We start from the raw sequence: 71,661 nt of genomic DNA, 5'->3' as shown, positions 1-71,661 counted from the left end.
ATCCGTTCGTCGCGCCGCGAAGCTCGGCCAAGCTGAACTCCTTGAACGCCGGCGCCGTCTCCTCGTTCTCTGCCCGCCACCCATCAATCAAACGCTCAGATCAAGCCCAGTTAAACACAACACAAAGTAAAATTTTCAAGGAAAATTGAGACTACGGAGATCTGGGTTCTCCGCTTTCACGGGTTCCTCGTCCGGCGACTGCACATTGCTCGTCTTCGACTGCAAACAACCCATCTCTCCTTCTCCTTCTCCTTCTTATTCTTATTTTTCACTGCGACTGGACCCAGCAAAGCACCAAGAAGGAAGAGGAAGACGACCCAGGAGAGAAAACCCACGTAGAAGAGTACGAGAGAGAGAGAGAGAGGTGGGTTTTTGAGGGGGCAAAGGAGGCAGCCTGCGCAGAGGCCGCTGCCGCCGGCCTCCTCTTCGGCTATGGAAGATGGCGCTGTTTCGCCGATTCCTGCCACTCTCCGCTGCTCAGAGACCGACCCCACTCCGTCGTCGGGAAATTATTGAAAAATCATTCGAACCCAGAAGAAGATCAGAAGCCCACTTCCCAAATCTTTCATTGTTTCTTCCTTCTTCTTCGGCTCGAGAGATCGTTTTCGGCGAGGGAGAACGACCCAGGTAAAAAGTTGTAGTCTTTTGCCTGCCCTGGTCGCCATCAGGGGCGATGGGGATGGCCGTCGAGGGGGGAATGGACGGCGGGGATTGCGCGCTGGAGAGCACGGGAAGGGAGTGGGATGGAGGGGGCCGCGTTACTGCTTTTGGTGTTGGATTCTTGCCTGGGGAAGCGCTTACTGCGCAGTATTGTAATCCACTCTTGCAGTCCATCGACCAGGAGAACAAGCAGGCTTCCACCCACCGACCCCATCTCTCTCTCTCTAACTCTTATTCTTCTCTCTTCTATCTCCCTCTTATTTCTCTTTTATCTCTCTTATTCTTTTCTCTCTCTATCTCCCTCTTCTTTCTCTTTTATCCCTCTTATTCCTCTCTGTCTCTTATTTCTCTCTCTTATTTCTCTTATTTCTCTTAAGTCTCTCTCTCTTATTTCTCTTCTCTCTCTCTCTCTCTTAATTCTCTATCTCTCATTCCTCCCTCTCTTATTCCTCTTTCACCCTATCCCTTATTTCTCTCTCTCATTCCTCCCTCTCTTCTTCTCTTATTTCTCTCTCACCCTCTCTCTTATTTCTCTCTCACCCTCTCTCTTATTTCTCTCTCACCCTCTCTATTATTCTTCTCTCCCTCTCTCTTATTTCTCTCTCTTATTCCTCTCTCAGCCTCTCTCTTATTTCTCTCTATCTCATTCCTTTCTCACCCTCTCTATTATTCTTCTCTCTCCCTCTCTCTTATTTCTCTCTCTTATTCCTCTCTCAGCCTCTCTCTTATTTCTCTCTATCTCCTTCCTTTCTCACCCTCTCTATTATTCTTCTCTCTCCCTCTCTCTTATTTCTCTCCTATTCCTCTCTCACCCTCTCTCTTCTTTCTCTCTCTCTCATTCCTTTCTCTCCCCCTCTCTATTATTCTTCTCTCTCCCTCTCTCTTATTTCTCTCTCTTATTCCTCTCTCAGCCTCTCTCTTATTTCTCTCTATCTCATTCCTTTCTCACCCTCTCTATTATTCTTCTCTCTCCCTCTCTCTTATTTCTCTCTCTTATTCCTCTCTCAGCCTCTCTCTTATTTCTCTCTATCTCATTCCTTTCTCACCCTCTCTATTATTCTTCTCTCTCCTCTCTCTTATTTCTCTCTCTTATTCCTCTCTCAGCCTCTCTCTTATTTCTCTCTATCTCATTCCTTTCTCACCCTCTCTATTATTCTTCTCTCTCCTCTCTCTTATTTCTCTCTCTTATTCCTCTCTCAGCCTCTCTCTTATTTCTCTCTATCTCATTCCTTTCTCACCCTCTCTATTATTCTTTCCTCTCCCCCTCTCTTATTTCTCTCTCTTATTTCTCTCTCAGCCTCTCTCTTATTTCTCTCTATCTCATTCCTTTCTCACCCTCTCTATTATTCTTCTCTCTCCCTCTCTCTTATTTCTCTCTCTTATTCCTCTCTCAGCCTCTCTCTTATTTCTCTCTATCTCATTCCTTTCTCACCCTCTCTATTATTCTTCTCTCTCCCTCTCTCTTATTTCTCTCTCTTATTCCTCTCTCAGCCTCTCTCTTATTTCTCTCTTTCTCGTTCTTTTTTCTCCCCCTCTCTTTTTCTTCTCGCTCCTTCTCTCTTATTTCTCTCTCTTATTCCTCTCTCAGCCTCTCTCTTATTTCTCTCTATCTCATTCCTTTCTCACCCTCTCTATTATTCTTCTCTCTCCCTCTCTCTTATTTCTCTCTCTTATTCCTCTCTCAGCCTCTCTCTTATTTCTCTCTATCTCATTCCTTTCTCACCCTCTCTATTATTCTTCTCTCTCCTTCTCTCTTATTTCTCTCTCTTATTCCTCTCTCAGCCTCTCTCTTATTTCTCTCTATCTCATTCCTTTCTCACCCTCTCTATTATTCTTCTCTCTCCCTCTCTCTTATTTCTCTCTCTCTGTAATTCCTTTCTCGCCCTCTCTATTGTTCCTCTCTCTCCCTCTCTCTTATTTCGCCCTCTTGTTACTCTCTCTCCCTAATTAATCTCTCTCTCGTGGAGTCTGGTATGACGTATCAAAACGGTTGATTTAAAAATGGAATGATTGATGACACCCACGTAACTTCATTTTTTAAAAGATTTCCTCTTTATTTCATTCCAAAAGGTGTCACTAGAGAGATTATAAAATACCTAGGAAGGGTCATGGTCTGACCGACTTCATTCAGACTTGACGAAACAAGACCGGTGTCAGCCTCTTAATCATATTAATATTGATTAATGTAGGGCTTTCAGGACGTGACTGAACCTAATAAAAATAATAATTATATTAATATTGCTATTATTATTATATTGTAGATAGATAAAGGGAGAAGTCCCTTGCCATGCCTGTCCCCAGCAAATCAGCAATCCCTCATAGTCGTCAGGGGAGGTCATGGTCTAGCTCTTTCTCTCTCCTCTCAGGCTCTTTTACTATCTCTCTAGCTCTTTTTCTCCCCTCTCTAGTCTCTAGATATCTCGTTCTCTTTTTTCGCTCACTCTCTCTCCTGCTCACCCAATTTCTTTCTCATTTTCTCCATCTCTCTACCTCTTTCTCTTTTTCTCTCTCTTTCTCTCTCTCTCTCCATCTCTCCCTCCCTTTCTTTCTCTCCCTCCCTCCCTCTCTCTCCCTGGATACCTCTGTTTCTCTCTCTCCCACCCTCAATCTCTATACATTTCCCTCTGGATTGCTTCCATTCTCTAACTCTCTCTTTCCCTCTCACTTTCTCCCTCTACCCATCTCTCTCAGTTTCTCTCTCCCTCACTCAGTCTCTCTTTCTTTCCCTCTACTCTCTCCCTTCACCCTCCTATCTCAGTATTTCTCTCACCCACTCTTCCCCTATCTACTTTTATTCCTTTTGCTCTCCATCTATCTCCTTCTTTCTTTCATTCACACACTCTCTCCCTCTCTCTTTACTTGTGACTCTCTCCCTATATCTTACTCAGTCTTTCCTTCCACTCTGTTACGCTTCCAACTCCAATATCCAAACTCGAAACATAACAAGGTAATCCAAATAGGTAGTTCAAAATAACTGGCGATCAATGCCAAATGGTGCGAGAAGTTCAAACGAGAGATAGACGGGAACTCAGAACAGAGTAGAGGGAAGGTGCGGGAAGAAGGCTTGGCCGGATCGGTTGTCACCTCTCCTCCCTCCGAGCTGGAGAATCTCCGCTCCCGTCGAAAAGGTGTAACTGTTTTCTCAGGATTTGCGCCCCCACTTGAACTCCTTCCCCTTTATTTATAAGGGTTTTCTTTGGTCTTTACCCTTCATTTTGCGTCGCACGTGCTTCTCCTGAGGCACGTGTCTGGTGCTCCCCCCGTCGATGTCTCTTTGCCCTCTGATAAGTTTGGATGAGGTTTCTATCACACTCTCTCCCCTCTCTAACTTTCTTTTCCCCTCTCACCCTCTCTCCCTCTTCTCTTTCCCTCACTCCCCCTTTCTAATTATCTCTTTTCCCCTCTCTCTCTCCCCCTCTATAATTCAATCCCTTTCCCTCCCTCCCCCTTTCTAGGTATCTCTTTTTCCACTCGTTCTCTCCCTTCTATAAATCTATATCTTTCCCTATCATTCCCTCCCTCTATCCACATCTATCTATTTCCCTTTTACTCTCTCTCTCCCTCTCTAATTAGAATCCATGTTGTTACGCCCTTACAGTTCATAAGTATATATTATTTTTTATCCAGCTAGAGAAAGTTAATTAACTTGAAAGGAAGACCAAGTTTAGTAGAATCCATTGAAAAGTAAATCTTATCCAGTATTGATTAATACCTAAAAAGATAATATTCCACGTATGGAAATTAATGTCAAGATTTTATTTGATTTATTTTTAATGTTCCTGGAAAATTGCATGTTTCTTTTTAATATTAACTTTGAGATCTTTTTTATTTTTAAAGATATATATGGGTTCAACTTTTTACCCTCTACTTTGACATTGACTGGTCAACATGATCGGACCAAGGCCAGACCAGACCGGTCATTCACCAAACTGAGACTCGACCAAACTTTAAGCCTGGTTTATGTTTTTTATAAAAACACGCTGAGGCCAAAGAGTGACCTTCCCTAAAAAAGTCCTAATATGTAGACACTTGCCAATTTTGAGTGAAAAGCTTTCGTCATTTTCACTCTTGGACTTGCCTCTGGATTTCTGGTGTTGCTTGTAGACACCACCATTGGGCCCAGAGAGCCGCCGACACATTACCCATAGGTAGCGGAATCGTGCCTATCACCCATGCCACTTTCCCGTAGCAAGTGTGTCACTTATAACGTGCAAATAAGTGAGTTGTTTCTGTGACATTTATATATTTTATCCATGAAAATAATTACAAATGTGTGTTATCGAGCTTTAAATGATTAAATATATTTTATAGGTGATATTCTTATTTTTCTGAATTTTTAAACTCAAAATATACAAAAATATGATAAATATAAACTTTGACTTGGAAAACTCATATCCCCATGAATATGAGGTCAAACTTTTCATAAAAGGTATAACCCAAATCAGAAAATTAATTTAGTTATAATGATGTATTCATCTTTTTTTTTTTCTTTAAAATGTGTGCACCCCGTGTTGCCATTCCATTTGATTGAATGGCAACCAATCAAAAGCAATTACGATAATTAGCTACACTAATCATAGTGAAAATGTGAAATTATGGCATTTTAAAATCACAATACCATATTTTTCCAATCATTAATTAACAGTTCTGATTTTTTATTCATCGGGGTGACGTGGACATATTGAAAAAGAAGGGATTAAAATCGCAATAAAGATGATTCATTTATAAATAAGAAAAAAAAAAAAATTGGAATGAAGAGTCAGAAGTTGTGGCAGCACAGGTGCTGCGCACATGCATCACCACAATCGATTAAAAGAGCTACAAATGTTTACCTGGAACGTGCCACGTAAAGCAATCATTGGGGAATATTCATCTTTTTTGTGAATGACACGCGTCACTGTGTCATTCACTAGATAAAGGCAAAAAAATAATTTTGTGACATGGCACACAGCGACTAGCCACCACAACACAATAATTAAATAATATTTAAAGTTTGTTTCTCTTTTTCTAAAGCACTAGTACACGCGGAAATCTTGGAGTTTGTGATCCCGAAGATGAGGCAATTGTGCCAATAATTAAATGATGGAGGACTGGACATTTTGATGGATATGATTTGGTCGTCAAGCCAATCACACTAACATATTTTTTAAGTTCATTGAATAAAATATTTACGTTCATTATTATTTTGTGTGATGTTTATAATGAAGTCCATGAATAAGTGCAATGACTTAGTGAATTATGATGGGATCATAATACAGTGATCACTAGTCTTTAAACATGTATTCTAAATGTTCCTATTCAGTTGATAGTAGAAATGGACGCCGAATTATCCGGATAGAATAGCACTAGCTGATCGTAATTATATGATAAGTATAGCTGATCATGTGGCTATTAGAGTGGCGACACTAAGGACAGATGGTGCTCTTTGGGGAAACAATTCATTGAATTGATCCGTACGAATCCCTGCATGGTATTATACCTAAACATCAATCAGGTTGATTCATGTCACGGTTGTATAAGCGATCCACTAGCCTGAGACACCAAGTACATCTTGTGAATCAACGACTACATTTTGACTATGACTTAAGAGCCTCTAATCATGGGATTCAAGCTCACGGAGATGACTGAGTGATCAAGATGGGATCATCCGCCATTGGTATAAGAGAAGATCAACCTAAGGAAGATAATGCAGAAAAATCTCTGGCCAGGGTAGTGAGGATATTGGAGAAGACATTCTCCAATGATCCCCGTTATGCATCAGTACTAATCGAATGAAGGATTAGGGTTTGACGATAAACCATACCCTAAGTCGTTTGAGAGTCTCGTGCGGATGATGGATTATACATATACGGTAACCCATGATGGTAAAGGTTCCATTAGAGTGTTTGACACTACCCGATATCTTCTAGAGCACAAGGTGTAGCTTGGCACCCCGCGGGTTGAAAAGTTAACCTATCAATTGGGTTAAATCGATGCTTATTTATTTAATATTTATGTTGATATAGTTAATTAATAAGGTTGGTCAATAATTATTATTGGGCCATTAAATTTATTAACTATAATGATACATGGGCCTAGAGGGTGACATGCACAAGGTCATAAGGGCATTGGTGGATATATTTTAGGTTCTAAGGTTTTAGAGAAAAACCTTAAGTGAAATATAAAGAGGAAAAGGGCTCTCATTTTAAGCACCCATGCAAGACTGATTTGAGAGACCATCCCTTTCTCCACTCTCTTCTCCACTCATCCAAGGAGAGTGTCTTCATGGTGAGAAGATCTTCTAAATTTTCAATAAAATTTGAAGAAGAAGACGTAGATATCCAAGTGCCCAATGATTGTGTGGACACTTCTAGAGGTTGGACGCATGAATGACTTCAAAACGATCTCACAGCAGCAAAGTCAAGGGTGGAATGATTCCCCCAATAGGTACATTCAAGGTTTAATTTTAAGATCAATTATGAATCTATTGACACGCTTCCGCATCCATGGAAATGTGTTTTCCATGGACGAACCAAGGCACCAAACCCAACAAATTTCACCCATCAAATGAGGATGTGTTAATGCTGATGATGAGTAGACAGAAATAATGAATGTCTAGGTTTGCTCCAACTTGAAAGCTTGATACCTAATAATCCAAAAGTCAGATTGAGCTGAAAATTTGAGGGATGACTCATCTTCACCCCCTCTTTCCATCCGTACCCTCTGATGTATAAATAGAGACATGGATCCATGTGAAATTCATCATTAAACTTGCTTCCTACTTATGTGGGCTGATTCAAAGATAGCAAGTTTTAGAGATCCATCAAGATTGTTCTTGGTGTCATGGGTGTATGGAAAGAGGCAACATAGAAGAGGGGGGGGAGCTTACCTGAACTCATAAATTGCCATGATCCTAGAAGAATTTAAGGATCTACGATAGCTATCATAGCGTTACGTTGTTCTTTCTCAGCATCGTTGTTAGTTTATATCAATTTCACCATCAGATTGCTTAAAATCAATGAGGAAGCGAAAGTAAGAAGAACAGACAAAAGTACCCATCGATGACTGAAAATCACGAATCTTCTACAGATGATGAACAGGAAGAAATTTGAGGAATCGGAGGAGGAAAGAGCACCATTACCTTCAACAATGCCCGATGAGGCGAGTTGATGTAGAGATTTGGAAGAGCTGATGAGTGTTCGTCGACTAGGGCTCTGACCGCAAAGATAAAGTAGTTTTAAGTAAATCGATTGTGTCTACTCTAGTTTTTAGTTTATATCTACTCTAGTCACGTCTTACAATTTTCACGTCACAATCTCATGGTTACATCACTCATTTGACTCGCTCTTTATGACACTTCCATACATTCATCTTGTCATCGGCATTTCATTCTCGCTCTCGCTCGCTCTTCTAAAATCTTAATTATCACCATCTACTATCTACTATAATCATATTAATTATACTACTAATTATCAATGTCTTGTGATGGAGCGCGCCTAGACGACGTCAATGATGTTGGGTTCTAGAGGCCTTGAGATGGATGAACAAATTAAAAACGATGCGCAGCGGAAGACTTTTGCGAATCGAACGGCATTGATAAAACATTAAAATGAAGTACCTTTGCACGAATCTCATTCGTGATTTCTTCAATCCCGGAGCGAGACGAGTTGAGCTGCTCAAGTGTACAGCCTCTAGACGTATCCACGTGGTCATCGGCACGTCGTATCTCCTCCTCTCATTGACGAACCCCGTTCTATCTCCGTCGACGTCATTACGTCGTCCCGATCACATCAGGGATGGAGAGGGGGTGTGGGGAGAGTGGAGAAGAAGGGGAAAGGCCCCTGAACAATTCTGGCCTGGGTGAATTTTGTTCAGGGCCTTCCCCTATTTATACTAATTGGGTATTTTTTATAAAAACCCCCAAAACTTAAGTATATCTTCCAACGTCCAAAAGACCACTTGCGTGTGACCCTCTTGGCCCATGTATCAGTCTAGTTAACGACTCTAGCGGCCTAATAACCTTTATTGGCCTTCCAAATTAATTAACTATATCATCATATAGATTAATTAACGTCGGATCGATTTAACCCAATCGATTGGTCGAGACTCCAACACGTGGGGTGCCAAGCTACACCTCGTGTCCTAGAAGATACAAAGGAGTGTGTATCGACTCACTCATGGAACCTGTTCATCATCGGTTACCGTGTATGTATAATCTCTCATCCACTTGACGCTCCTTAGATGACTTAGGGTATGGTCAACTGTCAAACCCTAATCGATCATCCGAGTTAGTACTGATGCATTCGGAAATCATCAGAGAACTTTTCTCCGATATTTCACTGCCTTGGCCAAGGACTTCATTGCATCGTCTTCCTTGAGCTGTCACCTCTTATACCGAGGGTGGACGGTCCCATCTTGACCACTCAATCGCCTTCTTGTACTTCTTGATTCACCCGAACTAAGACCATTTAGAATCCCATGATTAGAGACTCGTTGGCCATAGCCAAAGTACAACCATCCGTCTACAAGACGTCTTTGGTGTCTCAAGTCGAAGGACCACTTACACAACCGTGACGTGAATCAACCTGATTGACAGTTTGGTATAATGTCATTCAGGGATGTGTACGGATCAATTCACTGAACTCTTTCCACTAAAGAGCACCCACTATCTATCCTTAGTGTCGCCACACTAATGGCTACGGGACCGGCCATACTCATCATATGAGTGGGGCTAGATAGTGCTATTCTATCCGGATACTTCAATGTCCTTCTCTCGTATCCTTCGAATAGGAATGTTTAGAACACATGCTTCAAGACTAGTGATCTCCGCATTACGATCTCATCATAATTCATTAAGTCCGATCATATATTCATGGACTTCATTATACGCATCACACGTGCACTATAATGAATATGTTCTATTAATGAATATGGAACAAGATGTGAAATGTGTGATTGGCTTACCGGCCACATATATTTCCATCAAATGAATCATCATTAGAGTTGTCATCGTCATCATCAGCATCACCTGCAGTCCGTGTCCTGCCGATCAGCACGCCAAAGCAATCGTGAAGATGTTTGGGTTTAAGTACCCTAGGTAGAGCACGTGTTCACATTTTCATTATCTGTTTTCATTTGTTTAATTTATGTTTTATGTTCATCATGACGGGTACACCCTACTCATCGTGATGCGTCTATATCCTCGTGTTTTTTTATCGTTCCATGTCTTTTTTATTTTCACATAGTTTAATATCTTAATTTCCTTATTTATTTTGTAAATGGGGGGTCTCTTATTGGGCTATCCTTGTTGGACTCATTGTAAGGGGCCCATCATGGCCCTATATAAGGCCATGATGGGACCACGTTCAATCAGATCTGGAATTTGTATTTGCAGTTACCCCATGTCCAAGTCTCACCTTGAGAGAAGAAGGGAAGGGGAGGTGGAGAAGAAGAAAGGGAAGGGGGGAAGAGAGAAAGGAGAAGGGATTGTCAGCCATCAGAACACTCTTCACTATTCATTGATTCAGGTTCGCCACTCTTTGCACTGGTATCTCCAGCCTCCCCCCTCCAATTGAACATCAAATGGTGGTCTCTTTCTAGTGACCCCGCCAGGAGAGTGCTACATGGCGAACGGTGCACTTGACCATTCGGTTGCCCCAGTCGTGCACCATACGTCGACCGCACTTGACTTGGGAGATTGTAATAGTCGAAGGGCCATTCTAGATAATCTCCGACCATCGGTCGCGCTACGACCGTTCTATGCTTTGGCTGACAATTGTGATTTGTTGACTTCCCTATCATCCCAAGTAGCCAACGTGGCATTGACGGTCATCGTACAGGTAGATCCAACTCGTTATCGCGTTGACTGCAGCCCCCGTACCAGGCATTTGACTGCCTAGATTACACCAGCGGTAGCCTTGGTGCGTCATCTGGAGTACCGTGTGAGACTGCCTGGAGTTTTCTGTCCGCGTGCCTCAACCAACAACAAGCATTGCCAGTGTGTCTGCAGTCTGTTTAGTCGCTGTTGCGCACGAACACTAGCTTGCACCAGCGAACGCTGATAGCTTGTAGAGAGCTCCACTCAATGTTGTAGTGACTCCACCTCACGCAACGTCACCAGCCCATGCAATCACGGTCACTCCTTCAGGAGTCGCGCGGTTGATCTGTGCCTGTCGACCATTCAACACATATCCTCCGCTTGCTCGGTCAAGAGACTGAATTCGTGCTCGTGCGTTGTCCCGACTCGACCTCCCTGGAAACACAACGTGCGACTGTGCGCCTCTTCCGATTACTCTTCATCCTCTAGGCCTCCGATATTCATCACTTTGCTCTTGCTCCAACCGCTAGTTGAGCTGCGTTGGATTCTTTCTCGAATCACCACCGCCCATCAACCCGCGCCAACTGTTGCATCGCTGAAGAATTTGACGACGAGCACAGCCACCGATGAGATACGTCGTTCTCCGTGCTCGTCAGTTATATTGCTTCTTTCAGTATATTTTTTACTGCACTCCACTGCGCTCAGGTTAGAATCGGTGAGAGAAAGTCTTGAGAAAACTACGATTTGAGCGTTTTCCTAGGTATGGGCCGAGCCTGTCCGTTACATGCGATCCCCTACAAAATTGTACCGTTCGATGTCGTAGTCACCGTCATCGCTCCGATGAGGGTCAGAAGGTCACAGTCATCGTCATCAGTCGCCCGCTCTGGAGCTCAGAACTCGGTGAATTCCAACTCGTCGGCCATGCACGTACACTCTACCTAGGTCATTTGTTTCCACGTAGTTACAATCACTTAGTGATCTGCCCATCGGACGACGCCATCGACGACATCCAACATCATCTTGCCTCCCATTTTCTCATCCCTTGACTCCATATTTTATTAGTCTCTCATCTCCTCACCCTAATCAATATATTAAGAATATTAAATCAATTAATCATCGTTCCATGTGGAGAGGCTCCATACTCATACTAGCTAAATTTACTTGAGTAAAAGTTTATAATTTTATTGATTGGTCTAAAAGATATGATTGATGAAGTAAACCCTAAAATTTTAATTATCATAAGGCCACTGAAAACATATTGAGACATAATTTTACTATTGGATACAAAGAGAGTGGAGTAGATGTTTAACTAGAGGTGACCAAATAATTTCAGCCACATGATCTAATTCGAGAGATTCATAAGTCTGTTATATGTTGAACTTGAGCCTTGATCAATGTTTTGGTTTATCATCCAACAAAAGTTCAAATTTAATGAGTTTGTTCCACAAATCAGGCCTCCGTTTTACTTGGTCTCTAAAGAGGGTTGAGTTGGGCCTTTTCTGCTCCTCCTAATTTTGTCCGATTTCATAGATTTAGCTTCTCATTATCTCTCATTTCCATCTAGAATTTAATATTTATTTACTTATTCATGCATTTCAATAGAAGTCTAAGATGATAGTAATAATTCAAGGGAATTAATTAGGGTTAATCTAAAAATTGATACTTTCAATAAATTAGGATTTATTAGGTAATTTATAGTTTGTCTGTTTTCAATAATAAATAATTATAATATAAATTTATAAATAATGATAATAATTAGATAAGGCATAATCATCCATAGTTATCACTATACATCTGATGTTATCATTAATATCAGCCAGCCATTGGCAGAGTGAGGTGAGTTATGCATATTTGGCAGTCTCCGATATTAACGGAGGTGGATGCAAATACATGCTAACAAGCAGCATAGTCAATGATGGTGTACGTGATAGAGTAGATGAAGACATGTGTCTAAAAAAGACGAAGATGGACGGATTTTCAAACTTGACCACACTTCAAGAGCCCAACCCTCTCCACTTGAGTCCATCAGTCTCAATTCACTTTCTTGGAAAAAACATTGAGTTCCATGTCCTAAAATTCAAATATTTTCATGTGTGTATTTTTTTTCCATATGGTATGATAACAAATATAAATCTCCTAAAATGGATCAAGCCCCATGCAGATGTGTGCATGGTTGATCAACCCAAAATGTGCCATGTAATTATACATATGTAAAAGTCATTTGGGATAATTTCATATGTATTTTGTCCAATTTTACAAGATTTTGCATCAAATGCACTAAATAGAGAAAGTTATAAAATAATGCATTTTTATGTCATTTTCATGCATGTTCTAAAATTCTAAATATTTCTTAGTAAAAATATGTTTAAGATAGTGTAATGTTTAATGCTCTATCTAGTATTTCAGTTTATATTTTTTTTGGCAGAGAAGAAGTCAAAGTAAAAGAAAGAACTATTGAAGGGATAAAGAAAGAAGAATGATAAATAAATAAATAAAAATAAAAAGGGGTTATTAGTGGGCCAGCTAAGGAGCCGACCAGGCGCACCAGTGCCCAAGACAACCACAACAGGCAAGCGCATAGGGCACTCGAGCCCGTCAGCAAGGGACGGCGCACCCGTCAGGCCAGCCCAAACCGACCGCATGGAGCACAAAGGCCCATACATGTCCACAAAGAAGTCAAGTCCACGTGCATGAGAGGTATGCCATTCGAATTCAGTAGTTTAGAAATGCCAAAATTTATATAGTGTTTCATCTTTTAATATTATCGATATGGGATAAGAAGTCTTATCTTCCTAAATGCGGCGGGCCGGGTGTTTATAACCTATTGATCGCAGCCCAACGGGCTGCAATCTTAAACAAAACCAAGTAAAAAAGAGAGATTGGGCTTCAAGCCAACCTGGCCCAAATCCCGTGTCATTTCGGGTTTTTTAAGAGGACATGATCTTAGCTGTCCGATCTTCTTAAGGATGATCAGACAACGATATCAGACTCTTTCTATCTAAATATTTTTTCTTATATTTTTCCATGCCTCTAATTGGTCTGCGGCGGCTAACGCAGCCACGGGACCCGTCGACTGATGAATCAAAGAAGTCGGAGGTGACGTGGACTGCCTACGCGGATGCCGACGGGGCACTGACGGGGCAGGAAGGGGGTTAGCTTATTTCAACCTTTTTGGTTCAATTTCCCTATGTCTTTATTATCTGAAATTGTAGTTAATAATTATTAAAAATGAATATCGCAATGAAAAAATGTCAGAAACATTCTAATCACTCCTTTGAGCCAGTCTCCTGCATAATTATGCAGCATTAAATTATGAAATTACAAATAATAAGTTCATGTATGAGTTATATGAAAATGAGGTAAATAGACGGTAATATGAATTAATCCTATTTTTAATGAACTGAATGATTCTAAACATGACATAAATGCACAACTATGTGCATTTATCAAACAAGTGGATGAAGGAGGTAGATTATAAGTTGAACTGATAAGTGAAAGCATCGGTGGCCAAGATCTACAAGACTTCTCAATTAAAATTTTTTTGGTATTTTCAAATGTCATGTATCATGCCTCTTTAGTGATACCAACACTTTATTAATACATAATTTGACTTTGAGATCTGCATTAGGAGTATTCCCATAACAGGTCAAGAAATAGTATGAAAATTATAAAAACACCAACATATTATATAGCTCGTGCCCTAATACCTCCGATAAGGTTAGATTGAGTTAAACTATATCTACGGAATCCCTGCCTGGTATTTAGGATTTGAGATAAAATTGTTAAATACACCTACTCTATAGCTTCTTAGCTTTCCATAGTTTCCAGACAGAAAGTATACAATAATGACACATAGAAGTAGGTTAGCTGCAAAACAATATCACTTATGATAACCTTGAACTGTTAGGCCGGTGAGAATGACATGTATTCTGAAGTGGAGGAACTTATATAAGATGACATGAAGATTAAAACTTTTATATTCACCCAAGACTATTTAAGACTATCAACTGCTTTGCTTGCATACTTTTAATCATGATGGATGGATGGATGATAGATGAATGTGTCGATGATCAACTAGATGACACACAAACCAATAACTTTTGTCCCCTATGAACAATATACAACACGAAAAATGGGTTTTACTGAACCCAATCGGTCAGTTTGGAGCCAAAGTGTATTTTCAGCCAGATTTTGAATTTTTTCAAAAGAATGCCAAATAAAAATTTTAGAAAGTTGAGGCACAAATATTCATGGATAAGATCAAATGGGGCAATTAGTCAATACAAACGCCTGTTCAAAGAGGGAAATGCATTTAAGTTTTATCTCTCTGTCCTTCATAACACCCCTTTTAAGCGTTCTTTTCAAAGATTGTTCTACTTAAACACCCCAAATTTCCCAGTTTGGACTGTAGACGGCCAAGGAAAGGTTCATCTGAAAAGATAGAAACATCTCTTTCAACGTACTGTTGTGCTCACGAGGGGACGACACGCCCTTCTACACTCTTCGTTTAAGTCTGGGAGCAGGCGAAGCGGCCAAGACAACGTTGGGGAGAGAAGAGCAATGGACGGGGCGGCGGTGCTAGCCGCGGCGGCGCTCATGGCCGCGGCGCTGGCGGCGCTGTCGGGGCTCGGGCTAGTGGGTCGTCTTCATGCCTGGTACTACGAGCGGGGGCTGGACAAGGAGGTCCGCCGGGGCCTTCCCCCCGGCGACATGGGCTGGCCTTTCCTTGGCAACATGATATCCTTCCTCATCGCTTTCAAGTCTGGCCGCCCCGATTCCTTCATCGGCCAATACGTGCACAGGTGCATGTCTCTCTCTAACTTTCTCTCTCAGGGTCTGTTTGTCTGTCTCTCTCTCTCTATGTTGCGGCAATGGGAAGATTAAACACCCATGTCTCTCTCTAATGGGCCATGGTGCTTGATGATTTGCCTCAAGGGGGAGAGGAAGAAGACGCCGTTCGTGTGCATGGGAAGCTTAAACGCCCATGTCTCTCTCTAACTTTCTCTCTCTAGGTCAGTCTGTCTGTCTGTATCTGTCTATGTTGCGGCAATGGGAAGATTAAACACCCATGTCTCTCTCTAATGGGCCATGGTGCTTGATGATTTGCCTCAAGGGGAGAGGAAGAAGACGCCGTTCGTGTGCATGGGAAGATTAAACGCCCATGTCTCTCTCTAACTTTCTCTCTCTAGGTTTTTCTGTCTGTCTGTCTCTATCTCTATGCTGTGGCCATGGTGATTGATGATTTGCCGCTAGGGGAGAGGCAGAAGACGTCATACGAATGCATGGGAAGATTAAAGACCCATGTCTCTCTCTAACTTTCTCTCACTAGGTCAGTCTGTCTATGTCTCTCTCTCTACGTTGCGGTCATGGTGCTTGATGATTTGCTGCAATGGGAGACGAAGAAGACGCTATACGTATGCATGGGGTTGCGTGGGAAGATCAAACACCCATGTCTCTCTCTAACTTTCTCTCTCCAAGTCAGTCTGTCACTTTCTCTTGTGTTGCGGTCATGGTGATTGATGATTTGCCGTGAGGGGGAGAAGAAGAACAAGTTGTACGTTTGCATAGCATTGCAAGGGAAGATTAAACACCCATGTCTCTCTCTAACTTTCTCTCTCTAGGTCAGTCTGTCTCTTTCTCTTGTGTTGCGGTCATGGTGATTGATGATTTGCCGTGAGGGGGAGAAGAAGAGCAAGTTGTACGTTTGCATAGCGTTGCATGGGAAGATTAAACACCCATGTCTCTCTCTAACTTTCTCTCTCTAGGTCAGTCTGTCTCTCCCTCTCTATGTTGCGGCAATGGTGCTTGATGATTTGCCGCAATGGGAGAAGAAGAACACGTTATGCACATATGCATGGGATCGCATGGGAAGATTAAACGCCTATATCTCTCTCTAAATTTCTCTGCCTCTTCATGTTGTGGCCATGGTGCTTGATGATTTGCCACAAAGGGAGAAGAGCAACACTTTACACTTGTACATGGGATGGCATGGGAAGATTAACGTTCATGGGTGGCAGGTTTGGGCGGACGGGGATGTACAAGAGCTTCATGTTTGGGAGCCCCACGGTGCTGGTGACGACGCCGGAGGGGTGCCGGGAAGTGCTGATGGACGATAAGAACTTCGTCCCAGGCTGGCCCACCGCCACGGTGCAGCTCATTGGGCCCAAGTCCTTTGTGGCCATCTCCCCAGAGAGGCACCGCCGGCTCCGGCGGCTCACCGCCGCACCCATCAACGGCACCGAGGCCCTGTCCTCGTATCTCAAGTTCATCGATCAGGCAGCAGCCCGGAGCCTGGACCGGTGGGCGGCCATGGGCGAGATCGAATTCCTCACCGAGCTCCGGCGGTTCACCTTCCGGATCATCATGCACATCTTCCTCTCCTCGGCCGTTGACTCCGTCATCGACTCCCTCGAGAAGGTCTACTCAGACCTCAACCTCGGGATGCGAGCCATGGCCATCAACATCCCCGGCTTCGCCTACCACCGAGCCCTCAAGGTGGCCTTCCCCCTCTTGCTGCGTTGTACCAAAAGCTATAGCTGATAGCAAGGGCGCTACTTTTCGTTTCAGGCTCGCAAGAAGCTGGTCAGCACTCTGCAGGAGTTCCTCCGAGAGAAGAGGGCTGTGGCCTGCGACTTGTCGCCGGGGAAAAAGGACATGATGTCAGCACTAATTGAGGAGGAAGACGAAGACGGGAAGAAACTGGAAGACGACGAGATCATCGACGTTCTGATCATGTACCTCAATGCTGGTCACGAGTCCTCCGGCCACATCGCCATGTGGGCCACTGTCCTCCTCCATAAGCACCCAGAGTGCCTCCAGAAAGCCAGAGTACAGTCTTAGACGAGTCAACTCTTCCTGTTGACTCCTGTCTGACTTTTCAACATCTTGATTGACCATGCAGGAGGAACAGCAGGAGATCAGAAGGAGCATGCCGCTGGGCCAGACCTCGCTGACCTTGGCAGATTACCGAAAAATGGATTATCTTTCCAAGGTTTGACCTTATCCTTCTCCATGATACGATCAAGCCTCGTATTCTTTAACTGAACCACCGTTGACCTGGAAGGTTATCGACGAGACCTTGCGCGTGGTCAACATATCGTTCGTGAGTTTCCGGCAGGCCATGGCGGACATGAAGGTCAACGGTGAGGACACCCCGAAGTTTGATTCCGTAGACCGTTGACTTTTCTACTAGTCAACGCTGACGCCTGGGGTTTGGATGTGGGGCAAGGTTTCATGATTCCAAAGGGGTGGAAAGTCCAGCTGTGGTACCGGACCGTCCACATGGACGAGGAAATCTATCCTCGGCCCAAGGTTTTCGACCCTTCGAGGTGGGAGGTAAGCCGCGGATAAGAAGGCCCGTAGCGGTTACGATTAAATTCATTCTGAACCGTCGAGATTGACGAAGTGGGCGTCTCAGGGGTTGATCCCGAAGCCTGGATCGTTCGTGCCATTCGGTGGGGGAGTCAGGCTGTGCCCGGGAAACGACCTGGCCAAGCTGGAGATCTCCGTCTTCCTCCACCATTTTCTTCTGAATTACGAGTGAGTTAATTTTCCCTTTTTTTAAAAAAGTATTTTTCATGATAATTAACACCCGGTTTGGTCCAGGCTGAACCGGCTCAACCCCAACTGCCCGGTCCGGTACCTCCCGCACCCAAAGCCAATCGACAACTGCAGAGCGAGAATTCTGAAGCTGCAATTTCCCGCCAAAAGCGTGGCGTTTTCGTAATTCTTGTTTCAACCTAGGGGCATCATCGGAATACGCTAGATGAATCGCGGGTTTTGGAAACGGCCGCTAACGAACTTTCTTTCGTTTAAATTCGGGGGTCGTCTTCTTCCTCCCGCGCGCTCGCGGAAAGAAGAGAAGAAGTTGCAGAGAGGAGATGGAGTGAAGAAGAATGGGGAACGGCTGTCCATCTGGTTTCTGCTTGGATCAGCGGCCGGGAAGAACGGAGGGGCGACGCTTCTACAACGAGCCATGGCTACGATTGGACGCCACGGAGGGCCATGGCTTCCGCTACATCCGTCGATTCTCGTTTTTCGCGCAGAGATCGACTTCTTCTCCAAGAAATCCGATCAGATCAATCTCCGGAGCGGCGGTTTCAAGCAATTGCGCAAGGCCGATGCCTTCCATGGGCTTATCTCCCTGGGACGAGGCCGCCGCTCCAGCTTCCGCCTCTAACATCCCCGGTTTCGTAGGATCTAGCTCGTTCTACGCATTTCCTCTTCGTCTATGGTCCCCAGCCGAGACCGAGGTCTCCTCCTCTCCGGCCGATCCCGATACAGGCGGTTCATCGAGCAAGAACGGCAAGGCGAAGTTCGGGGAGAGCTCGTCCGCGATTCGTAGATCTTCTCGTTTCATTCGCAGGGGCTCGCTGGAGAGAACCCGCTCTCTGGAAGCGGCGCCTCTGCAGTGGGCTAGGGGGAAGGCCGGCGAGGACCAGCTCCACGTCGTCGTGTCGGAGGAGCAGCGGTGGTTGTTCGTCGGCATCTACGACGGGTTCAACGGCTCCGAAGCCTCGGAGTTCCTCGTCGCGAATCTCTACAAGGAAATCTTCAACCAGCTTGAGAGACTCTGCGAGGAGACCGATCAAGAATCGTCGGTCGTTCCGCCGGCCGAAGTCGACGCCCGGAAGCGTTCCTCGTACTCCGTTTCCAGGTCTTTGGCGTTTCTGACGAGGAACTTGAGAGATCGGCTGTGGAACCGGGGAAAAGAGACGGAGAGAACCTCAAGGCACAGAAAGGGGAAGGAGAAATTGGAAGGAACAAGCCAGAGGAAGGGGAAGCCGTGGATGGCCCGTCTTCCTTCGGACCCCGATCTCGTTCTTGGCGCATTTTCTAAGGCATTGGAGATCACGGAAGGCTTATACTTGGCGACGATGGAAAGGGAGATTGCCCACAAACCAGAGATCGTCCTGTCCGGTTCGTGTCTTCTGGTTGCTTTGATCAAAGACGACGATCTGTTCATCATGAATTTAGGAGACAGCCGCGCCATCGTTGGGCAACAATGGATGCCCAGAACAGTCACAGGGAAGGCCATCGATTCGGCCGAGGCAGGCGGCTCGGCTGGTCGGCGTACGCCTTCTTACGCGGAGATGACGGCTCTGCAAGTCACCACCGATCATAACACCAGCACTGAAGCGGTAACTGCTCTTTTAACTTAGTTTTTTTTTCAGCCTGTGCAGTTGCTTGACTAGGTTCTTCGTTCTGAAGGAGGTGCGCAGAATAAAGGAGGAGCACCCGGAAGACCAACGGTGCGTGGAGAACGACAAGGTCAAGGGCCGGCTCAAGCTTACGCGCGCCTTTGGCGCCGGGAATCTCAAGCGGGTGAGTACAAACGATGACGAATCTATTCATCATCCTCCATTAATACCCTCATCTTCATACATTTGGTATAATTATTACCATGGACATCCATTAACATCCCCATCTTCAATAATATCATTCGCCATTCATTCATATCGTCATCGGCATCCATTAACATCGCCATCTTCAATAGTATCATTCGCCATTCATTCATATCGTCATCGGCATCCATTAACATCGCCATCTTCAATAGCATCATCCGTCATTCATTCATATCGTCATCGGCATCCATTAACATCGCCATCTTCAATAGTATCATTCGCCATTCATTCATATCGTCATCGGCATCCATTAACATCGCCATCTTCAATAGTATCATCCGTCATTCATTCATATCGTCATCGGCATCCATTAACATCGCCATCTTCAATATTATCATCCGTCATTTTTCATATCGTCATCGGCATCCATTAACATCACCATCTTCAATAGTATCATCCGTCATTCATTCATATCGTCATCGGCATCCATTATCATTGCCATCTTCAGTAATATCATCCGTCATTTATTCATATCATCATCGTCATCCATTAACATCGCCATCCTCAATAATATCATCCATTCATCCGTCATTCTTTCATATCGTCATCATCATTCATTAGAATCGCATCGGCATTCATCATATCATCGTAATTTTCCGCGGACTGTTCGTCATTCGTTTAAACCGTCATCCTTTATTAGTTGTCGGATCACGGAACAGGAACGGAACGAAAATCTTCAAATTTCCCGTTCCGTTACTTCATCTGTGAACTTCATCTTACGTCATCTACCGTCCACAGCTTTGTTTCTGCGGACGGATGACGACTCTCGTCATCTTAAAATTTTAAAATGGGGAGAGTGACGAGAATGATGACGACTATTCCGTCATCCTTCTATATAAACAAGAAGTCTTATATCTTCTTCCACAACGTTTTGCTCTTACTGGTGCAGCCAGAATGGAATGACAAGCTGCTGAGCGCCTTCCGGAGCGATTACATTGGCCGGGCGCCCTACTTATCGTCATCCCCTTCGGTCTTCCACCGCAAGATAACCTTCCTCGATAAATTCTTGATTCTCTCTTCTGACGGTCTCTTCCAATACTTGTCCAACGAGGAGGTGGTCTGGCATGTGAAGACCTTCGAGGAGAAGTTCCGGGACGACGACCCCACCCAGAGCATCGTGCGGGAGCTCATCGCACGTGCTGCCGACTCCAAGGGTCAGTCAGCCTTCTTTGGAAATTTCTTCTTTCTGTTCTGTTTATTTTTTTGGGAGATTCTAAAAAAGAGTTTGGGGAAAATTCTGATGCCTATTGTAGCGATGGACTTCCACGACCTGCTGGCTGTTCCACGTGGCGACCGCCGGAACTACCACGATGACGTCACCGTCGTCGTCGTCTCCCTGGAGGAAGGGTGGTCGTCTCCGGAGAATTCATCCTAGTAAGATAGGGAAAAAAACTGACCAAAAAACAAAAATAGGAAAGAGAAAATTCCCACGCGGAAGGCGTTTACGTGGCGAGTATCCAACGGAGGAGATCGTCCTTGGAGGCGAGGAAGCATCCGCGCCGTCCGTCCTCCTCCTGGGCCCAGCGGAAGGGCGCACCGAGAGCCTCCACGTGGGCGGCGAAAGCGGCGGCCAGCCCCTGGGAGAACTTGTGGGTGCCGGCGCCGGTCTCCACGGCGAAGGCGGCCGGCAGCGGCGCGCCGGCTAGGAGGCTGGTCCGGACCTGCCCGGCCCAGTCCTGGAACGCTTCTTTGGCGGCGCCGACCGACAGCGATCGCACGTTCAGGGTCCATTCCTCGGGCTTCTTCTCTTCCAGGCCCGGGTACAGACCGAAGACCTTGCCCAGCAGGAAGATCTCCCCGGTTCGGCCCGCCGGGAACCCCTGGCTCTGGCACACGTCGATCAAGCAGTTGCAGAAGGGCCGCCGGGCGTCGGCGGCGGTGCTCTCCATCACCTCCCGGAGCGCCGCCTCCACGGCGGCCGGCCCGGCCGCGGCGTCCCCGAGGACCCGGAGGAGCCGGACCAGACCCGGGTTGGCCCGGTCGAGCCGGGCCAGCACGGCCGGGGCCTGGGCCGGCGCGCAGAAGGCCAGGACCGAGAGCAGGCAGCCGCTGAGCCGGTCGTCGGGGCGGACCCCGTTGGCCATGGCGAGGTCGAACGCCTCCACGGCCTCGTCGATCCGGCGGGCCCGGCCCAGGCACTGAATCAGGCAGGTGCAGCTCATGACGTTGGGCAGGACCCCCGCGGCGAGCATCTCGTGGAAGACCTCCCGGGCCCGGTCGGCCCGGCCGGCGCTGGCGTAGACGTTGACCATGGCGGTGTAGCTGAACCCGTCGGGGGGCGGCGCGTTGGCGGCCTTCATGTCGGCGAAGAGGCGCTCGGCCTCGGGCTCCAGACCGACGTCGGCGCACATGCTGAGCAGCGTGTTGTAGAGGATGAGGTCGACGGGCCAGCCGTTGGCCTTCATCTGGTCCCAGAGCAGGAGCGCGTCGCGGCTCCAGCGGGCCTTGCCGTAGATCTTGGCGAGCGCGGTGAGGGTCTTCTCGTTGGGGGCGAGCCCGGCGGCGGTCATCTCCTCGAAGAGGGAGCGGGCCAGGCCGGGCTTGCCGGCGCGGCCGAGGGCCTCGAGCAGCGTGTTGTAGACCACCAGGTTAGGCCGCACGCCGACCGCCTTCATCTCCTCCATCACGTAGCGGATGCCGTCGTAGTCGCCGGCCTCGCCGAACACGCGGGCCAGCACGGAGAAGGCGACGGCGTCGGGGGCCCAGCCGGCGGCGCGGGCGCGCTCGTAGAGCGCGACCACCTCGTCGGCCCGGCCGAGCCGCGCGTACACGTCGAGGGCGGCCGAGTAGGTGACCTCATCGGGGGTGACGCCGGCGCGGTACATGCGCTCGAACCACTCGATGGCGCGGGCGTAGCGGCGGCGGCGCTTGGCGCAGGTGATGACGGTGGAGTAGGTGATGTTGTCGGGGCGGGCGCGGCCCTCGGCGAGCATCTCCTCGGCGAGCCCGTCGACGAGGTCGAGCTGGCCGGCCACGCGGAGGGCCTTCATGGCCACGTTGTAGAGGATGGTCTCCATGGGGAAGGCCTCGTCGCCGAGGGAGCGCAGCCAGTCGAGGAAGAGGAGCGACTTCTGCCAGGCGCGCAGCCCGGAGAGGATGGCCAGGGCCTCGTCCAGGCTCGGCGCGGTCGGGAATAGGTCCGCCGCCGCGGCGGCGAAAGCGGCGGCGCCGCCGTCGAGGGCGCGCGAGACGAAGGCCAGCCGCTCGGAGTTGACGCCGGCGCCGGCGCGGCGGCGGGGCTGGCGGCGCGGGGAGAGGACGCTGGGGCGGGGGCGGGAGGGGTTGACCCAGGTGGATCGGGGGCGCGGGGGCGGCGCGGCGGAGGGGTCGTCGGGCGGGCTGGGGCGGTCGCGGAGGATGGTGCGACAGAGGGGCTTGAGCTGGTCTGCGAGCGACGGCGGGGAGTCTGCGGCGGCGCAGGTAAGGGGGAGGCGGCGGCGCTGAGGGAGGAAGGGCGACCGCGGTGGCGGCGGCGGCGGCGGCGCGACGGGGACGATGGCGCCGGCCATGAGGAGAGGAGAGGCGAGGGGTTTTGCCGAGCGGTGGAGAAGCCTTATCTTTCAATCTCAATAAATATCGGCGCAAGGATCCAGTCACTTGATATTTTCACAAGAGAGAGAGAGAGATGTAGAGAGAGACTTATGTGGCCCGACAAACGAAGATTTTGTAATGCAAACATGGGGATATTGTAGAACACATGGATATCTCCTTTTATACTACTATATGAAGTTGTCATAACTAAAACTATTGATGATATTTGTAGGTTAGCTTTCATATGCTTGTATTTTTCTAGATTTGCTTTCTTTTACTGATATTTACAGGAGAGCAAGAGACAGAGAGGTGGAGAGAGAGAGAGAGAGAGAGAGAGAGAGAGAGAGAGAGAGAGAGAAAGAGATAGCCCAGCATAAGCATGTCTAATAATGCGCCTGCAAAAGGTTATATGCTTGAACATGAGGGTTTGTGGAACACAGGGATATCTCATTGTCGAGTATTACACAAGGGTATCGTAAGTAAAACTGTAGAATGTATTTTTAGTTTAGCTTTATTATACTGATATTTTGAAAGAGGTTGGCCCCCAGCATAGGCATGTCTTGTAATGCACCTACGAGGGTTTTATGCTTGAACACGAGGATATCGTAGAACAGAGGGATACAAAGGTGTCACAACTAAAACTGTCCATGATATTTTCAGTTCAGTTTATAGAGTGATATTTTCAAGAGAGATATATCTGCCCCCAACATAGGCATGTCTTGTAAAGCACCTACAAGTATTATATGCTCAAACAGGGGGAAATTGTAGAGAACAGGGATATCTCATTGTAGATTATTATACAAGGATATCATAACTAAAACTGTCGTTGACATTTTTTAGTTTAGCTTTATTATACCAATTAACCTAGTTTTGTGATCAGGGAGGTCATGGTATGCTTGGTACAAATCTGCATATTTGGCTAATACATTAATGGTCTTAATAACGAAACTTGCCCTTGTAAAAATAAGAGGTTTGCTTAACCACGAGTAAATGAGCTCGAGGTGTTCTCAATTGGCGAAGCCTCTAAAGCCTGAGCTGATTTCAATCGGCGATGCCTCTAGGTGTTCTTAATTGGCGAAGCCTTTAAGGTGTTCTCAATCGGCGAAGCCTCCATTGCCTTTGATGAGGTGTTCTCAGTCAGCGAATTCTCCTTGGACTGAGCTGAGGAGTTCTCAATCGGCGAAGCCTCCAAGTACTGAGCTTAGGATTTCTCAATCAGCAAAGCCTCACAGCCAATCCTCGCTCTCTCATTTATATTTAAACTTTTATAATATAATATATTTAAACTTATTACATGTAACTCCAACTCCTATACATCACTTTAGAAAAAATGGCTAATTACTTACTAATTTCTTACTGAAATAGCTGATTTTAGACCCTCTTAAAACTATGTCTAAAATCCTAGTTCAAAGGGCTTTTTTGTTCTTACAGAACTGTTCTTGCCCTCCTATGATACGAGGGGGTACAGGGGCTGATCACACACTTATTTTCTGATCTCATAAATTTTACCCCTATAAATTCAACAATTTTATTTTACCAAGTTCAACACACGCCAGGTTAGTAAACAATTCTATGTTTTGAACCAACAACAAGATGTTACCTAGACCTAACAAAATTAAGGGAATACCTAAAATTCTGGTCATTTTAGTTGACCGAAATTAGTGTTTTAGGAGGAAGAAATATATGAATGGAGATATAGGGATGTATTGGAATATAACCTTGGGTACATCTTTAAGATTGGAAATAAATAATCAAGGGAACATGGAATAGAGATATTTTCTAATAATTTATCCTATTCCTCTAAATTTAGCCAGATTAATTGAGTTCAGGAAACCCTTATGCCCAAGCATAAGTAAGTTTGATAGATGGAAAACCTTCATTTGTGTCTATGTGAGGCTTCTTTTAGGTTTGCTCAACTAGATCCCCTTGAAAGAAATCTCCTCCCAAAAGGTATTTTGTCAATTCCATTATTAAAAGAGTTAAACACATGAGACAATCAATGCATTTAGTCCAGACAATATGAGATTATATATAAAATATGTTTCCCTAGATAGAGCTTATATTTGGATTATGTTTATGTATTAACAGAGATTGTGCATGATGACAGAAGAAACCAAGTAATCAAAAATGGAAAAATCATCAACAAAACTTATGCAGTGTGTCCTCAGATGTCATAAAAGGCAATCATTTGCATTTTCAAAGAGGATACCTCATTACATATGCCAAATGACTATCTAATGGATGTAAATGAATTATTTTCAACACAAATATATATATTTTATTGCATTACTACTCATCAATAAATAAAATCATTTGTTTTCTACCAAATTTGCCAAAATATTATCCGTCAGGGTTAGATGGAAATAACAGTTTATTGCTTAATAATTTTATTCACTTTCATAAGTAATTAAATTCTAAAATATGTTTTTTAAATATAGGATTGTGCCCCTTTACATTTAATAACCTACACTTTTTTAGGATCTGATCCCATTTAAGGTTTGCCACAAGACCATCCAGCCGATCACGCCCCGACCCGTCGCCATCCACGTTGCGGAGCCCGGGCCAACTTGAAGAATCTACAGTTCCACTATCAGGTTTGAGAAGCAGCGTAGTCGTCTCACTTAGTGTCGTTTGTCTTTATGTTCTTTTTTCCTTTCGTCGTCTTTGGATTATCGGGAGGCCCCTCCTGCGTGAGTACTGACCTCCCCCTCGCACGTGTTTTTATTTTACTTATGCTTAATTGTCATCTTTAGGGGGAGGAAATCCATGTTGGGCTTCTTCACCCCCTAAAGAGCCCTTTTAAGGAGAAGCCCAATAGGCTTTCCCCTTAAAAGGGGCCCAATTGGGCCTTGATGGAGCGCGCCCAAACAACATCGACGAAACATCATTGGAGTCGTCTTCGCCGTCATCAGCATCATTTTCGGTCCGTGTCCAGCCTGACCGACTCGCCAACGCATCCGTGAAGATGCCCGGGTTTAAATACCCAGGGTAGAGCACATCCGCGCACCTGTTTGCATTTTTATTATCTGTTTTCGTTTGTATAATTTATGTTTTGTGTTCATTACAACGAGTGCACACTACTCTTCATAACGCATCCGTATCACCGTGTTTTCGTATCCGTCCTTGTTGTTATATATAGTTTAATATTAATTAATTAATTTATGTTGTAAATGGGGGGGGGGGGTATCTTATTGGACTCCCCCTTGTTGGACTCATTGCAAGGGACCCATCATGGCCCTATATAAGGCCATGATGGGACCACGTTCATTTCAGATCTGGATTTGTATTCTTGGCAGTTACCACTCATCAAGGTCTCACTTTGAGAAAAGAAGAAGAGAGGAGGAAGAAGAAGAGAGGAAAGAAGAAGAAGAGTGAAGGAAGAGTGATCCGTGCATCCCCATCTGCGGCCATTATCAGTTGTCGTGCTCGATCGTCGTCGCCATCTAGTCTTTGGCTGGACGTTGCTGGCACACGCCGCTTTTCAGCATCTCAGATGTCCCAGTCACGGTTAATCGCACACACTATTCCGGCTGTTGCACTCTCTCGGCGAGGATGAACGATCATCCGCCATGACTGATTTTCGACGTCGTTCGGCCTTCGGCCAGACTCTGTTTACGATCGCCGGTTTCTTGCATCTCGTATTGCATCTTGAGAAAAAGCGAAGGTGATAGAGGTGAAAGGGCATGGAAGGTGTCTCTACAACCCATTCTTGCCCGTCGGCCTTGCTTCAGCTACCGTATTGGGCTCTGTCATCATTGACTCTGTTACCAACACCCAAGACTAGCGTCACATTTCACCAAGCACGACCACCACTGGATGTTGAGATTTAACTACCATCATTTCTCTCCCAGTCTCGATCACAATCTCTATATTGATTGAACGAGAGAGAGTAGACGATGGTCATTAGAATCACATCTACTACCAACAGGTTAACTCTGGGTGATTCCTGGCAGAAGTCGTTGATTCCTGGCAGAAGTCGGTCGAACGGGGAACCGCACGGTGTCCTCCATCAGCCGGTTGTCTTTGGGTGAGTCGCAAAGGGGTCAACGTCACCAACGGCCCCATCCCAAGACTTCCAGCCGCGCTCACATTGATCGAGCAGCCGCCGCGGACCATTGATATTTGCTAGAATTGGTCGAACGGTGAAATGCACAATATTGACCATCTAACGGTCGCCTTTGGGTGATTCTCAAGGTTGTCCACGGCGTCTACATTTCGCCTTGGGGTGATTCTCATGGTCATCCACTGTGGGTGGTCCACCAAAGTCATCTTGACGGGTTTGAGTCTTCTTCTGGTTGGGAAGTCGATCGTTCTTGCACTGCTGGTGAAGACTTGCTCCGACGCCAACAATCGTTCTGGGATTCAAGGTGCTCTATCGTGACTCCGACCCGGGTTGATTACTCCATCTGCTTGGGTGTGGTGTTTGTTGTGGCCCAAGATCACGCTTCCCAGAGCAACAGTGTTAGAGCCGCCCATCGCGACTCTCTCCTTCTCATCTCGCCTTAACCCACCCCTGCTCTTCACTCTGATATCTCTTGCACCGTCTCCACCACACCCGCGTGCTTCATCTTGTGCACTGATGAAGACGCCGATGACGAATGCCGCCACCAACGAGGTACGCTGTTCTCCTTGCTCGTCTGTTGTATTACGTCTTACAGTATATTTTCGGCTGCACTCCATCATGCTAGGGTTAGAATTAGGTGAGAGAATATTGAGAAACTACGAGTTGAGTGTCTTCTTAGGTACAGGCTGAGCCTGTCCGTTATGTGCGAGCCCCAACAAAATTATTCTATCTGGCGTCGTAGTCGCTGTCGTCGCTCTGACGAGGGTCAGAAGGTCATCATCATCATCGGCTGCCCGCTTCGGAGTACACTCCACCTAGGTCATTTGCATCCACGTAGTTACATTCACTACGTGAATTACCCGTTGGATGACGCCATCGATGATGTCCGACATCAATCCTCCCATAACTGCCACTCCCTCTCTATAAAGAAGAGGGAGGAGTGAACGTGGGAGGAACAAGGCTTGTTTTTTTTCTGAAGAATCCAGAACTCTTTGATCTGAATTGGAAGTAGTTGTTTTGTTCTACGTGGGGTGTGCCTTCCTCTTCCACGGAGGTTATCTTTTCTGTCTTCTAGGAATATCTAGGAAGACATTTTCAGGCAATCAGTGCAACCTCCTCACCGGAATCGACAATAATTTATCATCAGAACGGCGTTGCCAATGATACTGTGGACGTTGTTATCTCTTAGAATCGAGGTGCCACGTGGACGTACCTGCCATCGACCAAGTTCTATCGACCTTCTGCCTTACATCGAAGACCACTATTTGAACGTTCTCCACGGGTGATTCATGATCGGCCGACTGTATCTTGAACCAGACCGTTGTTCTTCGAGTTATACCTATCGGCTATTGTGAGTCCCGTGTCACAGTCCCGACTCTCATCGTGAAAACTTCAACAACCTTTGCACTGCCCCGCCAAGTCGAAGGAGTACTCCGCTGTCCCTTAATCTCCATTCCTTTTTAACGCTCTACGGTGTCTACTTGATTCTCTCAGTAGATCCGGCGTCTTCTATCCCGTTGACCATCAAACTCGATGTCTCCGTGACTAGAACCAACACTTCCAGTCAGTGGTGTTCAATAGCCTAATCCACCCGAATCCGACTCTCAGCATTTGACTATCACCGTTGTCTTCGTTTGGATTCATCGGGGTCGACTCCTGCCCGCCGTGGAATCAATCTGTGGCCAGCCACAATTCAATCTTGTGTTTCCAATCTTGCTTTAGTTCGGTGTTGATTCACCCTCTACCGAGATAACTACTGCCGTGGTGTGTTGATTCACACGCGTGGACTTGTCGAAATCGTAGAGTCATCGTGGGATTATTCGTCTCCCCTTCTTACTAATTCACCTGGTGAGATAACTACAACCGCGACGGGGCCCACCTGGCATGCATGATAATCAATACTTGGACGTCGGAGCTCTTTTGGACACCTTATTATTACTGTCGGATATTCTCTGCTGATTAATTCACTCAACGGACTTGACTGTTGAGACTCAGAAGGTCAGAAGTCAGACTACTCTTGTGTGAAGCCTGTTAGAAATTGCCATCGTATTGAACCACAGGAGACTCAAACGACCACCCCCTTTCTCCGCCAAGATCGACCTTGTCGCTCGCAACCAGCTTGCTGTTCACAGGTCATCATCTCTATCCCTTTATTTCACACTGTTATTTATCTCTTTCAGTGTCAATCTCTAAATTCCTCATTGCCACGAGTGAGTTTAATCGTGAATTTTAGGATTAGCCACCATATTCATTTTACCAAATTTCTTGATGGTGTCGGGCCTGATCGTTTACATTGACGATGTGGACGCTCTTGGACGAGATCATTCCCCACTCATTGTCTTTCGATCTACTCACACGGGTCATTGGGAGCTTGCACGTGATATAACCCTGATAAACATAATATTGTAATAAATTATACCATCATTTAAGCATATATAATATCATGAAATGATGAGTTTTTACATTTACTGCTCAATATATGTTTCTTTTTATTAACCCCAATTGATTCTATGAATCAAATGGATTAGATCTCATCTTTGTTTAAATGAGCACAGATATTGATTTACAGATAATGCACATGGGTGAAAATAAAACAAGGAGGGCGCCTGGACCAAGTCAAATGGCGGTTATGAGGATCAATATGGACCATCCAAAAGCTCCAAAGCAGTTTAGAGAGAAGAAAGTCTATAAATACTATCTTAAGAACAATGTCAAAGGTGTCTAGAATTTTTGTTTTGAGAGTGGAAGTGTTATTTGAATTCGAAATTCTGTAGACCCTCCATTGTTGATGAGCAATTGAGTCAAGTGAAGAAACAAAGCTGAGAAGATTCTAAGAAGAAGGATCACTTCCTAGTCGTTATGGGGCGTGACACAAGGTATGTGTGATTTCTTAGAATAAAGTAGTTGTTAAATCACTTTTAAGACAAGTTAAATTGGGTTGGAAAGTATAAATTTGTAACTTTCCAACATATCCAACCATTCCTGTTTATTACTATTATCAAATCCATATTTTTATACACAGCAATGTGAGAGTGCACTGCCATCGCACGTGCAGCGCACAACCGCACGCCGCCACTGCACATATGGTGCGCAGTCGCGTGCAGCTATTGCACATGTCATGCGCAGCCACGCAGTGCTGTCGCACACGGCTGCGTAGCCGTGCACCGCCGCACACGCTATGCGCAGCCATGGGCCGCTGCCGCACATGACTGTGCAACCGCGTGCTGCTGCGCACGCAGCACACAGCAGCTGACCGCCACTGCACACGCTGTGCGCAGCTGCGGGCTGCCGCCGCACATAGCCGCGCACGGTCGCGCACAGCCACCACAAAACTCGGACAGATCTGAGACTTAGTCTAGATCTGTCTGATATTTGAATTCAAACTCAACTTAACCTGTCTCAACTTAACAACTACTGTATTCTAAGAAATCACACATACCTTGTGTCACGCCCCTTAACGACTAGGAAGTGATCCTTCTTCTTAGAATCTTCTCAGCTTTGTTTCTTCACTTGACTCAATTGCTCATCAACAATGGAGGGTCTACAGAATTTCAAATTCGAACAACACTTCCACTCTCAAAACGAAAATTCTAGACACCTTTAACATTGTTCTTAAGATAGTATTTATAGACTTTCTTCTCTCTAAACTGCTTTGGAGTTTTTGGATGGTCCATATTGATCCTCATAATCGCCATTTGACTTGGTCCAGGCGCCCTCCTTGTTTTATTTTCACCCATGTGCATTATCTGTAAATCAATATCTGTGCTCATTTAAACAAAGATGAGATCTAATCCACTTGATTCATAGAATCAAGTGGGGTTAATAAAAAGAAACATATATTGAGCAGTAAATGTAAAAACTCATCATTTCATGATATTATATATGCTTAAATGATGGTATAATTTATTACAAAATTATGTTTATCAAACCCGCCCATGTTGTCGATTGGTCTTGCCTTGGATCTTATGACTACCATCATACTTCTCGTTAATTCTCTAAACCTACTCATCATTTCACCTCATTAACATCAACCTAACATCATCTTATTATTATATATGAATCATAAATATCTTATTCAATCCCCCAAGCCACCACTCATCTAGTTACTTTATAATTTTCGTCTAGAGCTTCAATGTTTGAAAATATTGTTTCTTACTAGGTAAAAAAATATAGTGTTAATGAAAGACTATTTCTCATTCAAGACTGCACAGTTATGGTGGCAATGATGTTTTTTATATTTCACTTTCACGTCAATACATGAGTCACTTTCATGATGTATAACCTTAAAATCTAAAAGTATTTATATTTACCGTATGATCATCTCATGAAAATTTAATGCAATAAACCATATAAGATATATTCGTCTTATTATGTGCAGTAATGATCTATTTATAATAATGTGAGTAGCTTTAATTATTAGATGTATCCATTGAGAAAACAACAACATGTCGGAAAATATGATAACATGCTTTCAAAATATTAATTAATATGTCATTTATTGTCATCTTTTGCATTTTTTTTGAAATAAAAATTCCATTGATCTGAACATGAAAATACATTGTTTTTGGAGGTGTAGGATGGCAACAACGTGTATAATAAAGAGTTTCATGGTTTTTTTGGATTGTAGGTTTCGGTAGTTTTCATTGTGCTGATGACTGTTGAACTTGGCCACCTCTGTTTTTTCTATACCTGGGATGATTGTGGCAAGTCAAAATTTTCGTTATTTTTTTAGGCTTGTTTTCTGGCTACAACTTCGTGTTTTCCATCTTTGTCTTCTTGGTTGAAAGGTTCACTTGAGTATGCTGGAATTTTTTCTTCCGCAACTGCTTCTTATTGTTGTGTGTAAGTATTGCTTCCAATTTGATGATGTTGACTTGTTTCCTTATCTGGAAGTTCCTGCATTTGATGAGTAAAGTTTTGAAACTCATTCAACTTATACGATATAACTCTAAACTCATTCAATAACAAACAGATGAGTGCTTACACAATTTTTTATGTGTAATTGAAGTTATGATAGGTGTTTTTTAATTGGCAAAAATACGGTGTCGGGTACATCCAACCCTGCGGTTATGCCCGTAAACCGATCCAGCCGTGCCCTGGACGCCACCCAGGGGGGCTTTATATATAAAGTGGATTGTTTATCAGCATTTTTAGGCGTGGAGCGAGCATAAATATCCCAATTACACTCGAATCCCACTCGTCCACGCCCATGTGCAGCAAAGGGAAAAGATACATAAGTTATACCTGGCAGGTGCTCTGAAAGGTTGCTCATGGTGGTGTGTCTCCGAATCCCCCCACGGCATTGACTATGCATGGAGTGTGTGGAGCTCTCCCCACCGTCGAGAAGTGTCATCGATGAGGTGCGTGGCGGGGACATCAATAAAGGGGGAGAGCGAGCGCTCCGCCTCCTGCGCTTCATGCAAGATACCAATCGCAGGGTGATAACTTGCAAAATAACATTATTAATTGATGAATTTTACATTACATTTATTTTTTTAATGACCATATTTGCATGTTATCATATAAAAATGAAAATAAATGACTTACACTCATTTTACTATTATGTCTAATTTTTATAATTTTTTACATGGTATTTAACTTCATTTCATTGAAGAAATATTTTTTACAGGGCCTTAAATACTTGGTTGGTAAAGGCTTTCCTAATTTTATAATTTTCTGACCGATATTTAGATAAGAAATGATTTTTCTAATATTTCAATAATACATATTCTATTTTTTTGGCATTTTATAATATATTTATATATATATCACGGGCATCCATGTCATTCGCCCAAAATTCAGGCAAATAAGTGGATGGATATTATTTAAGTAATATTAAGAAAAATAAAGAGCATTATTCGCACATTATGGCATTGCAAATCTCGATGCCATAATGAGTAAATCATTAGATAGAAAGTATTTATGACGTGGCGCGATCAGCGAGAAAAAAAAGGTACATTTGTCTTTTATTTCGCATAATCATTGACTGCGGAATCGATAACCGCGTGCATCAAATGCGCGCGGGAATCGATTCTGCATATATATATATATATATATATATATATATATTCCTCGTACACGGAATTGAGTAGCCGCGTGCATTAAATGCACGTGGTAATCGATTCCACGTGAATTTAAATAAAAGATGGTCGTTGTTTCAATTTTCCGCGTGCATTAAATGCACGCAGAAATCAATTAGCGAATATTATTAAATAGCGGTAATCTCACCGCTGTACTTGTTTTTTTATTATTTTATTTTTTTAGCGGCATTGAGGGGTGACGTGGCATTTTTCTTGCCACTTAAATACAGGAATCACTCTTAAATGATTGGGCTGGCGGACGCGGACAACTACGTGTCAGAGCGCGATCTGAGAAAGAAGAAAACAAGAAAGAATGCGTCAGCCAATCAGAAAAATCGATTTTTTAAAAATAATTAAACGATCCAACGACCACTATTAAACGCCAATAAATCTGTGATATCTGGAGATCTAGCCGTCCGATTGACCTAAAATTTTGAGGGCATGTTTGTCTTTTCTCCCTCTACAATCCAGATGGTTGGATCTTTAAATAGAAGTATGAAAAAGGGAAACATTCACTTTTTGAAGCTCTCCCCAAGGATTTGGCCAGGAAGGACACATGAGTTGCTTTTGAAGTTGACAGATCTTGATCCTGTATTCAAATTTGTAAGTTTCTGATTTGTATTTTGAACTTCTTCTTGAATGATTCTAAAACGCCGAGGCATTGGCAAAATGTACATGCCCTAGAAATTATTTTGAATGAAATTAGCATTGCATTTTGAATCTGATTCGAGATCTGATCGTTAATCTTTAGTTTTAAATAGATTTGGAACAATTCTGCATTTTTAGATTTTTAATTTAGGGTCGGATTTCACATTTTCCCCAAATTCTTCACTTTTTCTCTCTAGGTTGATTCGACTAGTTTCTCTCTCTAGATTTCAAATTTTATTTTTTGGAATTTTAATTCAGAATATAAAACCCTAAATATAAAATTTCAGCCATAAATCCGTCCATCTTGAACTCCAGTTTCAAAATCCCTTTCTTTATTATTACATTTCCAATTTTAATTCATAAAAAATGTCTTAAAATTTTATAATAATTGGGAAATTAATAATCTGAATTAATCTGATCTTATAATTGAAATCATCCTATCTTGAGTGTTTTCACCGAAAGTATTTAAAATAAAATTAAGCTTGTACTTAATTTTGATTAATTAAATACATTATTCAGTATAATTAAGGTTTATTAATAACAATATTAATTCATTCCTGAATTAATTTGTTGAAAATTGAATAAAAATTCTTGCTTGCTGCCTTCCTGTGGTTCGACCCCTTGCTTGCTCTATATTCTATATTTAGTGATAATGGTATTTATAAATTTTATTGTATAAGTCTAAACGCCAAATCAACGACATATTTACACACATTTTTAGGCTTATCACAAGGGAAAATCTCCAGGAGATTTACGCGTTCCAGTAGGAGTATGGGGAGGCGGCGTAGCAGAGTCGATGTGTGGAGTGCAGTTGAACCCGCCATCCGCAGATGTCAGCGTTGAGGTGCTAGGCAAGTTGGACAATCAGGTGAGAGGGTGAATTCTCTCGCCGTCATCCCTCCATGCAATCCGCCACTCTCGCGGCCTGTCCTTTGACAATGTGCGACACATGCGAAGAGCCGGGAAGCTAAGGCGTTCCACGCGGTAGCATCCACGAGCTGCCGGAGGGATTTCCTACCAAGAAAAGGAAAAGGAGGTAGGGGTATGTGTGTATACTACGTGGTTGGCAAGAGCATCTGCTGTTTGATTTCCCTCAAGTAGCTGGTGCCAAACACTAGTTGTGGGAGGGCGACATCGCATGATGTCCTGTCAGACCCGCTGAAGCCACCATTAGGAGCATTTACCTGCACAAAGCATGTTAACTAATACATGTGAGTCCGATTCTACGACGATATTGTGAAGGTTACATTCCTCGCAGAGGAGTAAACCATCACATATCGCCATAGCCTCGGCTATTGTATTAGTCAGAATGCCATAGAAGGACGGAAAAGCAAAGATAATACTCCTTGTATGGTCACGGAGGATACCGGCCCCTCCAGCTAACGTGCAAATTATGATAGGTTAAGATGAGAAGAATTATGAGAAAATAGTAACACATTATATCCAGTTTAGTTCCAACATGCAAGGTGATGTCTCCCGATTATCCATGTAATTTCCATACTCCTTGTAATTTGAACCAAGACACAACTGAAGTCTAGTCATAACCACTTGGGAAAACCTGTGGCTTGCAATTCATATGACACAACATGGATTGTACCTGTTTACTGCATACAGTATACTCTTGTTCCCCCAAAGCCAGTTCCAAAGACAATTGAATTTGATGAGGGTTAGCATCAACCATCTTTAAAGGGAAAACGGATGTACAGATCACAATTAAGCTTGAGTAAAAGTTTATATGGCTGGAAGGTGTTTCCCTTTGTGTTTGCAACTTGATCAGTCGAATTTTGGTGTTACAGATCTTTTATCTTCTACTACTCTGTTTGTGTTCCAATTTATGTTGTGTTGCTTTTTGGGCTTTTGATTCATATTTGTCAATGCCTTTGTTGTTTGCTCTTTGAGCTGCATAGTCTGTCATCCAATGACCTTTACCCCTGAAGCTGGCATATTGGTTCCCCCGATCGCCTTCAACTGCACTGATCAAAGACTCCATAGAAACAAGCTTCCACTATAAACAATTGACGATACAAAACTGGTGTATCAGGTTGAAAGACAGGGCAGATTATTCCATAGTACTTATGAGAAGGCTCAATTGATCTCGATTCTTATCGTTGGGATATTTGATCAACAGTTCTAATGGGGAGACATCATATATTTTGAGTTCAAAATCTTGTTCATGAATATAAAATGATTGAATATAGCTAAAGAGAATTGCAATAATGATATGCATCATAGAAATCAAAATGACCCTATCGTGAAACGTGTGCACCTTGGTATGCCAAGTTATCTTGGGCCACCTCTGTTGACATGTATCATTTGCATAGAGGTTGGTGGCATCATTCTTCTTTAGCTATGTAGAGACACAAGGAAGACTTTTCACACACTTGACGTAGGAGATCCCCATCTGTTCCATACAATAGTTGCGTCTTGCTGTGGGAGGTAAGTCTGCTAACCTGGAAAAAGTCTGATTTTCCTCTTGTCTAATAGCGTGATTAGCCAAGGCATCAGCAATAGAGTTTCCTTCACGATAAACATGATTGATGCAAGATAGTTTTGGTATATATTGATTCATTTTTTGTATATACGTTTATTTATGATTTGACATAGAGCTGCAGAATCTGTCTCCACAATGATATTTTGAATTCCCATTCGATCACAAATTTTCATTCCATCTAAAAGAGCCCAAAATTCAACTTCCATATTTGTTATTGATGAATACTTATGCGAGAAAGCAAAAAACCATATCAAGATTGCAATCTCGTAAGATACCACCACCTGCACCAGTCCCTGGGTTGCCTTTGGATACCCCAATCCACATTTAATTTGTGCATGAGGCTAATGGGTGGCACCCAATAAATAAATTTTACTCTATGTATATATTCAACATGATCAATAAATAACATCCAATTTAATAGTCCCGGTATCTCTCTCCTAGAAGTGATCTTTGTAGGCCTAATTATATCTTCCATCATCTTAATCCATCTCTGTAAAGATTGAATAATAGACCAATATCTTATATTACTATTCTCCCATTTTTGGCAATTCCTTTTCTTCCAAATCTCCCACATTAAAAACATACACGAATATTGTTTAAGAATAACAGCTTTACTTTCTCTCGATGTACTTTGTAAAAAATATTGAATCCAATGTAGTAATGAGAAATATCGATTTACTTTTGCATTCATATGATTGCAATAACGCATGGTGTCATTTATTTTACACCATTTTACATTCTCCAAGCATAGACATGTTGTTCCTTATTTTGGATTATTTCTATATAATTAAATAAAATTTTACGTCTGATAATAAAAAGCTATTATAATTGAACTTATTGCACTACATTTTTGAATAACCGTCAACCTCATTTTTCACAACCAATTTAAATCTAGGTTGATTCATTCTTGGGTGACACAACCCAGTAGATTCTATACACTTTGTATTGAATACAAAGAGGTATTTTTTTAGCGATTTTTACTTAAATACTCTTAATAATATAGGGTAAGTAATGGGTAGATCAACAAGAAGGAACATCTTTAATATTGGAATATGTTATAAGCGTAACAATTAAATAAAAGAGTTTAGAAGTAATAATTTATCTTAAAGATTTTTGTGGATTTTACATATTTTGAACACTATTTCCATTCAATATAAAAGGGAAGGTAAATGATTTAAGATATTCAAAATATATTTTAATGATTTTATTTAATATCTAAAGGTGATAAATAGTTAAATATGATATTGAAAACTATTAATATAGTTTTGGATTTCAGATATTTCTATAGCAGTATGTTTCAAGAAAAAAATTACTAGACATAATATGTGTTATCTTTAGATGTTTTTCATGTATAAATTAATTTTGAAGCGCTTAAAAATATGAAAATTATATTACCAGAGGTCAGTGATGGCTGTTTGGGAGGGGTTGCATAGTCGAAGGCAGGGTTTGACATTTTGGACCAGGAGCCGGTCCGATGGTTCGTCATTCTGAGTGGGACCGGTTGGGCGGGCCGCATCCGGTCTGACGGTCAAACCGGACCGGGACCAGATATTAACTAAAAAATTAAAAAGTATTTTTACTGGTAAACCTTTCTCCCTCTTCTCCCCCACTGTTTGCGCTCCCCCTCCTCCCTGGTTTATCTGCCCCTCCGCCCAATTATCATGCCCTCCGGGGGCGCAAGGCATGCTACTGGGAGTGGAGAAGCGTGCAAACGACCTGGTGAGAAGGGGTAGAGTGGGTTACCCCTGTGCTTCCCCCCTCCCATTCCTCCTCTTCTTCTCTTCTTATTTATCTTCTCTTCTTCTTTTCCCTCTTTGTCTTCTTCTTTTATTCTTCTCTTTTTATTTTTCCTAAACTTTTCTTCTTCTGGTTCTCTTTATTTTTTTCCTGTTTTCATCTTCTGTTCTTCTTCTGTCTTCCTTTTTTTCTTCTTTTCTTCTTCTTCTTCCTCTTTTTATTCCACTCTTCTTTTCATCTTTCACTCTTCTTTTCATCTTGCATTCTTCTTTTCATCTTTCATTCTTCTTTCATCTTCCGTTCTTCTTTTCTTCTTCTTCTTTTACTTTTCTCTTCTCCTTTTCCTCTTCTTTTCATCTTCCATTCTTCTTATTTTCATCTTCCATTCTTCTTTTCTTCTTCTTCTTTTACTCTTCAGTTTTCCTTTTCTTCTTCTTTTCATCTGCCGTTCTTCTTATCTTTTCCTTTTCTTCTTTTTTTCATCTTCCGTTCTTTTTCTCTTTTCCTTTTGTTCTTCTTTTCATCTTCCGTTCTTCTTCTCTTTTCCTTTTCTTCTTCTTTTCATCTGCCATTCTTATTTTCTTCTTCTTATTTTACTATTCATTTATCCTTATGGTTTTCTTTTCATTTTATGTTCTTCTTTTCTTCCTCTTATTTTACTCTTCCTTTCTCCCTATTTTCTTCATCTGATCCTCCGTTTTTGTTTCCTTTCTTCTTATTTTACTCTTCCTTTCTCCTATATTGCTGATAGAGTGGCTGCAAGTAGAATAAATGAATTTTCAAGGGGAAAATGACCAAATTACTTAAATCAAATTTTAGGGAGGGTAAATAGATGTAGAGTAAAAATTTTAAGGTAAACAAAATAAAATTTCTGGAGAGAGATATATGGAATTCAAGTAAATATAGAGGAAATGGATGGGGATGGCGGAGAAAATAAATATCTGGGTTTTCAGAGTTCTAATGCTTGTGTCTCGAGCACCCAATGCCTCTTCCTAAATTTTTATCCTCATATTTGAAAATATTTGACATTTTTGAATTCAATAAAAGGATGAGCAGGAGATGAACACATCAAAACATTTGCATCAACCAGGTTGAATAACTAGGATCATGGAGAGCGTTGTCTTGATGGTTAGTTACTAGTTGAGCAAGTCCAGAGTGAGTAAAGAGAGTGAGGAAGAGAATATTTATACTAAATATTAAGCTTAAATGAAGTTTTACTAAAATACTTTAATATGTGTTTTATGCCTTAATCAGGGTTGTGATCAAGCACAATAGGAGCTCAATCAACTAGTTAATTGCTTGTAAGTGAAGACCAAATAGCGCTCTTTGATATATTAACATGCTACTTAGTTTAACCATATGGTGAACAAGTCAAACCATGGATTTAGGACTTTTATTTTATATGACATAAAGATAAACATATTCTCTAAAAATTTTCAAATATTTTGCTGAATTTGACCTCATTTGGCCAGTTTAATAATTTCATCTAATTCCTAAGTACTACCTTATGATATTTAAGGCTGAATTTATTGATGATTTAATGAACATTAATTACATGAAGATATTAATCTCCAATGATGATATCTTGAGTAGAATAATGTAGTAAACAACCCCAAAAGTTTTCAAATTATTTTAAAGCTGAAAACATTGGCATAAAGGTTCGTTTTTACTCGTACCACTTAAGATATATTTTGGACTTATGGCAAAATAATTAGAAGGATCATTGTTTCATAATGTCTAATCATATCAATACATATGACTGTTGATAAATTACTATTATGCCCTATTAGATTTCTAGGTCCATACATACAGTTTTGAGCCATAACTTCAAACTCCCCTTGACTTTGAAAATTTCAGTCCAAAAGAGAAAGATATCCTTCACTCCCTGAAGCAATTTTCAAGTAATTTTTCAGCATTTATTAAAGAGTATATTTGTTATTAACATCAATCTAAGTCCATGAAACTTGGACTTAGATTAGTTATTGAAGTTTAGTGCAGGGTGTTTGAAACTTCAAAGGGAAAAAGGTTGGCCTCTGGATTTTACACGTTTATAGCATAAGTTTATAGCATTTATAGCATAGCATAAGTTTATAGCATAAGTTTTAGCATAAGTTATAATTTCAACATTTATAGCATAAGTTTTAGTTTGACTTTGAGATTTTGTTCAACCTATAAATTTTTTCTAAAATTTATACAAATACCTAGAACTTAGAATCACATATTTTGGTTGATATTTAAAATAGTTACAGGTTTTTGAATTAGGATGCGCAAGAACCGGATTGTTGACAAAGAATGTGGAAAGGTTGAACGTAGGAAATTTATCGGATTTGATTTTGAATATTTTTTCTGAGATAATGAGTTGTTTGTAATTGTATTACAAACCATACAAGCTGGGATAATTTCATTTAGTGAAGTGATGAATAAGATATTTTAGTTTAGAGCACCAAAGGTCAAACATGAATTAATGAATTTCATCCAAAGAGAAACGTAGAGGAGAAGATGACTTGAGGAAATAACAACAACAAACAGGGAGGTATTCCTATAAGAAAGTCATATTTAAATTTTTATTGTTTATATCTGAAATAATAAAATTTTGGTCTAAAAAATTCCTGTTGAAATACATGAAATTAGGCCTTGTATACTATTTGAGTGATTATATAACCTAAGCGTGGTGTAGTGCCACGCTTGAGTTAGCATAGGTGATGGACCGGCGATGGACCGGCGGCAGACCTGTGGCTGCGATCAGCACTTCCCCTCCTCTCTCTCTCTCTTCCTTCTTCTCCTTTTTCCTCTTCTTCTTCCTCTCACTCGATCGTGGGATGGTGGGTCCTTTTTCAAAAAAATAACTTTGACCTTGACCAAGGAGACTAGGGCGCCCACTCCATCCCTTATATAGGGATCGTGATGGGCCACTTAATAGAGGTTTACAAGAGGGGACCCATTAGACATAGGGGCCCCCCGTAAATACCAAAAACACAGGAAAAAAACAAACAAAAATAGAAATAGGCGGATCGAAAGGAAGGGCCTTGCGGGTGGATATGGCCCGAAACACGTTGAAACTTACAAGCATGGGGGGTCTACGTCTTCACCTTGGTGTGCCGGTCAGGATGGGCTCAAACCGGCAGCTGTCGATGATGACGGTGTGGGCTATGACAACGTCTTTGATAGAGTGGGACTGCTTGTTCCATCAAGAAGCCCATTATGATGTGGGGTTCAGACTGGGTTGGCTCGAAGCCTAGTCATAATGTCTTTCTATTTCTCTTAACATTGTGTCACATTGGGTCAGAATTGATTTTGTTGCTTTTTGGCTTGGCATGACACATAGCTGAGAAGAATTGGTGAGTGTTTACCCCATATCGGAAGCTTTAAACGTGTGGCTGCTATATCAATGCTAAGTGAGCCTTTATATTGAATAAATAACTACTTTCCTCTTTCGCGCGCGTGCACAGGTTTGACTGTCATGGGACTTTGTGGGGTCCTTGGTGGGCTCCTTGTCATATTGTTGGCGCTTTCACCGGGTGCCATTGCTTCTGGGCAATGGGTAGGCTTGAGTGCCCTGCACTCGCCCGCTTGTGGCTGGCTTGGGCATTGCTGAGCCCTAGCTCATCTCTCTCTGCCCACTTAGAGCCCAAAATTTTGCTTTATATATTATGTCTCTCCCTTTTTATTTCTTTCTTGAACTTTGAATTCCTCCCTGCAAAAACATAAACTGACTTACTAGAGGGAGCATTAAACTAATTATATTTAATAATGTCATAATTTTTTTACAAATAAATAATTGGACTAGTAGAGTATTTAAAAATTACATTAACATCAGATTTTTGATTTAATGGATGAATTGAGAATCCAAATAAAAATGAAGTTAATATATATACATATATATAATTTTATGCCTTATTTAGGGTTTATCAGTTCTACACAAGGATTATTTAATTGAGATTTCTGGGTGATTTTAAATTTTATTTCATCCTAAATAGTAAAATTCCACTTGATTTTACATGAATTTTAATTAGTAATATAGAGTTTAAAATATCTTTTACACCAATGACATATATCTAGATATAGAGATAGAGATGGATCAATATTTATTGGCTGGACCAATTAATTAGTTTTTGATTGAGTTAATCCAATAAAAATCTTAAGTCACCAATACATGAGTAGTCAAGCTATATTGTGTGTGTTTGAATGTACAAGGAGTTTAGGCAACAACTTCATGGAGCATAGTCATCAATATTTATCATGTGTATGTAAGCTTTCATACCTATATTATAATATGTCCCATGATATTACAACAATACCATGTCATGATCAACTATCAGAACTAATAAATCATTCAGCCAAAAACAAGGAATTTATAAAGAATAAAATTTACTGCTGAATAAATGTGGACCATAGATCATCAATTCCACCTTACCATACTCCTATATTCTATCTCTTCCCATCTTGAAGACATGAATCACACACTAAAAGCATTACAACCTTTATGAACTTATTTCTATGTTTGTGCTATAGTCAAAACACAATCTTTAATTGACAATATGTCCTTGGTGTCTCAAGTTTAAGGAATACTTAGACAACTGTGACATGAATCAACCTAGTTGAAAATAAGAATTATAGTCTTCAAATATTCATACAAATCAAACAGTAAAATACTGCCATGAAGAACACTCATAATAGCTCAGTGTCTCACCAAAAACTTTAATGGTATCAAACATTCCCATCATATTTTTAGTGATATATTTATTTCAAATAACCAAAAAAAATTATGAGCAGTCATAGAACTATAATCTCATTATGATGTAATTTTTATTAAGTAAATCCTTTAGCTTCCTTATTAACACCACACCTGAATACTAATGAGTATGCACTGTTACTGGTGAATTTGAAAATATGCGAAATGTACCACGATCATGGATGACATGTAATTTCATAGAAATATATTAAAATAATATTTGGAATTGTACATGATACATCGTGATTTTATTTGATTATCATAATTATTTAGATTTTTAATGCATTTGAATTTTGAAATATGGTAATTAAGTCATAAGTATATTTCATATGCATTTTTTGAGATTCTTCGCAGAATATTTCGGATAGAATATAACTGAAATGGGTCAATGGATATGTATGATGGGCCAAAGGAATCTTCAAGTAATATTTGGGAAGACTGGTGTATTGCAGACATGGATTTCAAGCAAATAGGCACATTTTGAAGTAATTTTACATCCCAGTTCTTAATCTTAAGACATAGGGGTCACAAGACATCCAAATTAAAAATGTTGCATACTACTTTTACCATCATAAGAAACAAAAGTGTTTTGTTGGATAAGGATTGTCTTGTTAATAGACACATATCTTCTATGAGAAGATAGTGGGAGCTGAAGTAGTCTTGATAGGAATTCCAGATCCAAAAGTATCATAACCTCATTTGATGATGACTTGGTCTTAAACTTGTTGATAAGTATACCGCAGAAGTTCATATGTTTGGTAGAAAGGACTAGATAACTCGATCTTAATGTTGGACATCATGATATTGAGTTATGTCAAAATACTCTATCTAAGAGATGGAGATCTCTAGCATATGAAGAGGCTATTCTAACTTTTGGAATGAGCGAGAGCATATGGATTCTGAAATTTGGCCCACATACCTCAACCAAGTTTTGTAACTTGGTCAACACTCTAAAGGGTATGGTGCCCATTATGATTAAGTGAATCTTTTGATAAATATTAGGTGTTGATGGAAAAATTGAAATTGTTCAAAGGAAAAGTTCATGGTGGAAAGGTTTACACTAGCTGCCATGATAAAGTCCACCAGAATTGTCCTCGTCAAAAAAGCACACTATGATTTTGGGATCTAGAAATGGATGACGGTGTATACGATACAACCTAGAATTTTACATCCAAGTGTGCAAGCTGCCAGAATCTAATTATGGATTGAAGTTAGAATATGAGTTTTGATAGAGCAATCAAATCTCATGTCTTCATTGAGAATGAAGAATGAGCCATGCTAGTATACATGACGACAAGTGGGAGCATTAGTACAATCATAATTATCATATTCTTTATGTTGAATACATCCTACTCATTGAGAATGATGTAGAAATGTTATACTCGATAAAAGAATGACTATCAAATATCTTCTCCATGAATGGATATTTGAGAAGTAACCTACGTATTGAGAATAGGTCAAGAAGGTGATCACTATTCTCAAAGTCCATAAACATAGATATCATCACCAAAAGGAGTTTTGGGATGGAGAACTCTGAGAGAGGTTCATTGTGCCATGATAACAAGATTAACCATGCACATCATTCTATGTGTGAGGCCTAAGCTCTAACTGTTATGAGTACGAAAACAATATGAGATATGTTCTTGATGTCTTGAGAAAACAAAAGGAAATACTTTAGTGCATGGATAAGATGGATTGAAACCCAAGGGCTACATCAGATTGAGTTTTCAATGATATTCAAGTGATAGAAAGGCAACATTTGAAGTTATACTTATACTGTGTGGAAGTATAGTCCATTGTAAAGTTTCGAAGTAGGTCAAATTAAAACTTGACTTTGAGTGTGGAGTACATCATTATAGTTGATGTTTCTTAAGGAGAAAGAGTGATTGAAATGTTCATCACTAACTTTGTATTTATATTTGATCATAAACCCCATTCCATTGTTGTGTGACACCAATGGTGCTATGCACAAGTGAGAGAGTCTAGGTCTCATTAGGCGTTAGAGAACTTATTAAGATACTTCACTTGATTAGGAAGATCATCTTGAAAAGTAGACATAATGGAAGATCCATAAACATAGCCATTAGCTCAATGTATATTGAGCATCACTAAAAAACAAAGGGTTTGTTCTATAAGAGTGACTGCCTTTTGTCCAAGTGGGAGATTGATGGAATTATATGTGGCCGATAAGCCAATCACACATTCCACATCTCGTTCCATATTCATAAATAAAACATATTCGTCATAGTTCATGTGTGATGTGATGGAAATATATGTGGCCAGCAAGCCAATCACACATTCCACATCTCATTCCATGTTCATTAATAGAATATATTCATTATAGTGCACATGTGATGCTTACAATGAAGTCCATGAATACATGATTGAACTTAGTGAATTATGATGAGATCATAATACGAAGATCACTAGTCATTAAGCATGTGTTCTAAATATTCTTATTCGAAGGACACTGGAGAAGGACATCGAATTCTCCGGATAGAATATCACTATCTAGCCTCGCTCATATGATGAGTATGGCCGGTCTCATAACCATTAGTGTGGAGACACTAAGGATAGATAGTGGGTGCTCTTTAGTGGAAATAGTTCACTAAATTGATTTGTACGAATCCTTGAAATATCGAGAGAAGAGTTCTCGGATCAAGGAAGACAATGCGATGAAGTCCTTGGCCAAGGCAGTGAAATATCGAGAGAAGAGTTCTCCGATGATTTACGGCCGCATCAGTACTAACTCGGATGAACAATTAGGGTTTGAAATTTGACCATACCCAAAATCATCCTAGGAGCGTAAAGTGGATGAAGGACTATACATACACGATAACTAAGGGAGGCAAATTGCGAAGTTAATTTTAAATGTTGTTGTAAATTAATTTTCCTACAATAAAATAAATTTGATAAAATATAGAACCTTACTCAAATGTATATAGTGAGTAAGGTCGTCTCCACAAGGACTGGCCTTTAGGGATGTATTCAATGATCGAGTTGTTATTTATTAAGATATAGCAATAATACTAAAGATAATAAGGATAAGAAGAGATAAGTAATATGTAAGTATTGGGAATATCAGTTTAATAAGATAACTAGAGAAGAGAGAATATCAGATATCATATGTTTATATATTTTATAGGTACTAAAAATAATAAAGAATGAAGAGATTAGATAATATATTTAATATGAAAGTAATATACTTAGTGAAAAGATAGATAATAATTTAATAAAACTAAGTAGTTTGATAAGAGTAAAGAATAAGAAGTAGAAGAAGTTAAATAGGTAGGGAAAGACTTTTTAGATAGGTAAGCTAGAGAAGTATTTATATACGTTAAGAAGATAAATGGAATGAATCAAGTAATTATCTAAATATGATATACTAGGTAATTGTTTGATTATGGGGATATATTAAAAATATATTTTTATAGATGTTCCATTAATTATTATATAGTTACTTTTCATATTTAACATATTTATTTGTTTATATGTATTTTAATAATTGATTTCAAGAAATAAAGGGTGATTTGGTCGAACACCCCTTGGGTGTTCAACCAAATGCCAAAGAGGGGATAGATATCTGAAGGCTATATGAGTTATTTATATTTTGTATTATTTTTATATACTTTAGATAGATTTTTCTGAGTAGAAAATGAAGATAACAAGGGTTTTCTGTTGAATACCCCTCGGGTGTTCGGCAGAATGCCTGATCAAATTTGATAGTGTATTTTTTAGATTTTTTTGAAAGTAGAAAACTAAGATAAAAAGGGTGTTTCTTTCAAACGCCCGTGAGGTGTTCGACAAAAAGCCTGAGAGAAATCGGAGTAAGATGAATGAATATATATTTATATTTTATAATTTAAGAAATAGGAACTTACGTAAATCAAAAAAATAACGTGATGCACATTGGATTTAAGTAGAAATAGGAGGGTGTTTGATAAAATGCCTCATAGAGACTGCGATGATAAAACTCTAAGAAAACTCGATCAGTCTTAGTTTGTGCACAAAATCATGCATTCAGAGTGTACAAGAACATAAAACTCAACAGAAGGGAGTCGTAAGATCGCCTTAATTGCCTTGATTTGAAGACGAGAGTGGTGATGCCAATTGCCACTGCCGAGATTCGATTTAGGAGATCCCTTGTCTTCTCCTCTGTCTGGGTGCGCATCCAAGCTGCTTAGACTCTTCTTCGATGTTGCCCAGAGCTTCTAGAGCAGTCAAGAGGTTGTCACGCCCTTCCTCTCGCTCTCGCCACTGCCAGATGGGATCCCCACCATCCTCTAGACTTATGGTGGAAAGATATTAAAATTGGGACCTTCTGGCCCCTTTTAATGGCTTGGGAGGGACCTCCCATGCTGTCCAATGGAGGGAGACGGCCCTGGGGATCCTCCCGGGCCATTGGATCGCCCAACGATCCCCTCTCGCAAGCCAAAAGTAGCTTTCGACAATGGTATTGACGGCCAGGGGTGAGGTTGGGTGTAATTGCCCTTGGCTGTTGGATTGTCTCCATCTAGGTCCAATGGCTGCGATTAAATTGCAATCATGGACCCCGTGTACCTGCCTCAGCCACATCAACACGACCCGTCAGTTGCCTCATTAGTACCTCGTCAATGCTCTATCATCTGATTCATCCGTTGGAGGGTCCCGCGATCCGCACTAGCTCCCAGGGACCAATCACACCCCTGGAAAATAAAAAGAAAATATAATATATGTGAAAAATAGATCTCACCGTCCGATCTTCGTTAAGAAGATCAGACAGCTGAGATTATGCCCTTCTATTAAAAATGGCCTGAAAAGACACGGGTTTCTGGTCCGGTTGGCGCGATGCCCGGTCTTAATTTTCTTTTTCTTTTCTTTAGATCGCGCCCTATTGGGCCGCAATCACTTGATCAATTTGTGGCCCCGCCCGCTTTGATCTACACTGATATGGGATTCAAATCCCATATCAAGAATATTTAAATTATGAAGCGCTATATAAATATCTCAATATCTTCTCTATTGAATCAAATCTAATACCTCTTGAGTGTGTTCTCCTCTTGCTCGTGGTCCTGTATGGGCATGTACTCCTTGTGGCTTGCTGGGCGAGCCTGCCGGGCGCTGCCCCTTGCCGGGTGTGGGCTTGCTTGAGCCCTGTCCTCACTGGCCTGCGGCTGGCTTGGGCTCTATGTGGATGGTTGGCTACTTAGCCGGCCCAATAAACAATATTTCTTTCTTCTTCATTTCATTAATTTTCTCTATTTCTTTCTTCTATATTTCTCCAACTTTATTTTCTTAAATAGAGCATTAGAAAATTAAAAATGTCTTAAGTATATTTTTCCTAAGAAATATTTAAAGTTGTAGAACATGCATAAAAATGACATTAAAATGCATTATTTCATTACGTGCTATATTTAGTGCATCACATGTAAAATTCTTATAAAACTGGAGTAAACACATGAAATGATCCCAAATAGACTTTAAAATATGTATTAATAAAGTGGTTTAGGAAGAAGATGGAGAGAAACTATGGGATGAGAAGATGAATTACACTATGTATTTGAGTTATTTATGTTTTTAAGTATATAAATGATCAATGAGGGTGGGTCTTAAGTTATTTGAATGGTGAGAACTGTTGGGTTCTAGTGCCTAGATATGGATGAAGACGAGGATTCCACGTAGTAGAAGACACACAATGGAATCAAACGACATCATTAAATCATTGAAACGACATACCTTTGCATGGATCACATCCATAATTTCTTAGATCCCGGAGCGAGATGAGTCGATCTGCTCAAGTGTGCAACCTCTAGATGTATCCACGCAATCCTCGACACATTGAATCTCCTCCTTCTCGTTGACGAGCCCCGTTCAATCTCTGTTGTCGTCGTTACATCGTCCCGATCGCATCGGGAGTGGAGAGGGGGTGTGACAAGAGATGGAAAAGAAGGGAAAGGTCCCTGAACAATTCCAGCCTGGGTGAATTTTGTTCAGGGCCTTCTACTATTTACACTAAGTGGGTATTTTTCATAAAATCCCCAAAACTTAACTATATCTTATGACATACAAAGGACCATTTGTGTGTGACCCTCTAGGCCCATGTATCAGTTTAGTTAACGACTCGAGTGGCCCAATAACCTTGATTGACCTTCAAAATTAATTACTACATCATCACACCTCGTGCTCTAGAAGAGACAAAGGGGTCTGTTCATCATCAGTTACTGATAGACCAAAATGTGTCATGTTTCTCTCCATGTTCTTCCTAACCACTTTCTTAATACTATAAGTATCTCTCATTTTCTCATATTTTAGAAGTAATCTAATCTCTCATCTAGGCTCCTTGAGGTTTGACCCTTACTTAATCACTATACTAAGTGAGGTAAACATAAATTTATTGTATGAAACTCGGTTCACAACTACGATAATTAAACACCCGTAAAATGAAGTCAATTTTGATTAAATGGTAATTGAATGTCTAATAACGTTGATTTAAATGCATATTTATAAACATAGTCATCCCAAAATATATTTGATATTAAATATCTACTTTAGAGGTTGTCATTTAATTTAAATTTTGATAAATGCACATTTGATAAACTATGCTTATTTTTCAGATTATTTATGTTCACAATTCTAATGGATTAAGTGCATGAAACTATTTTGCCTTCCATTATGAATATTTTTTGTGCTCACATTATATAAAATTTAATATATCAAAAATGGAATATTTTTATGTTAACATGGAAACTTTAGGTTAATAGAATGAATACTTAGTGTTTATGAGTGGAAAACTAGTTATCTTGGCATGCTAGTACCATAGAAACTGTATAATTGATCTCACATTCTTGTAATTTTCCAGGTTTACAATGAAGGAAACATTGAGATATACAATTAATTTATCATTTAAACTCCTACTCTAGGATTGCATCTCATAGATAAAAATAGTACTTGTCTATATGTCATGCATATATGAATAGTATTGCACATGAGTCAAGACTTGTACTAGTATGTATGCAGATATTCAGAGGTTATGGTTTCATAAAAAAATCATAATTCCAATGGTTCAAGTTGAAAAAATTATTTTATGGTAAAATACAATAAAATAAAGTATTATTTAATAGTAATATTATTTATAGAATAGTAAAATAAATGGGCTAAGAAGACAGGAAACTTATGGAGATGTTTGGGCTTACAAATAGATAATATTGAAATGATCCTACCTATCTAATGAAAGTCAAATATTCGAAAAAAGTAACGATAATATCAGTCACCAATTCCATACCGAATACAGAGAATGGATTGACAACACCCACACGGAGGATGATGCTCAGCTGCATTGGAACATGTGAATAGTGACATGGAAAATACCAGGTAAAAGTAAAGGTGCATTGCCAGGAAAAATCATATGGGGTAGAATTTTTTGTTCCATTTACATCTCATATTCAGATTACTCTAAAAATGGGTGGATGAGAAATTCAAATATCTTAACAGATAAAAATTTCTGAATGTGTAATTAGTGACTGGAATCTTGAATGCTACTTTTTTCACACGAAGGAAAAAAATTTCCCTACATAATGCCAGTATTAGGAACATACAGAATAAAGTTTAGAAAATTAGTTTTTAAATTTATTTACTCATACAAATTTTTTAGTTCATAGGGTGTCATTTAATTCCTCAGTAGGTTCATGCAGAATAATTTATAAAGCAGGACCATGCAATATATACTTAGATAATGTGATCTAGGGGTTGATACAAAGGTGCTAAGTTCTTCACATAAGTCTATTTTGGGAGACAAATAGGAACGATATTCTCTAATCAACCCCTGTCCATGAACAAATTAAAATTTATAGAACTGTAAAATGACTGCGATGGGATAATGAAACCATCTCAAGATCATCCTGTAAGACTGGAATAAGAAAAAGCCCTAAGGAGGATTTGAGCCCACATACCAGGAATCAATGAAATTTCATTTTTTGGAGGCCTTATTCAAATATAATAAGAAATATATCCAGCTGCTCAACCTTATTTCAATGGTCAAACCATGAAAAAATTAAAATTTCTAGAACTTTAAAATGAATGAGATTGGATAATGAAATCACATCTAGATCGTCTTGTAAGTCTGTAATAAGAACACACCCATAGTAGGATTTTGAGCTTAGTTGCCAAGAATTAGTGGAATTTCTTTTCTGGGTGGGAGGCTTATTCAAATGTAATAATAAATATATCCAGCTGCTCAACCTATTCCAATGGTCAAACCTTGAAAAAGTTAAAATTTCTAGAACTTCAAAATGAATGAGATTGGATAATGAACTCACCTCTAGACGAGTGTTCGCCCGTCCCGATACCAGTACCGGATGCCGGTATCAGGACGGATGTGGTATCGGATACCGAAAAGGCAATTTCTGGTATCGGTTCTTTTTGATATCCAGATATCAGATATCGGTATCAGATATTGGTTGCTGCAGTGCCGATATCCGATACCGATATCTGTCTTGATGTCGGTTTTCGTCTCCATCTCAGGGGGAGGATGACGACATTGGATATCGGGTATGGATACCGGTTTTCGATATCCACATCAAAAGGATGCTTAAAAATATTATCAACTTATGTGTTCAGCGATTAACGTGGGCAAGAGAGTAATAAGTGACGTTTTTTATTGTTTACACATCTCGTTTAATATATACAACCAATTATTTTCAATTTCTTCCATATGGGATAACAGGATTCGGGTTTGGTGTTAAATTCAAGTCCCTTTATCCCATATGGAAGAAAATAGAACTTTTACTTCTATTTATTGGACGATGTGTTATTATATTAAATAATAAACAAATATGAGGTCCACTAAGTATGGCGAGTATAGATTAAAATAGCATTTTAACATTCAATGCATAGTCGGACTCATTTAATATATACAGAGAAAGGTTTCTAATTTCTTCCATGTGGGATAACGGGATTCTGAGTTTACATTACACTTCGAATACTGTTATTCCATATGGAAGAAAATAAAAATTTTGCCTCTATATATTAACTGAGATTGAAAATAGATTAAAACCATTCGATGCTAATGTATGTAAGTCATAGATTGATATGAAAATCATACTTTTTACTGTCAATACTGGTTCCGCTATGCGGATACCGTTTCCGATATGCGGATATCCGTCGTGTCCCTCTACCTATGGTATCCGGTACGGACATCCGTCTACCCCTAGAGATGGATATCGTCCGATATCCGATATCCGATATCCGGCACCGTCTCATTTTTTCCCGGATATCGGATATCGGTTGTCTGATACCGGATGACGAACGGATATCGGTTGGGCAAACCCTACTCTAGACTGTCTTGTAAACCTGGACTAAGAAAACGGCCAAAGTAGGATTTTTGAGCTCCCTTGCCAAAAATCAGTGGAATTTATTTTCTGGGTGGGGGGCTTATTCAAATATACTAATAAATATAATTGTCAAACCATGAATAAATTAAAATTTCTAGTAATTTAAAATGACTGATATGGGATAATGAAATCACCTCTCTAAGACGAGAATAAGAACAAGCCCAAAGGAGAATTTAGGCCCACACACCAATAATCAAAGAAATTTCTTTTTTGGGGTCTTATTCAAAATATAATAATAAATATTTCCAACTGCTCAACCTTATATTCCAATGGTCAAACCATTTCTAGAACTTTAACATGGTTTAGATGGCATAATGAAATCACCTATAAAGACTGGAATAGGAACAGGCCCAAAGGAGGCTTTGAGCCCACTAACCGATAATCAATGAAATTCTTTCTGGGGAACTTATTCAAAATATAACAATAAATATATCCAGCTGCCTAGCCTTTTATCCAATGGTCAAACCATTTCTAGAACTGTAACATGGTATAGATGTCATAATGAAATCACCTATAAATCATCCTCAAAGACTGGAATAAGAACAAGCCCAAAGAGAGTATTTGAGCCCACTAGCCAATAATCAATGAAATTTCTTTTCTGGAGGTGGCTTCTTAAAGTATAATAATAGATATATCCGGCTGCTCAACCTAACGGGTACGTCCAGTTCTCCAAAGCAGAGGGGTCAGAATCTTGCAAGAAGCTCCCTGCGACCTGGATCTCTCCTGGGGAAGGTACCCTTTTCAGATCCGGCGATCTCCGCGACCCTAAATTGCTGAGAATGTCCCGGATTGTGCAATTGATTTGAAGGGCTGCGTTGATCGTCGTCGAATTTTGTTTCGGGACCGCGAATCGAGGGATCCCGACAAGGGCACCCTCGAAATTCCCCGATCCGGAGATGCCTGTGGCGGCGTCCGCAATTTACTTTCTCAATCTCCGCGGAGATGTGCTCATCAATCGCCTCTACCGCGACGATGTTGGGTGGGTTCGCTATCTTTTTCATTCGCTCTGATTACGCTTTTTTTTGAATGAACTATTCGGTTCCTTAGTTTTTAGCTCGTAAAAAGTGTGTTTACTTCTTTGCTTTAGCTTCTTGGTTGGTGTTGGAAATAGTTCTGCGAAACCCTGATCTACTAGCGGACGGAATTGCTAATTTCGCATCGTATTTAATCAACTTGGCTCGTTTCCGTTGCTTTTGAGCATCACATCGTGTTCACCCATAATTTAGACTCATTCGTCTGAAGATCGATAGCTGACGAATCCCTTCCCAGTGGGTAATTTCGAAACTAAATGAATCTGCTACTTTAAGGCCACTTAAATTTGTATACTGATGGTTCTTGTATCGGATTGGTGAGATGTTACGTTTATCTCATCGAATTTATCAAAATTTATGTTACAGCTGTAGCTCAAGTATCGTTTCTGTTGTTCATGAAAACTTTAGTCATCTTTGTTAATTTTTAGTTTGATGCGCTATTGTTTCTTGCAGGGGAAACATGGTGGATGCTTTCCGAATGCATATAATGCAGACAAAAGAACTTGGCACGTGCCCTGTTCGGCAAATTGGGGGATGCTCCTTTGTTTATATGAGAATTAGCAATGTGTACATCGTCATCGTCGTGAGCAGTAATGCAAATGTTGCATGTGCTTTTAAATTTGTTGTTGAGGTTAGAATTATGTTGCAGTTTTTTATTGTGTCGTTTACTCGTTTGATGGGGATATCCTTCCTTGTTATCGGCTATGTAAGAAAAACACATAAGCTAGAGAAAACAGAATGAATTTTAGGTCCGAAAAAAAGGTTGTCCACTGAGGAATATGGAATTGATGCGATTTGGCTTCCCTTTCCCCTGATATAATTTGGGGAGAAGCTTTTGCCGTTTCTTTTTGACTTTTCTTTGTCATGACTTCTTATTATTTAACTCTTTTAGTTAGTGTACCTATCAACATCTAATCTCCGATGCCCTTACCTTAATTGCTCCTGCATTTATACTTGGAGAAAATTTATGTCACTTATTGAAGTGCCGAAATATTCCTCAGATTTCGTACTTACTGACTGGGTAACTAATGTGAAAAGTATTGAGCCACGTTCATTTAGTTACTTTTTCGAAATATGACCCGCTGAAAGAAATATTCTAGCTTTAGAAATTAGTTTCCAATTTGTTGACACCATATTTTTATCTTTTCACTTCTTTTGATATATTCTTTTAATATTTTTTAGATATCACCTTGGCATTTTTTTCCATTTGTATCATGATTCTCCTCTTGTGCTGCATCAAATCTATGCTGCTTGCCTCTTTTTAAAACTCAGTAGTTTCCTGGGATTTATCCTCTCTAATTACTTCCAGAATTTATCAGCAGTTTGTTTTCTTGTTCACTGATCTCTGTTTAATATTTCTTCAGGCTGTTACTCTTTTCAAATCATACTTTGGTGGACAGTTTGACGAAGATTCAATCAGGAATAATTTTGTCTTGATTTATGAACTTTTAGACGGTACGTTCTTTTTTTGGAAGAATGTACGTTCTCTACGTCTGATTTACGCCTCACCTACCTCTATCTTGGTTCAAAGTTCCCCCAGGCAAAGTTCTATCAAATATTTGTTGCCTACTTTTTGCATTGCGCTTCCTCTCCCATTCTCCCTCTGTCTCTCTCTCTCTCTCTCAAGAAAATTTCGTAATTCGGGGAAAGACCTTTCTGGAATCAAGTCTCTTGAATTTAAGCACAGGAAGTTAATTGAGAATAATTATATAATCGTACTTTCTCAAGAATAAAGTCCCTGATTATATAGTCATACGTTCTCTAATTATGTTGAGCCAATGGATTTTCTCTTCCTTTTTTAAAATCCTGGTGGTTTATTGGTACAACATCTAGGTGTATGAAATCATCATTGAAAACCGTTTTGGTGTCAATCGTATCAAGAAAATTTTCGAACATTATGATTCTTTGTTCCAATTTTTTTTGACCTTGAGGTCTTCCTTTGAATAGAAATTATGGATTTTGGGTATCCCCAGAATCTGTCACCAGAAATATTGAAACTGTACATCACTCAAGAAGGGATCAGGTCTCCGTTTTCTTCAAAGGTACGATCTCTGTAAAAAATGGTTACACCGTAGACTTTTTGAATTTTCATTCAATTAATATCTTACATTCTTTCAATTATGCCTTTGATTGCATAGCCTGTGGAGAAGCCGGTGCCAAATGCTACTCTTCAAGTAACAGGAGCAGTTGGTTGGAGGAGAGAAGGCCTTGTTTACAAGAAAAATGAGGTGATCAGATATTTTTACAGTTTCAAATTCCTTTTATCATTGCGTTATCTTGAGCAAACTTCAAAACAGATCTCTGGTTATATCTTATTTCTCTCTTGTTTCTATGTTATTTCTGTTCTTTCCAGTTTTACCCTTACTCTCCATTGTTTTAATAAAAGGCCTTTGATTCCGATCAATGTAACCTTTTTTGGAAAGAAATCAATGTGACCGTTGTCCGTTCTCTCTCTATCGTCTCTTTTTATCTTTCTCTGCCGTCTTCACCAAGTTGACCATCAGATAAAGCAATACTTGATCAATTGACACTCTTCTCTACTCTCACGCACACACATACACTCTCTCTCTCTCTCTCCCTCTCTCTCTCTTTCTTGTTGCAGTTCATCTTTCGACCGGATCAATTTTATGGTTACATTTTCTTCTTCTTCTTCTTATCACACTCTCTTCCTCTGTCCATTTTTTTCCGAGGCACTTCATCTTCCTCCACCATCTTCTACGATTCAATTTAAACCGTTGTCAGAGAAATACAAGGATGACTTTTGTCTTTTAAATTGCATACTGATGGAGAAATAATTTCAAACCTTGTTTTGATAAGTTTATGGTAATGACTTGGTTTTTTTTCTCTCAGGTTTTCTTGGACATTGTTGAGAGCGTCAACCTTCTCATGTCGTCTAAAGGTACAATTAGTTCCCGATATTTTTACCTCTACAATCATCGTGGCTTTTATTATCTAACTTTTTTTTTGAACAATTTATTTATTTGTTTTAATCTTTTTATTTTGTTACTGTGGCGTTTCCTGCTTCTTTCGGCGGCCGCAGGCAGTGTTCTACGTTGTGATGTTACTGGAAAGATCTTGATGAAATGCTTCCTTTCTGGGATGCCCGACCTAAAATTAGGATTAAACGATAAAGTTGGTCTCGAGAAGGAATCACAGATAAAATCGAGGCCCACAAAAAGGTGCCTGCTCTATTTCATTTGAATTATTTATTTGATTGTTCATTTTGTTGCTTGTTAATTTAAATTTTTAACAGTTGAAGAGTAGATATCTAGGGTGTATCTGTTGGGTCCTTTTGGGAAATTTGAAAACGACCAAACGTTTCATGAAAGCAGAATTTTCCAGTTCAACTGCCAAAATGGGGCACGCAACCGATTGTTTTTCATGAATCGCTTGATATTTCTAATTGTAGACAGAAATTTATATAAAACGTGAAGATTACTACCATTCTTTTGGATCGACTATATGTTTCAAGAAAAAATTAATATTTTCCACATCTAAGAAAAAGAAACTCAGGACACTCCCTCTAGTCTTGTGGATTGAGGTTTTTAACAGTCACTTTATAGTGCAGAGCATGTGAAATCTCTTGAAGTTGAGGATAAGCATTCAGATGGATATTAATAATTTTTTAGATTTTTTTTTTCTTAAAAAAAGATGACATATTTTTGTGTATTTCACCTGATGATATTTTCAGTGGAAAGACTATTGAACTTGACGATGTCACCTTTCATCAATGCGTCAACCTCACGAGGTTTAACTCGGAAAAAACAGTCAGTTTTGTACCACCAGATGGCGAATTCGAGCTGATGAAGTAAGATTTCTTTTAATCTTGTAATATTCGTACATTTATGTCACCTAATTTCTGTTTGGTTTCTCTTTTTCTCTCTCTTAATCTGTCCTAATTCTATGAAAGTTTTGAAGTCCATGTGTTTTTTGAAACCTGGAAGTAGGGCGTGGATATTCAATAGGATCGGATAAGATTGAATATCCTCGGTTGAATGATTTTGATGCACCGGAACTTGCTTGGGCCCATTGGGCTGATCAAATCTGTGGGCCCATCCAATAACTTTTTTTTGAAGTGATAGTTCCTTCCAATGATGGATCGCCAATTCAATTGAGCTGCTTGGGAAGTTCAATCCGATAACCCATTACGCTGAATAGGTATGTCCGTCCAATCAAAATCTACTCCAAAGCACTCCCTGGACATAGCAGCTTCAGACCCAATCAGATTGGATGTAATGTTATCGAATCTGATCAGAAAATTAGATCGATGTGATAGCCCCAATCATGATATTGCAAGATATGATCGATCACATGGTGCAGATCTTAATTGGGCCAAATGGCACGAATCTTTGGATGCTCAAGTTGGTCGTTCATTCTCATCAATCTAATCGAATCTGCCAATTTCTACCTTCAAGGCGGTGCATAATTGACTTATTATTTCTTCTCAATGCAATCTCTCCTTTTTCAGGTATAGGATTACTGAGGGCGTGAATCTTCCGTTTAGAGTGTTGCCAACAATCAAGGAGCTGGGTCGAACGCGCATGGAAGTTAACGTCAAGGTCTTCAATCATAGAAAAAAAATTCGGAACAATCTTTGTAGTTTTAGTTTTGCCACCTTTTGATAATCATTCACGTGGCAGGTTAAGAGCGTGTTTGTGGCAAAAACATTTGCTCTTGGGGTTGTTGTTAAAGTGCCTGTGCCAAAGCAAACCGCTAAAACAAGTTTCCAAGTCACTTCAGGCCGCGCCAAGTACAATGCCTCTCTTAACTGCATTATCTGGAAGTGAGTTTTTGTGATAAACCTTTTTCACATTCAATTTTGGGCCTGATTTTATCCAAGACATCCTTTTTTGCTATTCTTCGTCTTCAAATTTTTTATCATAATGAAAACTAGATATGAAAACTAGAAGTAGATGATGCGAATGGACGCTTTTTGGTTTGGATTTTACTTTTTCTATGCAAATATACTCCAGGATAATGAATCTTTCCTGAATTCCCTTTTCCCGGTTTCACTTTTGAGCGAAAATTGGTTCAATTTATCTTTTTTTGTGATTCTCATTGTCGATTACTGTTAGTCAGTGCCCCATATTTCTATATCTGTTTCGTTCCTTATATTCGTCATATTGCCTTTTTTGTGTTTTTAAAATCTGTTTCTGGGCCTGAACCATTACCAATGTAACCTGTATTAATACAGGGCCACGAGTAAATGAGTGAGGTTTTCATTTTCTTTCTCTCCTAAACCCAAGTCATCAGGTGTTACTGGAGAAGATAGAATCCAGCGAGAATTTTGACAATGTTGTGGATCCGAAAAATGACTGGCATATAATTGGATTCTTAATTTTTTCGACATTAAATGCTTCACGAAAAATATTTCCTGATAAACTTTACCCCATGTCCAATTGTTTTGATTTGTTTACTTTAACATCCGTATTACTATTCTCATTTGTTTGTTATCATGTGACAATTTAATAATATGGAATATAAAGTGTATTATCTCTGAGTTGATACTTTGAATTCAACTTTTATTTTGTAGATAAAACTATTTCAACGTTAAAAACATATCGTGAAAATTTGAATGAAATTTAGTTCTGTTCTTAGTATCCGTTTGCCATTCTCCGTTTTGATTGTCCTGAAAAGTAGATTTCTGTTTGGATCCTTTCTAGTTTGGAACCTTAATTTCATATATAGAATTATTTCAGGATTAATAATATTTCGTGATAAACCTTCCCCTGGTTTTTAAAATTTGAAAGAAAGTTACTCCAGTATCCTTTTTTGCTATTCTCATTATTGATCATCGTTAAGAAAATTAAACATCATTTGCCCAGAAGTATGCTTTCTATTTAGGGATTTTAATTTTCATGCTAAAAATATTTCAGGATTAGGAAATTTCCCGGTCAAACAGAGTCGACTATGAGTGCAGAGATTGAGCTGATTTCTACCATGATTGAGAAGAAGGCCTCCACCAAGCCGCCCATTCAAATGGAATTCCAGGTTCCAAAAAAATATGTTTATTTAATTGCCGTTCGGTTGATTTCCATTTTCTATTGACGATTTTCAATTTCTGTAGTAAAGTGGCGGAGGACCGTGGCATTTGCATTCATCTCTGTCTCTCTGTAATTTGTTCTCTTTGTTTTTTCTCGTTTGGCAGGTACCCATGTTCACCGCGTCTGGTCTACGTGTCAGATTCCTCAAGGTATGCGCATCCTTTTTTTCACAGGGAAGATGAGAGAGAAAGAGAAAGAAAAAGAGAGAGAGATGGACAGGTAGAGAGAGATGAGCTGAACAGATAAAAAGAGAAAGAGACTGGAAGATGGAAAGATAGATGTTTATGGAGAAAGAGACAGACCGGTAGAGAGATGCAAATAGAGGGAAGGGGGAAGAATTAGATAAGACTACATAAATATGTATATATACGAGGAATAGTGATAGTTGGACAGGTTTGTTTAAAGTTAGAGACTCATGGACTTGTAGATGTTTAGGAGAGGTGGACAGGTAAATGTAGAGAGAGACCAAAGGGCAGGTGTATATTTAGAGAGAGAAAGAGATGGGGAGAAGGTATATGTATATACAGGTACATACATATACACACATTTACAGAGATAGAGAGCGGGACAGGTAAATGTAGAGAGAGACTGAAGGGCAGATGTAAGTATATGTACATACATGTACATACCGGTAAGCACATTTGTAGAGATAGAGAGAGATGGACATGCAGATATTTAGAGAGAGACAGTGCAATAGTTGATGTTTAGGAGTGATGCACAGGTATAGTTCTGGATCGTCCCGGACGTGGACGAAGGACGGGACGGGACAGGACGAATTTCGTCCACCCACAAAAAAACCGCCCCTTTCAATAATCTCGGGACGATTTTTTGTCCCATCCAGTCCTCTTGGGACGAGTTTTCCTCCCGAAATTTGTCCCGGACGAAAAAAACCCATTTTATATTTTTCATATATTAATCTAGATTTTTCTTAGTATTTTAAGGGAAATATGGAGGAGAGAATACAATTAGTTTGCATGCTCGAAAAAACCCAAGGACCTTGATGCAAATTGTAATTGCGAGGCCACGTGGTGAGATCTCAACCGTCGGATGTGAATCTGGCGGTTTTTCGTCCACTTCCGTCCGTCCATCATCCGAGACCTCCTGATGGACGGTTTTTTCGTCCCACGGGACAAAAACCCTCCCGTCTGGTGGTCCCCGGGACGAATTTTCATCCCAAAATTCGTCCATATCCTCGGACGGAATGATTTTTTTGTCCCGGGACTTAAAAATCGTCCCATCCCAGTCCCTGAACTATATGCACAGGTACATGTGAAGAGAGAGAGACCGGATGGCAGGTGTATATTTAGAGAGATAAAGCGATGAGGAGGTAGAGGTTTAAATAGAAAGTTGGCTAATCTCATGAATATTCTGCAGGTGTGGGAGAAGAGTGGGTACAACACGGTGGAGTGGGTGCGGTACATCACCAAGGCTGGGTCTTATGAGATTCGGTGTTAAGGAAGTTGCCTGAATGGGTTTTGTCAGGATCGGCCTACAAAACTCTCTCTGGCAGAGCCCCAACTCTGTACAGCACCCACCCACCATTTCTTTCATCCAACCTTCCAGTTGTTGTAAAGTACGTCTAGTGAGTTGGGGGAGAGTGGGAGAACAATTTGCCCCATTTATTCTTACTTATTATTCATTTTCTCCCTGGTTTTGGATCTCAAACGGCACATTTTTTTCTTTGGCTTTCTCTCTCTTATTAGGGAAATAGCATCGTCCTGAACTCATTCTTCTTGATTTCATTAAATCATCATATATCTGTCATTGATACATTGTAAGATCTGTATGAAGCTGGTCAGTATATAACAGGTTGAATCTAATTCTTAGAAGCTCAATTTTGGGGCTTATAAAGTTGGTAGTTCAAGTGAATTTTGTACGAAATATTTAACATAATTGAACCTTAATATAGGGGCATCTCCTAACAAAATAAGTTCACTAAATTTTATTCTGATCTAGGGGAATAGGGAAGAAGAGGTAATTATAATACTTTACCTATTGATCAACATATTTCGTTTCACCACACATGGCCACTAGCTTATTTTACATTCTTCCTCCAAGTACAAAATCTAAAGATTCTAAGATAAGTTCGAAATATAATTTCAGACGAAGAGTCTAAAAAATACATGCTGGATTTGGGATTATTAGATTCTAACTTGTAATAAGATCAACATGTTTAGCAACCAGATCACTCAAATGTAGGAGCATAGAAAGTATAAGATGAATCTCCTAACGACCCTTCATGTTCACTTTGTACTTGATAGTTCTAGCCAGATATTTTGCTTATATACCTCTAGAACATGCTACCTGACTTGATGCCCCAGAATTATACCCTCTTGTCCTATGAAATGATACATTTCTCAACTTCTGACCACCTTGTTATTTATGAATAAATGCAAAACCTTGTTAATTCACCTAAATAATAAACAATCATGATTCCCAAAACAGATCACCCGTGCATCTTCAAAAATTAGCTCTTACATTCTCCAAAGGAAATCTTTTATAATAAATAAACCAAATAGGTTTGTAAATTTGGTTCGCTCTTAGTTGTTCTCATGAATACCTATATTATTTTATACATAATAGCCATAGGAGAAGCAACAATTCTACAGTACAATAAGAAAAACAAGAAAGAAGTGCAAAAACAGAGAAGCACAAAAAGGAGCAATAAGAAGAATAATAAGAGGAAGAACAACAAAAAAAAGTAAATAAGAAAAAGAAGCGCAAGGAGAACAGCAAGCACAATAAAAACATGCATAAGAGCGAGAAGAAGAGTAACAACACAAACATGTATCATGAGAAAAAGAAGCACAAGAAGAAAAAGAAAACTAGGAAGAAAAATCATGATAAATAAGGACAGTACAAACAAAAAAGTAGTATTTAGAAGAAGACAGAGAAGAAGAAGAATAAGATGATGAATACTTAGGTTTAAGTCAATTTTAATAAATGTATATATTTGTATTTTGATGAATGTTCAATATGGATTGGGCTTGGTCAACCCTCAGCAAGTGGGTTTACATGTGGTCAGCCATGTTAATTCATATAAGAAAGTATGCATACGAATGACTGCCTTCATGTATAAAACGACATGATGTTTGACTATTTGGTCAATGGGGTCCATCATTTTGTTAAGGATCAAAGCTTATATGACATGTTTTAAACAGAGTATGATGTCATTGGTGAGATATTTGTGTTAATCAGACGCAATTTCATAAACTATTATAAAATTTTACCAGATATGTTAACCAATATTCATCAACATTTTACTAATAATTTGATGTTGGAGATTCAGTGATTGGTTTTATCTTCTATGGCCTATCAAGTTAATAGCAAAGCTATAATGAAACCTAATTAAAGGACGCAAAGTTATTTTGTCCCATAGTAATTGCAATTCACAGCTAGCTTTGCAAAAAATACTGACACATCTTTCACATTTCAAACACCAATAGCCCACTTTACCCCTAATTTCAACTCACATCTTTGCATAAGATCTGGCTTTCTAATTTTTTTTTCAGGATTCATTGAGTAAATTTTCAATGCCAAGATTGTTTCCAACCTCATCCCATATCCAAAAGGAATTGAAACTGTTCTTTTTGGTAAAGGCTTACAAAAAATGCATTAAGAAAAATATTTTGCCCTAAAATTTCCATCTCTATCTATCTCTATCTCTATGTCTATCTTTCTCTCTGTGTCTATCTCTATCTCTATGTCTATCTCTATATTTATCTCTATCTCTATGTCTATCTCTATATTTATCTCGATCTGTATGCCTATCCCTATCCCTATCTCTATCTCTATCTCTATCTCTATCTCTATCTCTATCTCTATCTCTATCTCTATCTCTATCTCTATCTCTATCTCTATCTCTATCTCTATCTCTATCTCTATCTCTATCTCTATCTCTATCTCTATCTCTATCTCTATCTCTATCTCTATCTCTATCTCTATCTCTATCTCTATCTCTATCTCTATCTCTATCTCTATCTCTATCTCTATCTCTATCTCTATCTCTATCTCTATCTTTATCTCTATCTCTATCTCTATCTCTATCTCTATCTCTATCTCTATCTCTATCTTTATCTCTATCTCTATCTCTATCTCTATCTCTATCTCTAACTCCATCTCCATCTCTATCTCTAACTCCATCTCCATCTCCATTTCCATCTCCATCTGTATCTCTAACTCCATCTCCATCTCCATTTCCATCTCCATCTCCATCTCCATCTCCATCTCGATCTCTATTACTATATTTATTTATCTCTATTTTTTCTCTCCATGTCCATATGTATAACTATCTCTATCATATATCTATATCTATCACTAATTGTATCTATTTTTTGGCCTCTATCTCTATGTCTATATCTATCTCTATTTGTATCTCTATTTCCATCTCCATCTAGATATCTATTACTATATTTCTTTATCTCTACTTTTGCTCTATCCTTATGTGCATGTCTATATCTATAACTATCTCTATGATGAAGCTCTACATATCACTAATTCTATCTATATTTCGACCTCTATCTCTATCTCTATCTCTATCTCTATCTCTATCTCTATCTCTATCTCTATCTCTATCTCTATCGCTATTTGTATCTCTATCTCCATCTCGATCTCAATCTCAATCTCTATCTCCATCTTCATCTCAATTTCTCTCTCTATTCCAACGGAGACTGTGTTGTTTGAGGATGAATGGTAAAACGCCAGCACTCAAACCTCCGTCGTGTTCAGCGGGGAGGAACTGGCGGTGGCTGTAGAGGAAGTGACTGGAGGGAAGGAGGGCGTTGCCGGTGAGGATCTGGCGGCTGTGAGGGGTCCATCGCATCTTCTTCTCTTGATCCGGCACCATCTACAGCTCTCGTCGGTGGGCATTTTGCTCACTTCTTGAGCCTGCTCTACGTCTCTCTTTCATTGTGGGAGCTTGAATTGAGAGATGACGTGAGAGAAACTGATGGTGCAGACTCAAGAGAAGGAGTTGCGAGGGATCAAGAGAAACTGCCGGCGTTCGCCATTGAGAGTGACCTTCTCCGATGCCTTTCTCCTCCATGGGCTTTGCACAGACGAAGAAAGGGAAAAAGAGAGAGGGAGAGAGCGAGGTAGGCGACCTTTCATCGTTAGGTGAGGTTATAAAGAAGGGTTAGGCCGAAACTAACTGCCAATGGCCAGCAGTTGTTCCTCTAATCTCTACCCGGAAGACTCGTTCCTCGCGTGCGTCAGTTAACCGTTTGTTAGTGGGGTCCAGCTTGAGCTCGGGTGGAATACACCAGAGCTCGAAACGACCTATTGTCTCTCTTTCTCTCTCTCTCTCTCACTCACTCACTCACTCACTCACTCTCTCTATCCTTGTGGCTTTTCTGAATCTGCAAGTTGTTAGCCATAGGCGGAAAGGAATTATTGTCTTTTGTTGTTTGAAAATAAGGAAGGCATCATGTGACTTTAGATGAGCAACAATTTCATCAAATTTCAGATGATAGAAGTTAGAATTGATGCTGACTACAAATTATGAGTATGCAGAACCCAGACCTCTTAAAAACGTGTAGATAACTGATGACTCATCAACCGGATGACCCAGTTGTTCTAAAGTATCTATAACTTCTTTGAAATGCTTAATGTAATCATCCACATTTTGTATACCTTTTCTCATGTTGTGACATTGCCTGTGGAGATCCATGACACGAGCCTGATTCCAACCCACTACGGTGTTCTCCAGGCTTTCCCAGGCTTCTCGTGACGATTTTGCCTTTCTAATGTACGGACGAACAGATTCGGGGATAGTTTGATGGAGAAATCCCAGAACCTGTTGATCTGTTCTCCACCAAATCTTGAATTTCGGATTTACGACCATGTTTCCTTGAACATCTGCGATCAAAACAGGAGGAGAATTTCCATCTATAAACCTCATTAGATCATACCCGTACAATACAGGCAGCATCGAGCTTTTCCACATCTGGTAATTCTCGTTATTCAATCTCGGATTGATGATGATTCCTGTAGGAATCTCAGCCTGGACTTTTCCAACAGCTGCGGTAAAGATCTCGCCGGTAGACACCATGGGAGTAATTGCCGCCGAGCTTTCTTGAGCCATTTTGATTCACGAACCTTGCTCTGATACCATGAAAGAGCTGGGTCTCGCTTGAAGAGGTTGGAGAAAGAAGTGCAGACTTGGTGATCTCATGAGGGTGCCTGCAGATCTGATGATACCCTGATTTGAGGTCAAGCTCGGAGAAGTATGCCATGGCGTGCAGTTCTTCGAGCAGCTCGTTGACCACCGGAATGGGAAAACGGTTGGGAACCATAATCCTGTTGAGGGCTCATTAGTCCACATAGAACCTCCACCTGTTGTCCTTCTTGTGGATGAGGACAATCGGACTGGAGTAGGGACTGGAGAAGGGGCAACTAATACCCGATTCGAGTTGCTCTCGTAGTAACCGCTCCAGCTCGTTCTTATGGAGATGAGAATATCGATAGGGTCAAGAGTTGTTGGGGCCCGTACTTGAGAGGAAAGTGATCTGGTGGTCAAAGGTGCGCCGGGGAGGTAGTACCCATGGATGGTGAATGACCCGAGGAAATTGTTGCCCAGGAATGCTTGCACTTCGGATGAAGCCGGGGAGGATCCAGCAGGGCTGGAGGGCAACGTGTACATGTTGTATAGCTTGTCGGGGGCCCTTTTGGGGTGATGTCGCATCACACCGATGCGGAAAGTATCGGGATTGCCCGCCAGCTTGTGCCACACCCCATCCCCTTGGAACTCGTGGAGGAAGGATCCTAGTGGGCTTGCATCCAGCCAAGGGTACGGAGCCATGAATACCCATGGATGGCGTCTGCACTGAGGTTGGTCACTCGAAGGAAAGTTATGACATCCATGTATTTTTGTAGTCCCATGGGACGGCCTTGACCTAATATCGCCTTTTGTGACTGTGCTGTTGCCCTATCGAATCAGATATGGATGTGCGTGACTGATCGAAAGGCCCAAATCCATATAGAGTTGGTGACAAATGAAGTTTGACGAAGCACCCATATCAATCAGCACGTTGACCACAGGCCCTTGGATGTTGCCCTGAATATGGAGAGATTGTGGAGAAGTGCGACCCATGGCTGCCATCAAATTTATTTGGACAGAGTTGAGGTTGGCCTCTTCTGGCCCTTCGTCATCCTCGGAGGCCGGATCGAGGTCGGCCTCATGATTGATGCCTGATTCCTCAAGGTGATATGTGACAATGTAGATGTGAAGATCCTTTTACAGTGCTGGTCCGTTGTGCAGCGCTCGTTGCACTGGTAGCACAGACCTTGAACCCATCATCAGAGAAACTCATCTTTCATGAGGTTGATGCAACCGGCCAGGGAAGGTCTATCATGCCTCAAGCCGCAAGGGTGTGGGCAGTGGGCGTGCCACCAGGAGCTGTTGCTTTGTGCAGTGAGCAGGGCAAAATGGCATTCGTAGGCGTCGGCCAAGGCTTTTGTTGTTGTGTCATCCCCTCAGGATGAAGCGTGTTCTGATTTGGCTTCCATGATGGGGGTGCCAGTGGAAGGCAAAGCAGGATGTCTCTGACATCAATGATACGATCCAACATTGGGACCGGATCTGGCACTATTATAATGGTTCTTGATTGTAAACCCTGAGATTCAATAGAACCCAAAGTCTTCAATTGGGAGAGATAGTTTGGTATAACGGAGGGCGAGGGAGAGAGAGATTCCCGGGGGATAAGGATAGAACGGTAATGGTGAGGGGATTACAAAGGATCTCTAGACGAAGGAGGATGTCACGCGCTTGAGACTGGCGTCGTCCACTTGGAGGAACGAGGGGGATGAAGGTCACAGCCTGAAGGAGAGAGGGTGAGGTGGAAGAAGGAGACTCATAGTGATGATTTTTCCTGCCCTCTACAGATCATATCAGTGTATCGCCTGATAGGATCCTAGGGGTAGTTTTGGCATGTTAGCCCACGGGCGCATTTCAGTCAATTAGCTATCATTGTATTTCCTTTAAATAAGGATGCCATCCCTATAGGAGGGAAGCCAAGAAGAAGAAGAATGAAGTAGTGTTCTTGTCTCCCCTCTCCTTATCTAGGTATGGCCTCCCTCTCTCCCTCTATGATTCCTGTCCCTCCTGATCGTCTCTTCCTCATCGCATCTTCAGGCGGATCATCCCCGATCGATCCTTGCCCCATCCATTTCGATCCCTCCTCAGATAATTCCCGTTTCACCTCTCAACCCCAAGAACTTCTACCTCGCCTTGTCCCCTACCCTCCTTCCAACACGAGCCTAGATCCATGATCATATCATTCTTTTATGTTGGTGTGCATTCTTTTATTGTGATAATTGTCATTTGAATTGTATTAAGGCTTTGTGTAATGATTTTCTAGGACCCATTATAATGTTAATATGAAGGCTATCCAAATGGGTGATCATGTTCTCCAACTGCCTACAAGCATCTTTGATGCCGGAGACAAGAAGAGTACTGTCGTCAATAGCAGCACACCCCTAGCTTATCTCCCTGATGCTGCTTATAAAACATTAATGGCCATAGTAAGATATGCAGTCGTATTAACTTAGTCCCTTTAAAATAATAATTAAATTACTCCCATGAAGTTTATGCCACATGTGTAGATAACTTCGGCCGAGCCAAATTTGATGTTTCAGATGGTCGAAGCTTTTTCGAGCATTCGCCATGCTAAAAGGTACTCCAAAATTTCTGGAGGGTATTTATCATTAATATTTTTGAAATGATTTGAGTGCATTGTGCTAATGACAATAATGTTACTGCAGTGTGGTTAATGTGTTTTCGGTCATTAGCTTGTTCCTCGAGAATCAGCTTCCCCTGAGAGTCTATCTGCCCGACTAGTTATTTTCATATGATGTAACTGACCTTTTTAATTATTCCTAAGCCTCTTATTTTTCCTAATATTAGATGAATTTGAGAATTATGTGTTATACCCAGGAAAATACTCTGTGCTTTGGGTGGCAAAACAGTCTAACGATCGGAAAGATATGTTCCTCCTCGGAGGCATGTCAAAGGGCATTTTTAGTCATTTTTCTTACTATGTCCAGAAAAGTCAACAACCCAAAAGTGTTCTCTCTCCTCAGATCTCTTTTTATCCTACAAGCTTGTCATTGATGACCCAGAAAAGCAAACGAATTGCTGGGCAGAACACAACTCTAAGCTTTATAATGTCTCAATAAGTTCCTTTTAAAGAACTCTAAAAAATGGAAACTTTAATTGTTCGTTTACTTTTCTGTTAATGGATTCTCGGTGGGGCCATTTGGCAGGTTCCTCGAGCATCCGAGTGAGGGATGACCAAAAAGGGGAGACCTTCACTGTCACCGCCCATGACATTTTGTCAACAGGGAACACATTGACTTTTCGTAGCTCAATGGGTTTGGTCCCTATCTTATTATTGGCCCTCTTCATCTGTGGGGGTGGCCTTGCGACACGTGGAGATTAGCGTTGCCGCCACTGGCACATGCATGGGGGTCTGTCATGTGATACATATATGAATCCAGTCGCAGAATAGGGATCACCAAAGGAGAACATCCCCTCCTCTCATACCTTTTTATCCCTCATCATTCTTGCTGCACATGGGTGCATGCAGTGCACAACCATTCCAACACCTCTTACTATCAAACGCATGGCCCGCGGACAATGAGCGTTATGAAACCAATGCTTGATCCCCAGATTATGAGCTTGGTTCTGCTGCGGGATATTTTGTCAGCAGATATGATATTTTTTCATTTCATAATTATCATCAATGTGAATTATTCAGTTAATCATTGCCTGCTTACTAAATCTGCTGAAATTTTGACTCATGGGAGTTCTTATACACTATCTTCAAGGATTTTTGAATGAATTTTATATTATGTTTTAACCCTTATTATTTAGGATACATTCTTTCAAATTACGTCACTTATGAGTTTGCTCATCTTCACAATTATCACGACTGTATCATAGTTGAAAATTTGAAATTATTTCACTTTTGATTGGGCATTTTTCTTTTAACAAATTGGTTTTGGTACGGTGAATGCAGCACAAGGAGCAGGTATTGATGCACATTATGTGGCGCCCTGATTGCACACCGTCTACACATAGATGACCCTTGTGCCTCATGCATGTACAAAGGCCTTGATATGAACCAATTTGGTTTGTATCATGAAAACGATGAAAAACACTACATTTTATAAATAAACACCCCCTGGTTGGTGTCTAGGGCACGGATGGATCGGTCTATAGGCACAACCGCAGGGTTGGACGTACTTGGCACTGTGATTTTGCCCAAGATTAAAAAAAATGTTTTCAAGCATTATAAGTCCACAAATATGATGAATTTAGTGCTTTAATAGCTCATATTTGCATGTTATCAACTGGCAGCACATGCGCCATGGCAGTGCAATGAGCCAATCAAACGTCAGACATCAAGGGTGGCTATTACAGAAGCCAGCGAAGGAGACACGAGAAGTCACGCGGGCGCAAACGGCGACGGCAAAATGGCACCTTCTTCCTCATCTTCTTCATATTCTTCATCTTCTTCTCCTTCTCCCTCTCCTTCTTCTCGATGAACAATGCTTGTTTTTTAACCTAAAATCCTTTCAACAAAATGAACGTCACTAACTCCTTAGGGGGCCACCCTTCCCTTATATAGGGGTTAAAGATGGGCTCCTTGAAGGAGGTCCAATATGGGGGGGCCCTTATACGTAGGGACCCCCTTTAAAATAACATAAAAGAAATGACACTATGATGTATAACGAAGCGACACAAAAATGATATGACACATGATGAACATGAACACGAACAAGATGAACACAAACATGTAAACACGGTAAAATGATGAACATAGCAAGCACGTGCCATGGAAAATCAAAGTGTTCGAGTGCGTAGATGTGCTTTACCTAGGGTATTTGAACCCATGTGTTTTCACCTTCGCCTTGGCGTGTCGGTCGGGTTGGATGCGTACTGGCAGGGCCGTTGATGTCGATGCTGATGTCTTTGAAGACGTCTCCAATTAAGTAGGCTTGCATACTCCATCAATCCTCCTGGGGCTAGAAGAACTTGGCTCTGACAAGTTGGGGGTCGCGAACGACTATGGCTGAAGAAGATTCGGGTGCAGGCATCATTAGTCATCCTCCGTGATCCATGAGTCATCTGCACCAGTATGTCCCTGACAAGGCACCAAAAACCTTTGGGATACCTCATCCGTTGCCTAGTTAATTACCTCATACAGTGTAACCTTGATTGACTCGTGCCAATAGGGTGAATGTACCGAGGTAGTGGTCGCGGAAAACTCACTCACACTTAAGGGGTCTAGAAGGTATGGGTCAGAGGAGGGAGAAGGGGCTCAGTATGGAGCCAGGTCTGTCATGTTAAACATGGAGCTGATCCCCAACGTAGGAGGGATTTCAACGACGTTGGCGTTATCACCCACTCATTGGAGGATCGAGAACGGGCCGACGCTACAAGCATGTAGCTTTGTAGCCATCTCGGGAGAATGTCTCTCCAGTCGAAGTCTCACCATCACATGGTCTCCCACGTCAAACACTAAGGATTGGCGATGCAAGTTGGTAGCCTGCTTGTACAATACATTTTTACTCGTGATTTTATCATGAATATGCTAATGCAAAGAAGAAACATGTTGGGCGATTGCAAGACCATCTCAGAAGACTCTAACATGAGGGTTGACGGGTGCTAAGTTGAGGGGTCAATGAGGAGCGTGGCCATATGCGATCTCAAAAGGACTCAACCCGATGGTGCACCAGGGAGCAATACACAAACTCGACGCCGGGAATGACAATGGTGCTTGACTGTTATCTCATTGATGGCATGGCTGTCGCAACTCATGCGCCGCGTGCCATCCTCTTTGGGAAGAAAAGTGTGGGATTCATACATGGTCTAGGGCTCCCTTGGATGAAGCTTATCAGGACGACACGTTCCTATGCCCAGCAGGCCTGCATGCGGCCGGGCGGGTGACGCGAGTGACCGGGTGGGCATTGCAGGTGGCCAAGCGGACAATGCAGTCGGCCGAGTGGGCGGCGCTGGCGGCTGGCGGGCGGTACTGGCAGCTGGTGTGTGACGCGTGCGGCCTGGCGGGTGGCA

The 71,661-nt window shown here is 41.1% G+C and overlaps 5 protein-coding genes across 7 annotated transcripts in view; 3 read left to right on the top strand and 2 right to left on the bottom strand.

The window, feature by feature from the left end:
- Positions 1 to 872, bottom strand: part of BSK2 (BR-signaling kinase 2) — a 14,770-nt gene extending 13,898 nt beyond the window's left edge. Inside the window, exons 1-2 of one of the 2 annotated variants that reach the window (XM_078582021.1) lie at positions 156 to 872; positions 1 to 69 (exon numbers count right to left, since the gene is read on the bottom strand). The exon at positions 1 to 69 is cut by the window's left edge and continues 137 nt beyond it. In XM_078582021.1, coding sequence (XP_078438147.1) covers positions 1 to 69; positions 156 to 234 — 148 coding nt within the window. In that variant the 5' untranslated portion in view covers positions 235 to 872. The remainder of the gene's footprint in view (positions 70 to 155) is intronic. The other variant, XM_078582020.1, reaches the window with a different exon arrangement.
- A 13,987-nt stretch (positions 873 to 14,859) lies between these two features.
- On the top strand, positions 14,860 to 18,272 carry LOC144708867 (ent-kaurenoic acid oxidase-like). The gene is made up of 8 exons (XM_078582314.1): positions 14,860 to 15,258; positions 16,474 to 16,951; positions 17,024 to 17,284; positions 17,358 to 17,447; positions 17,520 to 17,598; positions 17,685 to 17,791; positions 17,874 to 17,995; positions 18,062 to 18,272. Exons 1-8 carry the CDS (start codon positions 15,017 to 15,019, stop codon positions 18,180 to 18,182), a joined length of 1,500 nt encoding a protein of 499 aa, XP_078438440.1. The 5' UTR covers positions 14,860 to 15,016; the 3' UTR covers positions 18,183 to 18,272.
- Positions 18,273 to 18,307: 35 nt separating this feature from the next.
- Positions 18,308 to 21,235, top strand: LOC144708297 (putative protein phosphatase 2C 26). The gene is made up of 3 exons (XM_078581544.1): positions 18,308 to 19,596; positions 19,667 to 19,780; positions 20,750 to 21,235. The coding sequence occupies exons 1-3, from the start codon at positions 18,352 to 18,354 to the stop codon at positions 21,233 to 21,235; spliced, it is 1,845 nt and encodes a 614-aa protein (XP_078437670.1). The 5' UTR covers positions 18,308 to 18,351.
- LOC144708866 (pentatricopeptide (PPR) repeat-containing protein) lies at positions 21,215 to 23,424 on the bottom strand. Its single transcript, XM_078582313.1, has one exon. It carries the CDS (start codon positions 23,367 to 23,369, stop codon positions 21,303 to 21,305), a length of 2,067 nt encoding a protein of 688 aa, XP_078438439.1. The 5' UTR covers positions 23,370 to 23,424; the 3' UTR covers positions 21,215 to 21,302.
- A 29,716-nt stretch (positions 23,425 to 53,140) lies between these two features.
- LOC144708377 (Clathrin adaptor complexes medium subunit family protein) lies at positions 53,141 to 61,229 on the top strand. 2 transcript variants are annotated; one of them, XM_078581644.1, is made up of 14 exons: positions 53,141 to 53,242; positions 53,319 to 53,489; positions 53,995 to 54,172; positions 54,906 to 54,996; positions 55,489 to 55,583; positions 55,680 to 55,769; positions 56,392 to 56,440; positions 56,582 to 56,720; positions 57,233 to 57,349; positions 58,010 to 58,100; positions 58,182 to 58,324; positions 59,418 to 59,532; positions 59,690 to 59,734; positions 60,960 to 61,229. In XM_078581644.1, the coding sequence occupies exons 2-14, from the start codon at positions 53,407 to 53,409 to the stop codon at positions 61,038 to 61,040; spliced, it is 1,317 nt and encodes a 438-aa protein (XP_078437770.1). In that variant the 5' UTR covers positions 53,141 to 53,242; positions 53,319 to 53,406; the 3' UTR covers positions 61,041 to 61,229. The 2 variants fall into 2 exon arrangements, with proteins under 2 accessions (XP_078437770.1, XP_078437768.1); XM_078581642.1 differs by having other exon boundaries at positions 53,154 to 53,489.
- The last annotated feature ends 10,432 nt before the right edge of the window (positions 61,230 to 71,661 follow it).

The sequence above is a fragment of the Wolffia australiana genome, chromosome 10 (assembly GCF_029677425.1).
Source record: "Wolffia australiana isolate 7733 chromosome 10, ASM2967742v1".
NCBI lineage: Eukaryota > Viridiplantae > Streptophyta > Magnoliopsida > Alismatales > Araceae > Wolffia > Wolffia australiana.
This window is presented reverse-complemented; position numbering and strand designations above follow the sequence as displayed.

What these genes read in the sequence shown, in the direction of transcription:
- LOC144708867 (XM_078582314.1), top strand. Translation starts at nt 15,017, where the DNA reads ATGGACGGGGCGGCGGTGCTAGCCGCGGCGGCGCTCATGGCCGCGGCG. An exon ending in CCTACCACCGAGCCCTCAAG is followed by an intron (nt 16,952 to 17,023) that starts GTGGCCTTCCCC and finishes TTTTCGTTTCAG; the next exon opens with GCTCGCAAGAAGCTGGTCAG. An exon ending in CATTTTCTTCTGAATTACGA is followed by an intron (nt 17,996 to 18,061) that starts GTGAGTTAATTT and finishes GGTTTGGTCCAG; the next exon opens with GCTGAACCGGCTCAACCCCA.
- LOC144708297 (XM_078581544.1), top strand. Translation starts at nt 18,352, where the DNA reads ATGGGGAACGGCTGTCCATCTGGTTTCTGCTTGGATCAGCGGCCGGGA. An exon ending in ATAACACCAGCACTGAAGCG is followed by an intron (nt 19,597 to 19,666) that starts GTAACTGCTCTT and finishes TTCGTTCTGAAG; the next exon opens with GAGGTGCGCAGAATAAAGGA. An exon ending in GCGCCGGGAATCTCAAGCGG is followed by an intron (nt 19,781 to 20,749) that starts GTGAGTACAAAC and finishes TTACTGGTGCAG; the next exon opens with CCAGAATGGAATGACAAGCT.
- LOC144708866 (XM_078582313.1), bottom strand. Translation starts at nt 23,369, where the DNA reads ATGGCCGGCGCCATCGTCCCCGTCGCGCCGCCGCCGCCGCCGCCACCG.
- LOC144708377 (XM_078581644.1), top strand. Translation starts at nt 53,407, where the DNA reads ATGCCTGTGGCGGCGTCCGCAATTTACTTTCTCAATCTCCGCGGAGAT. An exon ending in AAATCGAGGCCCACAAAAAG is followed by an intron (nt 56,721 to 57,232) that starts GTGCCTGCTCTA and finishes TGATATTTTCAG; the next exon opens with TGGAAAGACTATTGAACTTG. An exon ending in TACGTGTCAGATTCCTCAAG is followed by an intron (nt 59,735 to 60,959) that starts GTATGCGCATCC and finishes AATATTCTGCAG; the next exon opens with GTGTGGGAGAAGAGTGGGTA.